At 41.1% G+C, this 72,089-nt stretch overlaps 2 protein-coding genes and 1 pseudogene across 2 annotated transcripts in view; 1 reads left to right on the top strand and 2 right to left on the bottom strand.

Annotated features, from left to right (window-relative positions):
* The window catches only part of LOC145404504 (uncharacterized), a 13,778-nt gene extending 6,519 nt beyond the window's left edge, over positions 1 to 7,259 (top strand). The window contains exons 2-4 of the mRNA XM_080276076.1: positions 1,477 to 1,584; positions 3,215 to 3,310; positions 6,924 to 7,259. Of these exons, the coding sequence (XP_080132202.1) occupies positions 1,477 to 1,584; positions 3,215 to 3,310; positions 6,924 to 7,259 (540 nt within the window). The remainder of the gene's footprint in view (positions 1 to 1,476; positions 1,585 to 3,214; positions 3,311 to 6,923) is intronic.
* Positions 7,260 to 33,975: 26,716 nt separating this feature from the next.
* On the bottom strand, positions 33,976 to 57,029 carry LOC145404311 (carbonyl reductase [NADPH] 3-like). Its single transcript, XM_080275834.1, has 6 exons — positions 56,981 to 57,029; positions 56,627 to 56,755; positions 55,298 to 55,429; positions 52,847 to 53,100; positions 38,134 to 38,320; positions 33,976 to 34,122 (listed from the first exon to the last, which is right to left on the bottom strand). Exons 1-6 carry the CDS (start codon positions 57,002 to 57,004, stop codon positions 33,976 to 33,978), a joined length of 873 nt encoding a protein of 290 aa, XP_080131960.1. The 5' UTR covers positions 57,005 to 57,029.
* On the bottom strand, positions 44,764 to 44,889 carry LOC145404516 (5S ribosomal RNA; annotated as a pseudogene).
* Positions 57,030 to 72,089: the final 15,060 nt, after the last annotated feature.

The following is a 72,089-nucleotide window of genomic DNA, read 5'->3' as shown; positions in this document are numbered from 1 at the left end:
TGAGGAACGCCTTGAAGAACTTAAATTATTTAACCTATCAAAACGCAGGCTAAGGGGTGACCTGAAGTCTTCAAAATCACAGAGGGATATGACAACATAGACATGAACTGATATCTTGAAAAAGACCGGTCGAGTCAAACCAGGAATAATGGCTGCAAAATTTTGGGGAAGCGTTTCCAATCCCATGAGGCAAAATACTTCTTCAACAGAGTCGTAAATATCTGGAACAGATTACCTTCAGATACCGAACAGTAGGCTATCTCAGTTAAGACATTTAAAAACAAGATAGACAAATTTTTGCACGAGAATCCTCAGTCGACTCTTTTTCTGTCTGAATAACTTTCCAGCCACGTTTAAGTTCATTCCTCCCTGTCTACGAGACACCCCGTAAACTTAACGTACCCGTACATACTGTAGTGTCACATCACATCATTATATATTTTTCATTTCATTAAAGGTAAATAAAGTAATATAAGCACAGACTAGGATATACACAGATATCCCTGAGTTAACGGTCACTAGGCTACTCTTACTTTCGACCTGTGATGGACTGAGGATCACTGAGGGTCCCTGTTGGTAAAGTGACCACCATCGGGATTTTTTGTAGTGTACCAGGGGTCATTGCTTCAGAGGGAAACTTGTGTAATTGTCCCGCATGGGAAAGTTCCTTGTCTCAGTGGAGTGAACGGAGCTGGGGCCTGATTGAATGCTGCCTACCTTAAAAGCACCAGGCAAGGCTGCCACGCCACTCCTGAACATCCACAGTGTGTGCAATTTCCACGTTATGTCTACAGACGCCCCGTTGCCTCAACGTACCCGTACATAATGTCATGTCATGCAGTTGTTATTTGTTTATTTGATCACTTTCTCTTTCAGGTTGCTCAAACTGGTAGCGTATAGATAAAGTATTATAGAATGTAACTTTTCCTTTTTAGTTTTTGCTATGAAATTGCCATGTCAGTTTTTCAGTGCTGCATAGTGGTCCTTCTCACTTTTTTCCTGGAGGGTTTGGAGGCGGGGGGGGGGGGGGGGAGCCTTCTTGTTTTACTATCCTTGTCCTTCACCATGCAGAATTAAAACTTGTAGTCACAGTCAGGTCTGTAACAAGCAACCTCGAAAGGACCATATGGTCTGTTGCTGTTTGTATTACTTTGTATTTCCTCTTCCTTCTTCTCCTCCTTTTTATCTCCTTCAACCCTACCACCTCAGCCCTCCATGCCTTATGTTATCCACCTTCTTATTCCTCTTTCTGTCACCCTTATTTCTCTCTCCTTCTCTTCTTTCTCTTCTTTCCCTCTAACTTCTCATCTCACCTCAGAGCCTACGTTCTCCTTTTCACTACTTCTCCAGCTCCTTCTCTTCACTTTACCCTCCAGGACCTAAGTAACGAGCTATCTACCCTTCTCTCCTCCTCTTCTGCTTCTCCACTTCCTCCTCCTCATCTTTGCCTCTAATCCCAACACCTCTGTCCCAAAGGACCTGCGTGACGAGCTTGCCACCCTACACAGCACCGTGGGTGAGCTGGAGCGTCGCTACTCAGACCTCTCAGCCCGATACCGCACTACCGTAGCCAGTCTGGATGACGTGAGTAGATTACGTTTCTTCACCCCTTTCCTCTCTCCCTCCCTCCGCCTCCAGCTAGCATGTATGCCCTTACAGATCATATTATGTCTCCATCCATTTTTACCTGCAGCGATAGTCAGCAGGCCAATGAGTGGCCAGCGTTCTTCTCCTGCTTCTGGGGGATTTGTGAAAAGGAGGCCTTTGGAGACATAAAAGTGGTACTATAGAAGGTAATTTAACATGAAGAATCCAAATTTGCCATCAGCTGACACCTGAAGTGGTGCCATCTGGCGACAACTTTAGCAAAAATACTTCATTTCAGCCCATTAAGACATAAAAGTAGTCCCATATAAGGTTATTTGGCACTGAGAATCCAAAACTGTAACAAGAGCCTCGCCGCAGGTCCCAGAGCAATTTTACTCTTGTTTATGTCTTCCACTCAGGCCAGTCTTACCCTGTTACGATACTTCATCACATCAACTTAACCTTATTTCTCATGTAACCTACGTGATCTAATATACTCTAATTTTGCCCCTCACCCCCGCGCGCACGTGTGTGTAGCCGATTTTGATAAAGGATTTCGATGAAATTGGCAGGATGGTTGCAGTGAGTCACACAGATGGGGCCGTTTGAATTTCAAGTAGAATGAAATTTTCTAAAGGGGTGTTTTAACCCCTAGGTTAACTGTTTCCCTACGTGGAATGCGTCAGAGATTTTTCGTGGATTTTCCTGAGTTTCCAGAGGAGCAAGTGCTGAGTGGCCCAGTAGGTCCGCGAAGCTCTTGTCTGTATCTATAACTGATCTTATTCAGGACCAGAATCAGAGAGAGAAAAAAGTTCCACTTAGTATGCCTCCATTCCATTCGATTCCGATCATACATCATGAGGTAATCAGTACAAGCAGGGCCGGATCCAGCACTTTGGAAAAGAGTTAGGGGGCGTGATTCCTAGCGGAACGATTGCAAATTTGAATTCATACTGACTCAATACCAGATTTCTCAGTGTTTATTACCTAATCCTCTTTTCATTGAAATGATTGTATGATTACATCTGTGTATGATATTCACTGCAAACATTTTAAGTAAATTTGTTCTTTTATTGTATCATTGGTCTACCGAAAATGGTGAGAAGGTGCGTACGCGGCCCACTTACCCCCGTATCTGTAGCTGATAAGTGTTACCGTCAACACTTCCCTAAACTTCCATGTCTTTGTCTATCAGTTTCTTGTAGCTTAATGCCCCTCTGTATATAAAACACACATACACACACACACACACACACACACACACACACACACACACACACACACACACACACACACAAACACACACACATACACTTCGTAACAGATAAACTTTTTGCAATATTTCCTTTGTCTATGGATATAACCTAAGGCGCTCAACAAGTCTTCATTATGTCCCAGTGTGAAAGAAATATAGGCCATAACGAAATTTCTAACGAAATGAAAGAATAACGGTGTCTGAAGTGACATGGAAAAAAAGTTAGAAATGGAAGTAGGCGATATTCGTGCTCAACAGAACAAAGTAATCGATACAGCGTGACCTAGATTGGTTTGTCCTTCACTGTGACCCAACTCGCTGGCCGCCTCCTCTTGTTATGACCTCATCCCTCCCCTCTCCCTTCCCCTGCAGGTGAACGACACCACTGAGCGGCTGAAGGACCACTCATCTGACCTAGTGGACCAAAACCGACGACTGAGAGCCAACTGTGACAAGCTGGAGGAGGAGGTAGGTGCAGTGCAGGTCTGATTTATATTACTTCTTCAGTATGCTGACGTCCTTTATTGGCATCGTGTTCTTACCACTGTCATATATATATATATATATATATATATATATATATATATATATATATATATATATATATATATATATATATATATATATATGCGTCTCAATAACATAATGGATGGTCACAAAGAAATCGCCTCCATGTCGCCCTGACCCCTGCCAATTCGCTGCCCTCCCCCCAACCCACACATCCCTCTCTCATATACCTCGCCACTCTATCCTTCTATCTCATCCTTGGTCTTCCCCTACCTCCCCTCCCTCCTATACCTCACTTATATACATTCTCCTAATTAGTCTCTCACTCTCCATTCTCTCCACATGACCAAATCACTTCATTGTATTTCCCCTAAGGCGTCCTATCACATTAACATCCACACCACAACGTTCCTTTACTTCCTCATTCGTCGGTCTTTCCTTGTAACTTCACATGCTCCTCTCAAATAACTCATTTCCACTGCTCTCACTCTTGACTTGTCTCCTTCCAACAAGGTCCAAGCTTCACTTCCATATGTTAGATTTGGTATCATTATCATATCATGCAACAACTTTTTTTACTTCTATGCTCACCACCGTATTTCTTATCACTGCATTCAGTGAATCGGCAGTTTGTCTTCCTTGTTGTACCCTTTCAAGCACTTCATTTCTAAACTTCCAGCCTTCCTCATCACACTACCCAAGTACTTAAATGCACTCACATTTTCCATTTTCTCACTATCCAGCCTCACTGTACATTTATAACTTCTTTCTCTCGAAGAACACTACTTTTTTCTTTCCAACATTCACCTCTAGATTCCGTTTCTTACAAACTCTCCTAACCTCACTCACCAAGCCTTGCAGTTCGCCTTCGCCTTCACTTAACAATACAGTATCATCTGCAAACGACAGAACAGTAAGTTTACAAACGCTGCCCTCATTTTTTAGAGCCGCTTCGTCATCCGTTGCCCTGTCTTGTATCTCTTTTAACTCCATCCATATACAAAATGAACAACCATCGAGACGTGACACGTCGCTGCTTCAATCAAACATTTAGACTGAAAAATTCACTCAGTTCGCCATCCACACGTACTGCAACAACTTGCCAGTTACTAAATATATTCGTAATATTTTCCACATTCCTTGTATATCCACCCTGTCATGTGCTTTCTCCACATCCATGCGGGCCGCATACAACTTCTTTCCCTTGTTTAGAAACTTTTCCCCTTAACGTCTTAAAATGAATATCTACTCAACACCCTCACTTCATAAAACCTCCCCGTTCTTTTCCAACTTATTCCTGTTATTTCCCTGAATTTGTGAATAAGTATCCTACTCTCTCTTTCTCTCTCTCTCTCTAAATTCGTATCCATAGGCTAGAATTTTTATACATGCTGATGATTTCACTGCAGGTTTTCCAATTGGCATTTATATAATTCCATATCTTTGATGCCCTATCAACTATACTAATATAGGCTACTGGGGAACATCGCCAAGCATCATGAATATCACACCCATGAAATAAATTCTCTTGTCTATGGAAGAAGTTCCACTCAGCTGAATAAAATTGTTTTTTGACAGGCAAACATAATGCATAATTATGGCGCCATGCTTTTAAGGAATTCTCATACTGAGCTTGGCCACGGTACAATACAATACTCATGTGTTCCGTGGACTGACAGTGCCAAAACCAGCTACAGCAATAATTTCCCAACAGCTGCTGGAGGCTGTTGAGAAAAATGAAATCCAACTTGTGTCATAAGATTCGTCACAATGTGAGTCTCAACTTGAACTCTAATTTACTTCTGGTGAGTTTGCTGTCAAGGAGTGATGACTGAGTTGCGTTGCCTGACTTCACTCTCACGGTACTACTGAGAGGTAATAGAGGGTAGTATCTACTAATCAACAATAGTCATCCATCTACTGTCTACTGTACAATGTATGTTGTTAGGCTGAATAAATTTCACACGTGTGCCCCAACTACCCAAGCCTGCAGTTATTAAAAGTACTTCTAAATACATTAATGTGAATTTTAAAATAGCTTTACATACATACTTAACCATTTGGCTTTCACATATTTTCTCAGCTGAACAAAATCACTTTGTACTGGATTTGCAAGAATAAATGCCTTTAAACGAATCTAGTAAAGCAAATGGATTCAGGGAAATACACTCTGACTCACTGACTGATAGGAATTCTCCAAGCTGAACTAAATTGTACAGTATCATCCTGAACAAAATGCTTAAGTAAGTCCATATCCACAAAAGAATTACACTGTGCTCACCTTTTCAGTGACATGATCCCTCTCCTCAGCAGTCTTACGCCATTACGCTCGTGGACTTGGCAGATTTTCTAGCATCTCTTCTTTGTTTTATCAGCTTTTTTCTGTCAACGTCATATAAATGTACAGTAATTTTGTATGTTGTTCACACCAAATATGTCGATGATAAAATTATATGAAAGCCACATAAAGGAATACAAGGTGAAGTAGTAACAATAAAGTACATACGAAAAGGAGCTACAAAAGCTCCTAACCCCACAAGAATACCATATACAGTCTTTAAGTAACATGATCAATTCTCAGCTGGAAAAAAAAAAAAATGTCTTGTACCAGCTGGAATAGAAAAAAGAAAACTGTTCAAACTGTGACAGGGTTAATGGTGCCAGCAGTAACTATCTCACTCTCCTATGGCAAGTGTCGGATTACCCAACAGGCACAGCAGGTACGTGACTAAGGCCCCCACACTTGAAGCGGTCTCTAAAAACGAAAAAGATAAACGATGAATATTACCGTAGACGGCATCATATAAAATCTAGTGATGGTCAGGAGCAGATTAACCACTTGGCTGACTAGACTGCAGCCTAGGGTTCCCACCCAAGAAGGCGGCCCCATTCATCAGATTTCTCTACTCGTATCTATCTATTACCATACGCAATAATCCCGTAAGGGATGATCGTTTGTCTCTGAGTTAGTTGTTTTACGGGAAGGAGGCACTAACCCTTCACCAACCACTTGATGACACGTAGGGAACACGTATGGGTTGGTTGTATGGTCACCACCCAGCGATGTAAATGGTTTCCTGTCTTACAGGAAACCATTTGGCTTGCTACTTAATGTAAGGCCACCTGAAAAGGAAAGAGGAGTAATAAAAAGTGACTAGAGAGATGGGAGAAATTGGAAGAGACGGCAGATACAGAAAAGAGTGATAAAGGTGAAGGAAGAAGTAGGCAGCACTATATCAAGTGAGTGGATGATGGTGGCCACCATAAAGAATATACAAATGAAAATAAATAAATGGATAATTGATAACAACTACAGGAGTTGGCATCATACAAAATCGAATTATGGTCATTAATATATTTACATGCAGGTGCCCTATCCTGGGTAGGGGGCCTCATATCAAGTTAGGCTAGGGTCCCCAGCAAGTTTGATCTGGCCCTGCCTATGACTCACTCGCAGCTAAATAATATCATCTGACACCAGCTGAAACAGAATATTACAATGGTCCTGATTTTTTAGTTAATAGGCTAATCCCACTCGATGCCCTTTTTCATGCTCTCTGTTATTCTTTACCAGGCGAGACTACTAAGAGAGGAGTTAGACGAGGCTCGAGGAAGGGCAGAAGACGAACACCGACGGCGGATATCAAGCGAGGTGAGCCTGACACGTGACCTGGCAGACACAGAACGGAAATTTGAGGTGAAACTCCGACGCGCGCACTCCCTACACGACCTGGACAAACAGCATCTGAGGCACGATGTGGACCGCCTTCAGCACGCCCTCCACCGTGAAAAGAAAAGCCACCAGATGACGCTGCGAGAGTACCACCGCCACTACCCCTTCACCTACTGCCTCCCTCACCATGTATATAACTGCCACGTCTGCTATCACGACCCAATGTTACTTGACTAGCACTACAGTTATTACTACTTGTGAACCCCCAGTACACACGTACACTCATTATCTTTGATTTTGTGAAATCCGATTATATTATTTGTTTAGAAATAATTATATTCATTAATTTAATTAAACTACGATTGTTCCCCATTTGCTCTTGGAATTAATTTTAAATACTATACATGTCCCAAGCTGCCATAAATATTTAAAAGTTAATTTTGAGGAGACTACAAATTGTCATAAAGAGAACAAGCCTTCCGAAGTACAAAGCAATTTCATGATATCTATAGAAATGACCTTACTTTTGGTAGCATACAGATTATCATGTAGTTCCTTTTATACATAAGTGTATGGGAAGATATTGCACTGGGGGGCGGAAGGAGTCTGGCCAGAAAATACTCAAAGTTGCCCTGATCTCCAAATGAATAATAAATTAATTTATATGTAAGAAATAATACAAAAGTTAAACCTAACGTACACTAGAATAAACTGATATATTGAGAAACCATAAATTTATTTGGAAACAACATAGAAAACCTGATGTAATATTATGTACAGTAGTAGTATTGGTAAATACGCATAGTAAACATATATGAGTATATAAATAATATATAATTTGTGATAATATGTCCTAAATAAGTTTTGGGAGAATGTAGAAGAGCACTTGGAAAAAACTGAAAGGCGAGTGTTTTCGATTGGAGATACTTGTACGAATGCAGAAGTGGGGTAGACGGGGTGGTTGGTAGGTGGGATGTACCCAATGAAGTGTATGGAAAGGGTAGATCTGGTGGACATTTGTGCCGGGAACGGCTTGGCAACAGCAAATACGTTCTTCAGACACAAAATGATCCACAGGTATACACTGTGAGTGACAAAGATGAGTGGTAAGGTAGATGAACAGAAAACAATAATTTATCTGTGTGTGTGTGAGCGATTGATAAGATCTGTACTGGGCTCGAGAATGCATGAAAGTTCGGGGAATGGATTATCAGATCACTACAACCTAGAGTAGTATAAGGGTGCAAAAGCACTGGGTGACCAGAGGTAGTGAAAGACAGGGGGAAGTAGTCCTTGCCAAGAGAGTAGAAAGGCTGCAGAAGGACGGAAAAAAAAAAAAAAGGGAATATAAGAGAGAAGTGGAGAAGCAACTGAATAGATATGATTTGGAGCAGATTATGGGGGTGGATGACATGTGTAAGATATTCACAGAAGAAGTCTGTGCAGCATGTTAGTCAATGTGTGGGGTGAAGAGAAGATGCAAGGAGCAGCAAGGAACAGCGTCGGAATGGAAAGGTGAAACAAGCTGTAGCAGAGAAGAAAGCATATACTAACTGGATGGGAAATGCTGGAATGGAGGGTGTTGTGAGATGGAAAAGAGTTATATGTGGAGAAGGGGAGAGAAGTGAAAAGAGTAGTAAGAGGGAGTAAGAAATGAGTGGATGAATCTGGAAGAAGCTCAAGAGTAAAGAGGATCGAGAATGTAAGAAACTGTTTAGGACGGAGGCCAAGAAAGAAATATGAGATGATAAGAGAGCCCATAGAGGAATGGAAGATAAACACGGCAGAATACTGGTGAAGAAAGGGGAAAAAGTGAGCATACTGAGAGAATATCTCCAAGAACTGCTGACTATAGGGAATGCAAGTAGCTCGGTGGGTGTACAATGAAGCCCTGGTATGCGATTGGGTTAGGTGAAGTGAAAACTTATCATATACCGAGAAATTGCACAGAGGTCGATTTAGGATGGGTTCAATGGGGGCATGGAGGGGATCAAGGCCATGTAACCTAAAATCTCACACATTTCTGTCACCCACCTGAAATTCTACATTTCCTAAGCTGATTTGAGCCATCACCAAGGGTCCCCCTGAGGCTGGGGGAGAGCAAAGTGGTGTTTTCCAAGTCACAGTTTTCAGTATTTCACACAGAAAAGTTATATCTCTACTTAATATCGCACACTATACTTCATCATGCATTTGCAATAGCAATGGTGTTTTGATCTGCATGTAAACACTGGGTGGCCATCTTGACCCACACATAATTATGACTGTTGGCTTAAACAGGCGGCACGTGTCTGCAGGGGATTATCATTCGAAAAAAATCATACAAGTGACTATCACTATCGGTAACCGGAAACTGGGTGCTTGTATAAGTTTTCGTCAGTCGTTCTATTGATCAACTTCATATTCGACCATCACATACTGGGGTGTGCCTGTACATGGTTGTGAAATATCCGGAAAAAGAAGAGAGGCGAGGAGGGGGAAAGTGATCAGAGGGATGGGAGAATTTGAAGCAAAGAAGAAAGCGTAAATGATGAAAGCCCCAGGAACTGATGGAGTGTGTGATGCACTGTTATCATATAGGGGAGACGAGATGATTGAATGGATATGGAAGATATGCATATTGGCCTGGGAGGATGGTAGGGTCCCGGAGAGAGAAGAGTGTGGTAGTTATTGGGGTATTTGTCTTCTCAGTGTAATAGGAAAAATATGTGGTAGGATACCTATCAACAAACCTAAGGAAATAAACAAGGAAATATATGGTGAAAAACAACAGGTATTAAGGAAGTGAGGTGGTTTTGCAGATCAAATACGGTATTTATTCCCAGATGTTAAGTGGAAAAGTATCTAGAGAAGGAAAAGAACTTGTATGCTGCTTTCATGAATCTGGGGAAAGCATATGATAGAAAAGATGGACAAGGAATTTGGAAATATTAAAAATGTGTGCACTGGATGGGAAATTGTTGAATGCTGTGAAGTGTATGTATGATGAAGCCATGGCTGTAATCCCTGCGGATACAGAACTGAGTACTTCGATCTGAACAGCGGACTGAAAGAGGGATGTGTCATGTCTCCATGACTTTTCACTTTACATATGTGTGGAGTTGTAAAACAGATACTGTACAAGGTAGGGCAGTGAATGTTGGAGTGTCCCTAATGAGACTGGGTAGCTTCTGCAAATTTCTTGTACAGTAGGCCTACTCTCGTTTGTTGACAATGCTGTTAGGTGAATATGAATTGGAGCTGCAACACTTGGTGAGGGAGTTTGAGAGAGTGTGTAAGAAATGGAATCCAAAAGTGAATGCAGAGGAGTTCGAGTTATGGTCTTTGAGAGAAATGAGGTCAGAGAATGCACAGTGAGGTTAGGTGGTGAGGAAATGGAGTATGTGAGTGCATTCAGGTGTGATGAGCAAGAAAGGATGTTTATAGGTGGAAATGCTTGAAAGGGTACAACAGTGAAGAATGGCTGCTGGTTCGCTGAAAACACATAAGGAATAGGGAAGTGAGCATGGAAATAAAAAAGTCGCTGCATGACATTAACGTAATTCCCACTATAACATACGGAAGTGAAAGGGTACAAGAGTGAAGAATGGCTGCTGGTTCGCTGAAAACACTGATAAGGAATAGGGAAGTGAGCATGGAAATAAAAAAGACGCTGCATGACATTAACGTAATTCCCACTATAACATACGGAAATGAAACTTTGACCCTGTTGGAAGGACAAAAATGAAGAATGAAACCAGTGAAAAATAGTTATCTAAGAGAAGCACGTGGAGTTCCACGTGCTTCTCTTAGAAAGAGACAAATGATGAGAAAGCAAAGGAGCATTGTGGTATTGATAAGGTTATGACTGAAAACGTTGAATGAAATACTTTGAGATGGGTTGGTCATGTGTTGAGGATGGGGATTGAAAATGTGACTACAAGACTGTATGTGAGTGAGGTGGAGGGGTGAGGGGGAAGTCAAGACCAAGGGTGAATTGGAGGGATGGAGTGGAGAGAGATATGAGAAAGGGGGGTGTGAGTTGGAAGGATGGCAGCCAAATGGCACAGCACAGGGTGACATGGAGTCACTTTGTTTTTTGCCACTCCTTTTGGGATTAAGGCATCTGGCTATAGGTAGACAGACAGATAGAATTTATGTGCTTAAAATATCATACTTAGACTTGCATTCACGCAAAAACTGACACTCAGCAAGAAATATGTATCAAAACAAACCAAAAACAATTAGATCGGTTTACTCTTACACAAGGAGGATACAGTAAACTCTCAATTATCCGTCATTGCAATATCCGGCCCAATGCAAAATCTGGGCTTTTAGCTTGGCTCTACTAAAGCAATATCCAGTGAAATTATGTAATATCTGTCTCAGAAACGTTAAGCAATTCTGCCCTATGACTCGGACACAGGACCCAACTGGTGTGCAGGCAGATCCCACAACATGCCAGCCAATCACAATGCTTTGTGGGAGCAACACACCTGGTGTGCCAAGCCTACTATCACTCTCTGTCTCTCCCATGGACGCCGTTGTTGTGTTTTTATATGAGAGTTATTGCTACTCTACTACGATTCAAACTCACAATAGGGTTGATAGTAAGCTTAACCTGGGAGAGTGGGCAGTATATTAACAAACATGTTTCCTGTAAGCCAAGAAACCATTTACAACGCTGGGTGGTAACCATATAACCAACCCTTACGTGCGCCCTACGTGTCAACAAGTGGGTTGGTGGAGGGTAGTGCCCCTTCCCATAAAACAAGTAACTCAGAGTCTAGTGGCCGCCCCTTGTGGGATTGTGGCGTCTGGCAATAGATAGATAGATAGAGATATTCTATAGCACACGACATTCGCTATTAGTTCAGAGGGGAGAATTACAAAATATTTGTGCTGGAACAAGGTGACTTTACGATTAATGAGAGAGGGGGAGCAAGTATTCTTGGTAGTCTGTGAGTGTTAGTGGTCAGAGGTGTATTAGCGTGGCATGAGGTGTGTGCGAGTGTATCTGACCCAGCAGTGTAAAGGCAGGAGGCAAAGCTGTTTCTTCAGTGGAGACAGGAATGGAATAGGAGGTAAAAGATTGCTTCAGCATCTTTCTGTGCACATGCTGCCTGAGTCAGGTTCAGAGGTGATTGACCGCAGGACTAAGGTGTGTCCTTAACTTCCTGGGCAATTCAGGTCGCTATCTGAATGGGTCCGGCACCTGTGGCCATCATAGCATCGCTTGGATGGTTTTGGCAGGATGAGGAAACTGAATATGAGTAATGCTGGCCTTTGTCACGTGTCCAAGCTGTGGTGCGCAAAGCTGCACTACAGTACACCCCCCTCCTTTTAATTTTATTAAACATATGACCGGAAATTATATATTCCTGTATATATATATATATATATATATATATATATATATATATATATATATATATATATATCCATCATCCAATTACGTTGCCCATAAGACGCGTAGAAGCCCGGGGCTAGGCAATTTGGTCCTGACATTTAAGATAACGGTGATCTGCCTCACTCATATACTTTTCTACCACTGTACAGTAAATACACTACGTAGCATATCTGTTGTCTAGGGGACATAAAGGGTTTTTAGTAAATGAGTTGTGGTCTCGAATGCTAATTTTTTTCCCACCTTGTTAGTCATTTCATCCATCCATCCATCATCCAATCCTACGTTGCCCCATGAGCAGCGTGGGAGCCTGGGGCTAGGCAAGTTGGTCCTGACATTTAAGGTGAGAGTGACCAGCCTCTCATCCCTGAGTGGCATTATGTGAGCAATAAACCCCAACTGTCCCTTGGATATACACCTACTCAGGCTAAATCTGACTGAAGCGCCTTAATTACCTACTAAACCACCAGGCACCATAATTTGGTTCTATGTTTACCACCCAGCATAGGAAATGGAACCTGGTGTACTGGAAACTATTTGGCTTGTCACTCAGAGTAGAGTCCCATAGGCAGAAGGAAGAGGAAAGAATGAAAGAAAGACAGAAGAGGATAGAAGGAAAAGAGGAAAGGGCAGACACCCAAAGCAGCACTACACTGAGTGAGTGGATGGTGAGTGTCCCCATCTACCACCAAATACAGAAGTCAACAGAAAATAAACACTCATCACACGCTACTGCTGAACTCAAGATCAACAGGAGCCAGTTGCCTCTACATTTTCTGCTACACTTCCTGGGGAACACGATGATGATGTGATGTCACTGGTGTCATCTTTGGACTTAAAAGATTTTATGAGAGAGGTAAATGAGGTAGAGGCACGTGGGGATGTGGTTCAGTCAAGTGATGAAGGTGAGACCGGTGACTGGAAAGTGGGAGTGGAAGGTGATGTGGCGGGGTCACCCTAAGTGTATCTCCCTGCCTCGGAACCACCTGTATTCAAGCCAATCAGGACTGCCATCTGCTCCATTTAAGGTAAATAACCTTGTGTTTGTTATATTTTATACATCTGTACTGTATGTGTTTGAAATGTGCCCTTTAGTATGTCTCTATGTCTCAAAAGTGGACTTTGAGGAAGTGGTGCTGCCCATATGCTGTTTTTCCCATATGTTGTTCACAGTGAACAAATTCACAGTAAATGAGCTTGTCTGCCCCCCATAAACTCGTTCATTGTGGGAGGGTACCGTACAGTACAAAATATTATGGAGTTTAGGTCGCTGGGCTGTCACTCTCATCTTAAATGTCAGGACCAACTGCCTAGCCCCGGGCTCGTATGCTCCTCATGGGGCAATGTAGGATTGGATTATGGATGGATGGATTAAGTCGTTGGTATCATTCATGAATCTGATGTGGAAAATAACAGTTGATGTGGTTGTTGCTTAACACTGGTCTATCTGGCTAAACAGAACCACTTACTACAAACATGCAACTGCTTCTTTGGGGCTATCCTACATGTACAGCACTACACACATACTGAATGCGGAATTGGCACCGCCTTGTGATAGATGGTGCTTTACCAGGGGTGGATGAGTCCTTCCCCATGGTAAGGTGCAAGGATATATGAGGAGGTTTGGCTCCTGAGTGGAAACTGCAGCTACTTCACTCCATCCAGAATGCAAGGCGCCACCACATGTCGGATTCTCGTCAACAGCAAGAAGACAGCTGCAATATCTGATAATGGCATATCCATTCTGACAGCTTATCAACTGACCTCAAAACTGTCTACACGTAATAAAACATCAGAGAAAAAATATTGTCTTACGAAGTGGAAAATCTAGTAGTTAACATCGACATGGCAGAATCCACTTCCTATGGTAGCTTCAGGTTACTGGAGCACGTCCCATCTTATGCATAAACTTAAGATCAGTTCCCTTCCAATCATACCAATGATTTGTTTTTACAGGAAGGACAAAGAATAAAGAGTGCAGAATCTTTGCTGTCTGTTTTCCAGTAAAAACGTTTCTGAGTTTGTGAATCTGTACACCAAAGGCTTCTTATATTACTTTAACCCCTTAACCGCGGGGCATCACTTTCGTGACGCTTGGAAGCAAGGGATCATACCGCGGGGCGTCACCTTTGTGATTCTGTGTTATTTTGAATTCACCCGGGCTTTCAAGTGGTGGCTTGTATCATCTATCAGTACTGCCAATGTCCAACACTAGTCAGCACTAGTAATCTCATCTGTACTCCCATCCATTGTTGACAATTTAGCCATTTCTCCCCGTTCTTGACTCCCCTCCCTACCCCTCCTCCATTACCCTATCGTCCCGCCTGTCCGGCCGTGCTACGCTAAGTAAATCTTCCCTGGAATTTTTCACTGATTTCATCCATTGAAATAAGCCCTATGCCCTATTTTTATACCAAATAATATATACAAGAAAGAAATAAGGTAAGTGAGAGTGCCATACACCTAGAATTGGCTAATTATCACCTGACAATACCTCACGTGCACTCGTTTGCTAATTTTCGCTGTTTATTTCCCCTTGAAATATGCTGTATAATCTATTTTTGTGATAAAAATATATATAAGAAAGGAAGGGAGAAGCCTAAGTGATATTTACATTCACCTGGAACTACCTAATTATTGCAGGCCACCACACTGTATTCTACGCTAAGTAAATCTTCCCTGGAGTTTTCCACTGATTTCATCCATTGAAATAAGCCCTATGCCCTATTCTTATACCAAATAATATACACAAAAAAGAAATAAGGTAAGTGATAGTGCCATACACCTGGAATTGGCTAATTATCACCTGACAACACCTCACGTGCACTCGTTTGCTAATTGTCGCTGTTTATTTCCCCTTGAAATATACCGTATAATCTATTTTCGTAATAAATATACATATAAGGAGGGAAGGGAGAAGCCTAAGTGATATTTACATTCACCTGGAACTACCTAATTTATAATGTATTGTCTAGATTCCCTGCCAATCATTTCACTGCTATATATTAGCTGCTGTCAAGAGGCTGACGTTGGCAGTAATGCATTTCCCTAGGTAGGCCACCCCGGCCCACCCTTATCAGTTCACTGTCATCTTCCAATGTGAAGGTACGTCTGTTTGCTCCTGCTAACTTCAGCCACTTTTCACCCCCATGCAAAAGGGCCCTGTGACCTTTACCCCCTACTAAACCTCGTGTGGAAAGAGGTAAAGGGCTGACAATTGATAAAAGAGTGACTACAATCTTTCTATTGAGTAAAACAGTGCAAGTGGAATTGTAAATAATGTGTAAACAGCAAGTGAAAGTAATGAATGTAAATATACATGAACAGTGGAAAATAGTTTTATAAGTTACTTCAAGTGACAGTGCATAACACAGTGTAAATAAAATAGAAATGTAAATAATGTAAATAAAATAGAGAACGTAAATAGAAATGTAAATGAGTAGTATTATAAGAATAAGAGTATATACCCTAAGAGTCATGAAAGTGAAAGTTTTACTCTAGCATGTATGAATACTATGAGTTATGATAGTGAAGGTGAAAGTGACATTCACTCTCAATGCTAGTATACAGGACGAGAAAGTGAATGCTACGTATTTTACTGAAAGAAATTGAATCCCTACGGTGACAATAAACTACTATTACTGAAGGAAACTTATGGATAAAGACTGTAGATATATATAAGTGTTATATAGTATGGTAACAGAAATATAAACTGTGAGTGTTTTATGAATAATAGACAACACTAGCGGCGAACAATCGGAAGTGGGAAGGTCATACACCCTCGTAATTTTCATTGCTTTCACAGTGTTTATTTTGGGAAGTATGGATTCCAAACTATTTGAAAATCATAGATTAGTGTTTCTAGTGATAATATCAGGCTGTGGTAATCATATTACGAGTTGTCGGGAAGTGTAAAGTGGAGACTTCGTTACCCAACTTCAGAGGTCTCCACAAGTACTATGGTACTCGATGATGGCTCAACAAACACCCAAGGAAAAAGCTGAAGGTATGTGCCATAAGTCTATGTGATTTTAATATTCTAGGAGTAATAACTGATTTTTGGCAAATATTTTTATAGAGTCTGTCGGAGCGCGAATATGCCCGCGGGAGCTGCAAGTCAAATCAAAACAAGCCCGTGGTGTAAGGGTTAATGGCATTTTATATATATAAAACAAAACAGGATTTACATACTGTATTTCATACATCCAAGGCAGTTGCTAACTTTTGAATGTAAAATGTGTAGAAAAGACTCACTCAATTCCTACATATGATGCAATAGCTATTGGAACAGAACATGTACTAAGCTTTAATATCAACTGGCTATTTCCCAACAACAAGAGATCAAAAGAAAACTCCTTAACAGAGAATAATGGCCGGTAAAAAAAAAAATAAATAAATAAAAAAAAAAAAAAAAAAATTTAACTGGTGACTTTCTCCAAATTAAAAATAATTATGGCATAATCAATAGAGTTCACAGTATTAAAATCACTTACGACAAGATTATTATCATGCTGACAATAATTATCTTGTACACTGTTTGTAATGGTGATGGTTATCATGAATCTGGGTGGATGAAGTAGAAGATGTCCGTAAGGAGGCAGGCGATATCAAGAGGAATAAAACAAGTATTTGCAATGAACAGTTGCATCAAACTCTTTGCTTGTCTTCAACTTTTCTTGTATCAATTCATCATCATATGAGCAACCACTATCACTTTTTCAATTGAAATACTTAAACATCTGAAGCAAAGCCAATCAACAGACTGGCATACATTAAGGGATCCTAGTTTACTTTCATCTTAATGATTTGGAGTTTTTCTGCTCTTGCCTAACCCAGGAGGCCTTGCTGATCTGCAAATTAACCTCAGCTCACCTAGCTGTAGGGGTAACATACACAGATTACCACACCATGTGCTACTTCAACTGCACCCCACAACCCCAACCAAATCAACTCATCCTCTTTGTATTATACTTTTGGTACAGACAATTGACCTTATTCTTTGACTGAATGTTCTCAAAAACAAATCTCTTCATTCTTATCTTCAATCTTTCCATCCAGTGTTTTCTAAATTGGATCAAAATTGTTTAAGTAGACTTTGCCATGTAACCTTAACCTCCTGCTTAAATTACTGTGCACAGAGGGTGTTACTATCAGAACATTCAAATATACTTTCTATCATCCCATTCAAAAAAAATACAGTAATGAATGTGTAACAGTGCTTTGTATGACTGGACTGCTGCCTCTCTCAGCATGGCTGGTCATGACATCAGTCTGAAAAGTGAAGCACAGAGTTAACCACAATGATAAAAGTACAGTAGTACATTCTACTGATAAGTCAACCTGACATAACTAGCATTATGACTGCAACCCATTCCTTACTAACACACTGGGAAAAATACACAGGTATGGCACGAGGTGTATTTGTTAGACTGATCAAAAGTATTTTCATGCAATCAAATGATGCCATGAAAACATGTGGTGGTGACCATCATCCGCTCACTTGATGTAGTGCTGCCTACTTCTACTTTAGCCTTTATCATTCTTTTTCTGTGCCTGCCCTTCTCTCTTCCAATTTCTCCCATCTTTCCTGTCACTTGTTACCGCTTTTCTCTCCTTTACCGGTGGCTTTACATTGAGTGACAAGCCAAATGGTTTCCTGTGGGCCAGGGAACCATTTACAACGCTGGGTGGTAACCACATAACCAATCCATATGTGCTCCCCACGTGTCAACAAGTGGGTTGGTGGAGGGTTAGTGCCCCTCCCCGTAAAACAAATAACTCAAAGTCAAATGGCCACCCCTTACGGGATTATGGCGTCTGGCAATAGATAGATAGATAGAAAACATGTCAATTCCAGAGCATCACTAGGGTGTGCTGATGGTGTGCTCTGGAACAACTTCCAAGGCATGGGAATTAAGTGGGAATAAGGGTTGAGATGATGATGATGATGATGATGATACCTTCGGACAAGTGTTTTTTATTTCGTTTTTAAAAGGCTCCAACATGCTTGCATGTGTCAGCCTTGGTCACCTAATGATGACTTTCCATGCTGCTCAATCACTGGCAGCTTCCTTATTCAGTCTCTCATCCCGGAGGTCACACTCAATGACCTCATCTAAGGTTTTTTTCAGTCAACCTCTTGCAACCCTACCCCCAGCATTAACACTTCCCATTTTCTGCACCCAATTATCATCCTCTATCCTCTCCACATGCCCAAACCATCTAAATCTACTTGTCCTCATCACAGCACCAATACATTCCAGCTCCATCCTACCTCTCAACTCTTCCACTGTAAACCTAGTCCCCCCAGGCCTTGCACACAAGGATGCACTGCAAATCCACCTAATCATTGCCATTTCTGTATGTCTGAGACTTCAAATATCCTCTTCCTTTGCTGCACAGGTCTCATTACCATACAGCATTACACTCCTAACACATGCCCCACACAAAGATCCCTTAGCATGGAGGGAGAGGCAACAGCTCCCTGAACTTCTTCCAACCATTCCCTACTTTAGGTACAGATCTAGCTCCAGCCCCACCTCCAGCACATAACATGTCTCCCAAATATTTTACCAATCTGTTGCCAGATGTCTCAATCCTGTGAGGGGTGGCCACAAACAAACTGTCTCCATGTCACCCTGTCCCCTGTCATTTCACTGCCCTGCTCCTAGCGCACACCCCTCTCTCATATACCTCTCCACTCCATCCCTCCATCTCATACTTGGCCTCCACCTCCCTCTTTCCCCCGGCACCTCACTCGCATTCACTCTCCTCATAAGTCTCTTGCTCTCCATCCTGTCCATATTGCCATATAATAATAATAATAAATAATAATAAACTAGTATTTTGTTTCTCAAAAGTGCTAGTTCTTCCATTTGGAATTCACTGGTGCTCGACACACATGTACATTATTTTTACAATTACGATTTTACAATCACTCTTCCCTACCCATACCTTCTAGAACTCTCTCCATTACATTCATTATCTGGTCCAAAAGCTTTATGCCTCTATAATTTCCTGTTTCCAGGGCATCACCCTTCCCCTTGTAGACATTTACACTCTTCATCCAATCGTCTGGGACAACACACTCATACATAGTGTCAGCAACTAACCTCAATCCTATATCTCCAAAGGCTTTCAGCATATCAGGAGTCAACCCAGACACACATCCTGCCTATTGCCCTGCTCACAGAAGCAGCATCAAAGGCCAAGGGCCAAACACTGGATATGTTGGCTCCAAACCTTCCCTGTTTCAGTCAAACTCCTTATTCAACAACCGGTTGTAATGCTCTCTCCAGGTGTCATTAATGTACCCATTGTTCACCACTACCTTTCTTTCAACATTATTCACACACTGCTCATGTTTGATATCCCTGTTTTCCCTCTTCATCTGATGTGCCACCTTAAATATAATATTCTTCCTTTCCACAATGTTTAGGTTATCAAGTAAAAGTCTCTGAGACTCAGATTTTGCCCTGTAAATCTTTTTTCTAGCCCTACACTTGGCAGACAAGTATTCCTCATTGTTACCATCCCTTTTCCATTCCTGAAAAAAGCTTTTTCTCAACTATAGCTTCTATACTTTTATCTCACCATCAAGTTACTTTATGTTTTGGGGGGGGCCCCTTGTCCGTCCGCACAATGAATCAGTAACTCTCAGGAGATTGTTCTTGAGAGCTCTGTACTGTCCATTAACAATTCTGTCAACAGCTTCCTGCTGACCTACCACTTTACCGATCTCACTACAGAAGGCATCCCTTACTGCTTGGTTTTTCAACTTCTATATTTTCCTCCTAGGTACTTAGGTTTTCTTTTTCATCACCTGGTTCTTAATCCCTAAAGTACGCAATTTGCTCAGCAGGTCTGTCCCTCCAACCGCAAAACAGGGTCAATTTTTTTACTTTCACCAAGGTAAAAAATTTTTCCCACATTTCAAGAGACTGATTTTACACACCTGAAAATGTATGTTTCAGCCAGATTGAGCAAATAGTTATCGCACAATCACCCATCAAAGATGCAAAAAAGTTACCAATCCCGCATGGGTGAAAATAGAAAATGTACAGAAAATGCATTATTTACAGTAAATAACTATATATATATACATATATATATATATATATATATATATATACAGTGCTCGTCAGAAGTATGGGGCGCCCTGCGTCCCTCCTGAGAAACAAACCTTTCAACATTGAAAAAACATATAAATAATGCATTTTATTTACCTTTAGTGCTTCGAAGGGTAGCCTTTACGTTTCTTCACGGACCTGAGACGTCTTGGAAGTGAAAGGGCGAGGCTCCTGAGGTGCTGGAGGGGTATTTTGTCCCAGGAGTCACGAATGGCGGCTTCCAGCTTAGGCAGAGAGCTCACATCCTTCCCTTGGAGACTCTTCTTTACGAGGTACCAGAGGTTTTCAATCGGGTTGAGGTCTGGGCTATTTCCTGGCCAGTCTGTCATGAATGATACCTCGCAGTCACGAAGCCAATTGGTGACCGATTTGGCCTTGTGAGCAGGTGCACCGTCCTGCTGAAACACTCGTGCACCTGTTAGCTCGAAGGAGTCTGGTAAATGATCACACAGAAGCTCCAGGTAAACATCCTGATTCACTCTGAGGTTCTTGGGAAGTACAACAAGCTTCCCCAAACCCTTCCCTGAAAAACAACCCCATACCATGAGTGAATCAGGATGTTTAACTGTGCTTTCTACATACCGTGGGTCAAGTGGGTCACTACCTTTGCATGCTCCTCTGTTACAGGTAACACTAAACGTTGCCTCATCAGACCACAACACTGACAACCATTGCTCCTCACCCCAATTTAGATATTTATTAGCAAAGGCAAGCCTACGAATTCTCTGGCTGCTAGAGAGAAGAAGCTTTTTCACAGGCCTGTGACTTGTGTAACCAAGCTCATGCACCCTACGAGACACTGTTCTCACTGACACCTCACCAAACACTTCCGGGTTGCTCTCCTTAATTTTCCTTGCACTCACACAAGGATTAAACTCCACTGCACGTTTTAAAACATTAACAGACCTTGGGGAAGTTTTCCTAGGCCTACCAGACCTCGGTTTCTTTGTGGGAACTTCACCACTGTTTTCCTCCCGAAACCGCGCACACCAACGACGCACTGTCGATCGTGCCACACCAACCAATTCACTAATTTCCTTTGTCTGGTGGCCTGCCTCCTTTAGAGCAATGATCTGGGATATGATTTCACTCGATAGTTCACGGGTAGGTGCCATAACAAAGTTTTGAAGGCCAAAACACTGCGGGACACTCGGTAAAAAATGGCGCAATTTGAGAGGGACACTCGGCGGAGTTCCTCTCTCTCAGGCAGCCCGTGGGCGACTGAGGCGGGAACCAACCAGCGCGTCAGAAGGCCTCAGGCTACCGTGACGTCATGCTCGGAGCTCAAACTTGTGGCTCAATTCTTACCCCCAAAAATGGGTGATTCTTTTTGGGCCATAAGTATTGCGCGCCCGGCGGACAACGCTGAATACTTCTGACGAGCACTGTATATATATATATATATATATATATATATATAACTAATGACAATGTGATGTGTTCCCTAAACATGAAATGTCAGTCTGGTATATGCCCATAGCAACAAAACAAGCCAGGCGAAAAGTGGAGGTGGAGTGTGTGTGGCTGGAGGGGGAAGGAGGATGGAGGGATAGGGGAGGAGGGAAGAGGGAGGAGGGAAAGGGGAGAAGGGTTTCTATGCACACACTGCTGTAAGGGGTATGTTGGGGTATGGTTGGTTGGGAGGGGACAATGTGGAGATGATGCAATGGGGCTGAGGGAGGTAAAGTGACGGTGATGGGGGAGGAGGGTTTCTTTCCCCGACCTTAGGGGGCCAATGATGCCATACAACCCCAGACACTCTAGCTCTCATTGGTCTGATCCCATATACATCACCAAAGGGGCAGAGTTACCCTCCCCTAGCTTTTTGTGTGTCTTTATCGATCGTGCGGGATAGGCTGGTGTGTCAAATTACACAAAAGCACGATCATGCAGCATAGGTCTTTAGGGGTTAAACACCATGTCACATTTCAATAACTTGTGCTGCTGCACACATTCCTTGCTCTCTATAACTTTAACATCCCCCACCAATCTACTATCAGCCCTCCTGACCAGGAAATATCTATCTGGCTACTATTTCTCCCTGACTCATATATAATCAACCTATTCTCTCTTTTCCTAAAATGTGTGTTGCACACAGTCATGTTAACTGAGTCCCTAAACTTGAGTATCCTTTCCCCTTCCTTATTCCTTGTACCATGTGCGCATCCCCCATGTACCTTTCATATCCTTGAGCTCCTTCATTTATATGACCATTTAAGTCCCCTCCCAAAACTACAATTTCATCATCCCCTATACCACTTACCATACATATTAAGTAATCCCAGAATCTATCTTTTTCTAAATCATCCACTCCAGCCTGTGCAGCATACACTGATATAAATAAACATGTGACCCCACCATGTAAAATTTTCACTACTACAGTAAAACCTCACTATAACAGACTAATTGGTGCCCAAGCCATTCTAAAACGATTGAAAGTCTGATAAAAGCAACATCCAGACTTCCCCCTGCTAACCCGGACTTTTTCCTATCTATCAGACACCAGTCCGGATCGCACCAACGGTTTTTCACAACCATTCCAGTACTGTAATGTATTATACATTCACTACAATAATCAAATGATATACTGTAATACTGTTTGTGTAATAATACTGTACTGTACACAGATAAACATGTCTTTTATTTACCTTATTGAGGTGAACACAGCTGAAGTGGTCAGGCAGTCCGGACTGCTTCTAGCTTTACTGGACTTTTTCCAGTACAGTATATGAGAATTTAGTTTGGTCACCTCCTCGAGTCTGATAGAAGCAAATTTGAGTATATTGTAGTCCGTTATATCAAGGTTTTACTGTATTATCCTTTCACTCACTCTCAATACTTTCATGACATATTTCACCCATTTCTCCTTAACCAACACATTCACACCACCATATCCATCTGCCCTACCCTGTCAAAATATCTTGTATCGACAATCCCTCCCAGCAATCATCCTGGCTGATCCTCCCCTGTATCTAATCTCCTGCACACATCCAACATCCATCCACCTCTTACTCAATGCCTCAACCACTTCCCCCACTCTACCCCTCAAACTACAGTGAACTCCCAATTATCAGTCTTGGCACTACCCGGCATACGACATTATACGACATAGCTAATGACTGAAATAAAATGATACCTGGCAGCATGCATAAAATCTGGTACCTGGCAGCAAGCATAAAATCTTTGACACTAACTACCAAACAAATATATTCTGCATAGTAAGAGCCTCTCATAATTCACAAATTAGATCTTCATAACCAAACTCTCCTTGTATGCACTCAACATATACTCTGAATTCTTTAATTCAAATTCAAAGACAAAGCTCCTACAACTTTTTTATTTTATTTTATTTTATTTTATTTTTTTCCAGTGCTTCAAGAAACATTTTAATAAATCATCATCATCATCAGCAGCAGCATCCCAGTCTAAGATATGGACTAAAGAATGATCTGGCAAAAAATGATAGAGTACACAAGCAGAACAATCAAATACTGTAGTGTATCCACAACTAAATGAAACACAAATAATATCATATCATCCATGTAAAGATACTGTGAAATAACTAAATACAATACAGTATACAGATGGCTTGTCTACGAGGCAGAGCAAAAACTCTTCATGGCTTGAACATGAAGTACAATAAATGGATGTCTGACCCATTCCAATAACAGGATTGTTCTGGTGTTATGCTTCATACTTCCCTATCTGGATCTTAAATCAATATCTTATATTCAATTTCAGACTTAATACTTAATTCTTACCTAACCCATAACCCTTCCAGCAAGCTTGGTTCAAATTGGAGTTGACAGTGTCTAGTGAGCTTGACCTTTGAGCTCTGACTGACTTCTCAAAATTGAATCTCTTTACCCATGTCTTAAATTAACCCATCCACAAAGTTTATATTACATTGAATAAAATTTGTTTAAATTAACCGTGATACAACCTTCATCTGTGATCTATTTTTCTTAAAAACAACAGGTGATCCTCAGCTCATGCACCACGTTTGATCTGAATCAGATCAAAACAGTTTTAGTTACTTTGTTCACATATAAACATACAGGTCAAACTTTGACCCTGCCCTGTAATCTCGATCTGTGACTATTTCTTCACAAAACTGAATCCCTACATTCTTGCCTGACCCTTAACCCAGCCACCTGCTTTGATTCAAATCAGATCAAAACTGTGAGTTGACCTTGCCCTCTGACCTTGGCATTTGGCCTTTCACTGTGACCTTGAATCTGACCAACTGATCTCAAAATCAACTCCTTTTATTCTTGCGTTATTGTGAACCATTCCACAAAGTCTGGTGTATATCAGATATCTGTTTAAGTTGACCATGCCAAGTGACCTAAACCTCTGACTTTTTGTTCTCAAAATCAACTGATCACCCCTTGTAACGATACTCAATCAATACACCATATTTGATACAATTCAGGAAAAGAAAAAAAAAAAAAAAAAAAATTTATATTTATGGTCCTCGTGGGGCAACACAGGTTTAGATGATGGATGAATATATTATTCACATACATGCATATGGGATGAACTTTGACCCTGCCCTGTGATCCTGACCTCTGACTAATTGTTCTCAAAACTATCTCACTTCACAGTTGCCTTACCCTCAACCTTTTTCCTAAGTTGGTCTGAACAGGATAAAATTTTTTATTCTAATGAGTCAAACTTTGTGGTAGGTGGGGGCACTCACCATCCACTCACTCGATGTAGTGCTGCTGTCGGGTGTCTGCCCTTTCCTCTCCTCCATCCTTCTTTCCTTCCATCCTCTTCTGTCTTCCTTTCCATACTTCCTTGTCCTTCTGCCTACGGGTGACTTTACACTCCCTCTTCTGTCTTTCTTTCCTTCATTCTTTCCTCGTCCTTCTGCCTATGGGTTACTTTACACTCCCTCCTCTGTCTTTTTTTCCTTTCTTCTTTCTTCTTCCTTCTGCCTATGGGTGACTGTACACTGAGTGACAAGCCAAATGGTTTCCTGTACACCAGGAAACCATTTACTATGCTGGATGGTAACCATATAACCAAATTTTGGCGCTTTGTGGTTTAGTGGGTAATTCTGGGGCTCCAATTGAATTGAGCCAATGAAGGTTTATATCCTAGGGGTGGTTGGGGTTGACTGCTCATGTAATGCCACTCAGGGATGAGTGAGGCTGGTCACTCTCATCTTAAATGTCGGGATCAACAGCCTAGCCCCGGGCTCCTACGTTCCTCATGGGGCAACGTAGGATTGGATGATGGATGGATGGATTAAGTCAAACTCTGACCATGCCCTGTGACCTTGAGAAATGAACTTAAAAAAAAAAAAAAAAAAAAAAAAAAAGCAATGGCTGACCCTCAACCCTTCAATGAAGCTTGGTTAAAAATAATATAATATCTGTTCAAGTTCTCTCTCTCACTCTCTCTCTCACACAAAATAGATAAAAAGATACACCTGCTCTTGCTTTGCGAGCATGCATTTAATAAAGCTATGACAATGATGAAGACAATGACACGCTAGAAGCCAGTACTGTAAATCATGTCTAATTCATGTTTAGCGATCTAGGCTAACAAGGAGTCTACATGTGGTGGCGTTGTGCACTCACAGTGGAGCACCTGCAGAGTTCACCTGGGAGCCAAGCCTCTTTTTATTTCCCTGCACCTCACCAGGGAAAGATCCTGGTCTAACACATGTGAGGTGCTGTCTTCCAAAAGGGGATGCCAGATCCCTATACAGTGTATGTACTGTACTTGTAGGATGACCCTGCAGCAGCAGCTGCTTACCTGTGGTCGAAATGTCTGTTTTGCCAATCAGACTGGGGTTATGTAACAAAAATCACTTCCACAAATCTGATCTAGTACAGTTCTGATCCTGTACAAACTATAATCTGATCCAATATACTACTTTTGGTCAGGCTCCAGCTTTAAAGAGAGGGGAATAAGAGCAGATAAGTGGAAAAAACATATTACCAGAGATATCAAGAACTTATCTCCAGACTGTTCTGATCTCATGGCATATTCTTGTAAATTTTGTTTCAGCAACCCCCCTGGTTCCAGCTCTTAATGACACATTTATACTATTTATTTTCCTCATTCATTCTTTCATTTGTGCCCCTCTTGACAAAACACTTTTCTGTTGTCAGTGATTATACAATATTAATTTCGCTTACAAATGCATTTTATCCTTTCTCTCTCTCTTTACTAATGTCTTATCTCAAAACTCTGCTTCAGTATATCCCCAACCAAACAGTCTTTGCATCTATTCCAAACATTTTCTCTGCTTCCAGTTCACAGATCTTAGTGCCTCTACTTTTTGCAAATATTAATCTTGCACTACTTTGCTTCTCAGCTTTTTCACCTCATTCTTTCACAGGTGGTGGGTGGTGGGAACCATCATCCACTCATTTGATGTAGTTCTGACTACTGTACTTCTTCCTTGCCCCTTCTCATTTTATCTCTGTCTCCTTTCCTCTCTTCCTGTTTCTCCTTGTCTTTCAAATCACTTTTTATAACTCTTCTTTCCACTTCAGGTGGCTCTACACTGAGTGACAAGTGTGATGGTTTCCTGTAATCTAGGAAACCATTTACAATGCTAGGTGGTAATCATATAACCAAATTATGGGGTCATGTGGAGCCTGCCATGGTGCCCCTGTTAACTAGGTGGAGTGAGACAAGTGCAGTGTCCATCCAGGAACCAAATCACATTATTCCCAGAGCTATGCTGTGGTGAGGTGCTGTCAGCTGCAAGGGAACATTGGTCACTGCACAGGACAAACCTGCAAGGGCTGTTGCTTGCCTGCGGTTGATAGGTCTGTTCAGCCAGACAGACTGGAGTTGATCAACAACAACAACAATAACAGTGAGTACTCTTCCACCCCCTTTCTGTTTTAATTTTCATCTTCTTTCCTACAATAACGTCATCAGAAGAGCCTCCCACACCACTGTCTCTCATCTCTCTTATCATTAGCATACCTAAACCTGGATGTCAGAAATAAATTGCTGACTAACAAAACACTATATCTACTGAACTTGACTCTATAGTCCACCAGTTACTGTATTACATGGTTAGAAAAACTGAAATAAATCCATCCATCCATCCATCATCCAATCCTATGTTGCCCCATGAGGAGCATAGGAATCCAGGGCTAGGCAAGTTGGTCCTGACATTTAAGATGACAGCGCCAACCTCACTCATCCCTGAGTGGCATTACATGAGCAATAAACCCCAACCATCCCTTGGATATAAACCTTCACAGGCTCAATCCGACTGGAGTGATATAATTACCCACTAAACTACCAGGTGCCAAAATTTGGTTATATGGTTACCACCCAGTGTAGTAAATGGTTTCCTGGTGTACAGGAAACCACTTGGCTTGTCACTCAGTGTAGAGTCACCCACAGGCAGAAGGAAGAGGAAAGAATAAAGGAAAGACAGAAGAGGGAGCATAAAATCACCTGTAGGCAGAACAACGAGGAAAGAATGAAGGAAAGAAAGACAGAAGTGGATGGAAGGAGAGAAGGATGGAAGAGAGGAAAGGGCAGACACCCGAGAGAAGCACTACATCGAGTGAGTGGATGGTGAGTGCCCCCACCTACCACTAAAAACTATCTATCTATCTATCTACCTATTGCCAGACACCTCAATCCTGTTTGGGGTGGCCACAAACAAATCGCCTCCACGTCGCCCTGTCCCCCGCCATTTCACTGCTCCGCTCCCAACTCACACCCCTTTCCCTCATATACCTCTCCACTCCATCTCTCCATCTCATCCCCGGCCTCCCCCTCCCTCTTCCCCCCTCCACCTCACTCACATACACTCTCTTTGTCAGTCTTTCACCCTCCATCCTCTCCACATGGCCTAAAAACTGAAATAAATAAAAATATAAAATCTGGTATTGCTATAAGACTATTCGTTATGTGATAAATTGCTAGAATGATAACTGAAAAAGTTATGACCTTTATCAGATTGTTAAAAAACTGGTCGCAATTTCACTAGAATGATATTTTCAATGGCTGGCTCTGAGAATCTCAGGTAAGTACAATGATGCACCCGGCCGACAGTTAACGGGCACAGCCAAGATGGCCACCCAATGTTTACATGCCCACAACTCCCATCTCCAGCCTGCGCAGGTGGCAGCCTTCACGCCAACACTTTGAGTCTCGCTCTCCCATTTCCTCACGTGTCCTGCATCTGTTATCATCTCACTAGTGCTCTCTGAGCTACCTAACCTTTTTGCTAGCATAAGACCCTCACAACGTTATCGCTAACACCAAGTAACAGTGCAAGTACGCTACGAATAGTGCTGTGTGCGACAGTAAGTGGTGAGGAACTCTGAGTGTGTAAAATAAGTGAAACACTGAACTTGGAAATCATGTCTGGTGCTACCCCCAGTGGCAAGTATGGTGCTACTGATGCTGCTATGGGAAAGGCCAAAAGGGCAAGGTTATGTTTCGCTCTTGATATGAAATTAGACATTACTAAGTGCCATAAGGAGGGTCAGTGGCCAAGCAAGATTGCTGACACCCTAAAGCTGCCCCAATCCATGGTTTTGACAGTCAAAAAGAAACCAGATACTAAAATTATGGTGTCGCAAAACATGCCTTCCCTGACTGCAAAACGTCTACCTAGAGTAAGGAAGTATATCGTGCAGGAAATGGGGCATCTCCTGGCTCTGTTAGTTAATGATTTGGACCAATCTTCAACTGCAGTAAGGCTCCCCATCTGTGAAAGGACCTTAAGGATACGGAAGGTAGGGAGGTCAAGGAGGACTTCAAGGCCAGCACAGGTTGGTTTGAATGTTTCAAGGCCCGTGCAGGCCTTAAACTTGTGACCACGCATGGCGAGGCTGCAAGCGCAGATCATGTGGCAACTAAGGCCTTCCCTGTACAGTTGAGGGCTGTTATAGAAGGAGGGAGATACTCTCCTATGCAGGTATTAAACTTTAATGAAATGGGCCTGTTTTGGAAGCAGGTTTCATGGAAGACCCATAACAGTGGGGAACAAAGATGTACACACGGTTTCAAGTCAGCAAAGGACTGCCTCACACTCCTAATTAGACACTTCACCAGATCCTGTTTCAGAAATCTGCCACTAGGTTCACTTTCGTTGCCCAGCTCTGATGCAGGGTACGCACTGAAAAAGTAGCCAGTGCGTAATTTCTTTTTAATTTTGACACAAAGTAAAACACCCCAAAACAGATTTTACTCATGAAATTACTGAGCTGGCATGATATGCTACAAAGAAATTACAGTATGGGAGCCTTTTGATTATATATAATGATTTATAGGTGTTATTTTTTAAACTCAGCTTTCATTAGTTTACTCATCTCTGTAAAGATAACATAGAGACAAAACCTAGGCAATTTTACTAGAACCATCCATAAAACAGGATAACAGTGATTAAAATATTTGTCATTTGTTAGTATCCACAAAAGAAAGTAGATATGCAGCCGCAGGTTCGGCAGCACCTTTCAATATGCTGCCCTGCCTGATGTATGACTTTTCATAACAATACGGACCTGTTAGATGTCGTGATCATCTTAGTAACTAAATTCTAACATAAATAATCCTTTTAAATGTTTCCCTGGTTCCACTGCACAGTTTAGTAAGTTTACACTTCAACTCCTTGTACTTTGCTATGGTTATAGTGTCGTACCGCACTGCCGTTTGTTTGGATTAATATGGCTGATTCACCAACTAAGCAATCGTTCAGTACATTATTTTCAGTGGAACTGCTTACTTCTTTAAAGCATGCTAAAATAAACACATCAGAAGGCCTGAAGGTAATCTCCTTTTACTATCGGCACACGATTTATTCAAATACAGTACATATGTAAATAGACAGCACACTATTTTAGTCCCCAAGCTAAGATTCTCTGAGAGCCTGGTTATTTTTCCTTTACAGATATGTAAGTATGCGCTGGATTGAATAGGAAAAAAGATTCTTATAAATAGCAATATTATTATAAACTTAGTACAGTATTAGGTACAACTTCACAGGTCTTTAAAACCCAGCAAAAATTTTTCATCGAGGCTGGGCGACGGTAGACCACCTGGTGGCAGACCTCTGAAACAGGTTTGGTGAGGCCTCTACTTGGTGCTGATGTGGAGGAGGACTGACCTCAAGCTGCTTCTTGTGTACCACTGGGAGAACCCCCATGCACCAGCAGGGTTCATAAAGGAGAACCCTGGGGTTATTTGGAGAAGTAATCCCAGGGTCTGGATGACCTCTGCACTCTGGCAGTAATTCATGGCACACTACCTGTTCCTCCGTCTGTGCAATATGCCAGCAGGAACAACCATTACAACCATTTCATCCTGTTAGTAGACAATGCTGGGAGCCACCCTCAGTGCATGGAGGATTGGGTGGATAACATCAAATTGGTGCACCTGCCCCCAACACAACATCACTACTGCATCCTATGAACCAGGGCATCATCATGACCTTCAAGACAAACTACCTTTGCCACACCAAGAAGCGGACAGTGAGAGCAAGTGACTAAGGTGAAAGCAATGTAGTGCAGTGCTTTTGGAAGACGTTAACATCCAGCACGCCATGAAATATATCATGGCAGCATGGAAGGAGGTGCCATCGAGCACACTGAACACCATCTGGTGTGTGTATTCCTTCATGAACTTCCAGATGGTTGAAAACCTCTGTCAAGATATCACTGAAATCTTGCATGAGGTTTGGATTTGAAGAGGCCAATGATGATGATGTGCATGATATCCTGGACAGCTACACCATGTAGCTATCCACAGAGGAACTCAATGAACTCAGTTGAAGGCACAAGAAGCTGGCATGGACAGTGGAGAGGACAGGCACCTTCATGTTCTTGACATTAAAACTTTGAAGGAGTACTTTGCAATAATGGACAAGGGCACTGCGTTCATCTTGGACAAGTACCCGAACCCAGTGAGGAGTGACACATCTATGCATGACATCAAGCAACACCAGACGGTGTAGAGGAACCTTCTGGAGATTAAGAAAAAGGCAGCACGTCAAACCACCATTACCTCCTTCTCCCCTGCCAGTGGCACTGAGGGAGAGCAATGTCATCATCAAGTGGTGCGGGAATGCGACATCCTGTATCACCTGCCTCTGTCATGTCAGTCTTGTCTTCATGGTGCCTGGTACACCCATACACCACGCTCTCCCTCACCCTCACCACTCCGTTTTCCATTGGTCTCACCGCATTACTCTCCCTCAGCCTCAGTGCACTGATCTCCCTTGGCATCACTGCATATTAGGTTTCACAGTTTAGGTCACTCTTCCTAACTCCACTGAAGCCATGTTATACTGATTTCGCTATGCGACAAGTTTTTACTTGATGCATCCCTGTCATATAGTGAGATCGGACTGTACAGTATGCCCGTATTAACCCCTAAGGTACGCAATTCTCCAGCCTTGACTGCCCCCAAAGATGCACAAACAGGCCTATTTTTCAACTTTCTCAAAGGTTAAATGTTTTATGCCCAATTTATAGAGCTTGAATTTACACACCTGAAAATGCAAACCCCACCCTCCTAGACCCAATAGTTACCGAGCTATGGCCTGTCAAAGTTTATAATAGTTACCCATCACGGCCGTGGGGAGAAAGAAAATACACCGCTCGCACCTGTTTTCTTCACAAAAATACGTAAAAAAATCACCAAAATCATTTTTTTTTTTTTTGGTGTGTATTGATGATATAAACCATTGTAATGTGCTTAGAAATAATAAAATGGTGACAAACACCCCAATAAATATGATAAATAGTAAAAATTATCCTCCCATCCTCTCCTCTCCCCAAACCTCCAATCCCCACCCTCCCCTCCCCACGCCTAACTTCCCCTCACCCCTCCCCTCCCCGCTGAGCTGTCAAATCTAGCTAGGGAAAATGGTTCTGAACCCCCCAATAAAAATATGACAAATAGTAAAAATTATCCTCCCCTCCCCACACCTCCAGTCCCCTCCCTCCCCTGCCCTTCTCTTTCCTCTCTTCCCTTCCCTCCCCTCCCCTCCCCCTTTTCCCCTCCCTCCTCCCCTCCCCTCTGAGCTGTCAAATCTAGCTACTTTTCGTTTCGTTTCTTTTCGTTTTTGAAGGCTCCAACATGCTTGCATGCATCGGCATAAAATAAAATTTCTTTTTCGAGTGGGTTTCGAATAAAGACAGCTAAAATAATTGTAGTGTGCATATCTGTATGAAGACACGAATAAATTACAGGTAATGATTAAAAAACAAGCGCCATAAAGTGTAAAAAATACGCAATATTCGAGGCTGAGGAGGTAAAGATACTGCGTGCCAGGGGGTGGGGGTGAGGGTAGGGGTTGGGGTGGGGGGTTGGGGGTGGTGGTGGGAGGTGGTAAGGCCAGGAGGGGGAGTATGGGGATGGAGGGATGGGAGGAGACCACCACAAGACACAAAGGAAGGGCCCCAGTGGAGTATAGGGACATGGAGGGAGAATAGGGGGGAAAGACCCTCCCCCAGTCATTGGGGGTTCCACATGGGGGGGGGGGAATGCATGAGGAGGGTGTGGGAATTGGGGTGGTAGTGGTAAGAGCATGGGAGGTAAGGTAGCAACAAGGTAGTGGGGTAGAGGGATGTGGCAAGAGGGAGGTGGGGGGGTACACCCCCCACCACCTCGGTACGGGCTTGGGCCCCCCCTCCGGTGTGTCCAACACTTAGTTCTGATTGGTTAGAAGCCATCTGCATCACAGTTGGGGTGGAGCCAGCTGCCGCCAGTTTTTTGTGGTTGTTGCACGATCGGTGTTGCTCGTCCTATTAAGAAATTGCGCAAAAAGCCTGATCGATGAGATTAGTACTTTAGGGGTTAAACGAGGAGGATGCATTTGAGAAAAGTGTATCCTATAACAATTTCTCATATATCAAGTTAATTATAACATAAGTTAGGTGGGAATACAGTTTTGTCCAAGGGCCACCCATCGAACCAAGTCTAAAAACAAGTTTCCAACTCACTGAATGTGGTTATTTCACTTCACTCTACTGCACTTGCTGCTTGCCACCAAAAATAAGTCTAAAAACAAGCTTTCAACTCAACTGATCTGGTAGTTATTTCCTTTCACTTGCTGTTTGAATTCCAACACCACACTATTGTTCCATCACTGACAATAGACACCTGACAGTAATGAGTGCAAAAGCCATCCCTCAAGAAACAAATGACAGAAGACTTTAGTGAGGGTGATAATAAATGTAAAAACAGTGATTGTATATCAACCAGTGAGGTTTCGTATGGGATCATACTCATCATATAAGCAAAAATTCTACATCAATATAAATAAGCAAAAATTCTACTGTACATCTAAATACAGTATATGCAAAGATTGTACTGTACATCAAAAAAGGACCTAACCTTTTTGCCACTGTAAAAGAGATTTATTGCACATCAGTTCGCTGGATAACAAGAGTCAGCTGTATATATTTTGTAACATAAGAGCAACATATTTACCAGTTTAAAAACGTCCTGGAAGGGGTCCCTTCACCCAGTCCACCACCTGCTTGTCATGCCAAAGATACTGCCCTCGGGGTTCTTTGATGTTGGGTGGTAGCAGAGCCAAGTAGCTTGGGCATGCTGCTCCTTGTTCAACAGTCAATGGACCCTGCAAGGTACAATCTTATGAATATTTAAATTACTGTAACTTCTCACCATAATGCACTCCAACACCTTCCATGCTCCAGGAAACCCCACAGGGAATGGTCATGACAGAACTAACATCACATTATTTTGTCCTTACATACTTCTCACACTTTCACTACTGGTCAGATCTGCATCCAAGGCAAATACAGTTAATTTATACACAAAATAAGCAACTATTTCTTAGATTCATGCGAATATTAGAAAGTACATGGATATACTGTACGAATGCTAACCAATTTTACATTACCAATACAAGAATTAATTATACTGTGTGATTAGCAATCAATGCAATATATGGTTAAGCATATCTTGATTTTGTTCACGTAACAAAGCTGAGGTAATAATTTTAGAGCTAAGTAAGATATAAGAGAAAACTTGTCACCATATTATCATGACCTACTTCACATCATAATACTAATGCCCTGGTAATGGGATGAGATTCACGGTAACCACAAGATATATTCTGTGCATGTGAGTGCATGTGCACACATGCATGCACACATATGCAAGCATGCACACACAAGCATGTCTGCACAACAGACTATCTCTGGCTGACCACATCAGTGAGAAGGTATGGAACATGTACACAATGCTTGCTAATATGAGAATAGCATTCACATACATAAATGAAGACATGCTGAGAAAGATAACATCATTCATCAGACCAACCCTGAAGCAGCATCAGTAGTCTGGAATCCACATACCAAAAAACACCTAGATAAGACTGAAAAAGTACAAAAGGCCGCTACACGATGGGTACCAAGCTTAAAGGATCTATGCTATGATGAAAGACTAGAAACACTGAACCTGCCAACACTGCAGGAGAGAAGGAAAAGAGGAGACACAATAAAGCTATATAAATGCACCTCAGGGAAAGATAAAATAGACATAAATAATTATATGACGTATGGGGGAGCTTCAGCATTAGAACACTGCAAAAAGCTACATAAAAATGAGATGTGATAAAGATGTCAGGAAATTCAGATTCCCAAATAGGGCAATTGATCAGTGGAATGCAATACCGAATGAAATAGTGTGTGCCAGAGCAATTAATAAATTTTAGGATATGTATGATAAAAATGGTTTAATACATGGGACAATTTGTATTTTTAGTTAGATATTTTCTGGGGAGGGGCACTAACCCTCAGCCAATCCACTCATTGTCACGTAGGGAACATGTGTTGGTTGGTTATAAGGTTACCACCCAGTGTTGTAAATGCTTTCCTGGTTTACAGGAAATCATTTGGCTTGCCACTCAGTGTAGAGCTACCCTAAACACAGAGTATCACTACACTAAGTGGGTGGATGATGGGCACCCCTACCTACAACAAGAGGGAAAGGAGAGGGAGGGGGAGGCCAAGGATGAGATGGAAGGATGGAGTGGAGAGGGATATGAGAGAGGAGGGTGTGAGCTGGGAGCAGGGCAATGAAATGGCAGCGGACAGGGCGACATGGAGGCAGTTTGTTTGTGGCCACCGTGTATAAGGGATTGAGGCATTTGGCAACAGATATTTATACATATATATAAAACATAAATCCCTCATTTATCTGGACATAATAAAGCCAAAGGCATGTCCACATAGTGGCAACATCTGGATAATGAATTCCCCTACCATACCCAGACCCTACCTATACCCACCTCCAATCTATACCTAACCTATTTGTACGGTACCTATGCTTAATTTGGCAGTGTGTTCTGGTCATTCTGGCTTACTTAGACATCAAAACACACACAGGAATATCCAAAGTAATGCTAAACACCAAGAAAACCATGCAGAAAAAACACTGAAAACCAAATAACACCCTACCTAAAGACTATGTTTGTATACAACTCTTCCACATTTTGGCAGTGTTTTCTGGTCATTATGCCATATTTTGACATCAGAACATACATAGGATTATCCAAAATAATTTTAACACCAAGGAAACCACGCAAAAAATCCACTGAAAACAAAAAAACACCCTACCTATACACCACTGTATGTACAGTTCCCCTCCTAATTCTAGCACTGTGTTCAGGTCAATCTGCCATATTTAGACATCAGAACACACATAGGAATATCCAAAGCAATGCTAAACACCAAGAAAACCATGATAAAAAAACAATGAAAACCAAAAAACACCTGACCTATAAATGACTATATATATATATATATATATATATATATATATAGTAATCCCTCTACTATCCGATGTAACAGAGCCAAAAGCATGTCTGGAAAGTGGTCCTGTCCGGAAAGTGGGCCACTGGCTCCTGGACTGGTACTTAACCCGCCCCGTCCCGCCGACGTATGGGTACGTTGCAACGATTTGCATTTGCCAGTCCCGGCGACGTACCGGTACGTCGTGCAATTGCAAGGTCCCTAATTTGCACAATTTTCAATTTTCGCGCGTGATTTTTCGTAAGTATACACGGGACACTTCCTCTATTCCTCTACAAGATGCCAAGCAGGGACAATGCCTTACACCGCATAACCTCCCCCCTCCCCCCCTCACGCCATTGTCTCGGCAATTCACCTGTTACCAGTGACCTGGCTAGTAAAGATATTCAGGGCCAGAGTGATTCCCCAATCGATGACAATGTGGGGAACAATGTTTACATAGCATTAGAAGAAGAAACAGCCAGAAATAATGATCAGGTAATGTGGGAAAAAAAGGTCAGGTATGGTGATTAGTTTGTGAGTGAAACAATGCTTATAGTGCCTGTATTACTGCTTGAAAACCAATATACTCTCATACTACATATACAATCGTACAAAGTAAATAAATAAATACTGTTTATGAGTGGATAAAATAGTTACCCTCCCACAGAACTCGTTTTCTTTGGTGCCAGCATGTTAGAAAACCCAGTCAGGTAAGGAGGAACTCCTACCTGGATTGGGTATTTTAAACCTCAGGTGAGTGATTTCTCTATGAATTTTCGATGTTTCTCACCAAAAGTGAAGGTTTTAGCCAAAAAAAAAATTTTTGAAAATACCTCGGGACTGGGGGATGTCGGAGGTGCGGAAAACCTCGGGACGTGACGGATTAAGGACCCTAACCCAGCCTAACTTTGAAAGCCACCTAAATAACTCCCTACCGGACATGCATAGCACCTATTTAAACCTATTTAAGACCCTATTCACACCAATAATGGACATAAAACCTGAAATAAATGAAAAGGAACCAGAGAATGGGGAATTAGAAGTGACTGTACCTCAGCCAGGGTACTTACAGCACATCTGTGGCCACCTTCTCTAAGGCTTTGGCAGTGGTGATAATGCTCTTGAAGAATGTACAGTAATCGAGCGTTGTGCTGCACTTAATTCTCTGCACTGTGAGTTATAATTGTTTAACACTGCACACTGTTCTTAACTGCACCACGCCAGTTTCAACTGCCAATTTGCACACCACAGTTACTCCTTTGCACTCTAAATTCTAATTTCATAACACTGCACAACACTGTAAATTCCCGTGTGGTCTAGTGGCGAGGTATTGCTGTTTATCCACTGTTTATTCACAAAAAATGAGCACATGTGGCTTCCACTGCGATAAGCACCTACTCGCGATCGAAGTTAGGCGGTAACTGTTGGACAGTGTTGGTGATGGGGAAACAGAGTTGCCACATCGCAAAACCATCATTACCAAACTCCTCAATTTTCATTACCAAATTTAATTTTTCATTACCAAATTCATAAAGCTAGCATTTATTCTTCACTAATTATATATACAAGTGGAAATACATGTAATCACTCTCCTTATAATTAACAGCATGTCTACTTTATAAGTGACAAGCACTATGAAGGCCTTGATGCAAAACTCAATACTGAGTAACAGACACTTCAAGATGATTTCATGAAGATGTGTTTGTGTTCCAATTAACATAGGTGAGAGGCTGGTACAACATGAATGCTAAAAGCCATGAGTATGGGCAATATTACAATATTCTGGCACTTACATAAAAGAATGAAACAAATAGAGTGGTTTACTCTACCGTATGTGATGTCATGTCAGTGTCCACATAGCCTGGGTGGCAGTGATTGATGACAACATCTTCGTACTTAGGATCTGCCTCAAAAGCCCGATGCTGAATGCGTGTGAGGGCTGACACCCCAATCTTGCTGGTGGCATAGGTGCTGCTGGGCCATCCGGCAGCCTTCCAAGTGCCATCCTTTGCCTTCCTAAGATGTGTAATGAGAAAGATTTAACTAACATAGATAATATGAAGTAGCTAATCAGTCTAGGATACTGGTGACAACACAACATGACACAATGCTACTCTCACGGAGTGGATCTATTTTGCGTGATGATAACAATACCCATGTTTGTCTCACTCCAATACTGATGCTGAGCCACTCTCAAACATCCATCTACTCTAACATTAGCACCACTACCATCATCATCTTTACTGTATTCAACAATTTCCATCTCTATCATACATACATAAAGGATTCCACAATCCCTCTTTGATCACTCTGTCATATGCTTTATCAGAACCATAAATGCCACAAACATCTTAGTCATTCTCATGTGCTTTCTTCATCACTTACTTTATCATAAATATTTGAATTACACATTTTCTTTCTTCATTACTTACTTTATTATAAATATCTGAACTACATATTTTCTTTTTACATTACTTACTTTATTATAAATATTTGAACTACACATTTTCTATCACTCCAGAAACCATTGTGTTCATCATTTACTAGATACGCTGACACCTGTTTTACTTTTTCTACTATCATCCATCCATATACTGTACACTATCCACAGCATTCAGTGTTTATTCCAGATTAATTTTTGTGCTCACTTAGATCACCTTTACCTGTATTTGTACAAAGGTGCTATCACAGCTTTCAGATTACTGTACTTTATTTTATCAAATGAATATCTTGCAATCATTACATCTTTCCTCACTACATATATTTCCTTGACACATCCTGTACCACTATGGATGTTGCCCCAAAACCTCACTTACTGGACATTAGGTACCTGTTATTTACAGCACATTTTCAACTACAGTAAGACACCAGGTTTTGCGCCTAACAGGGATCATGAAAAGTGCTGCCAAAGTTGAGTCTGCCAAAGTTGGGGCACTAACTGTATGGGAAATAAGCTAATAAGAAAATTCACTCCCCAAGTGTGTTTCCTACTTTAAATACATCCTAAAGTTACCTGAAATGTTGCTACCAACATATTAAATCATAAAGTAACATTAACAATAAAACATAAAAACATCATCAAATATTGTACACTTAAATACAGTATATATCGGCAATATTGCTTACAGGTGTAACACACTCACTCCTTCCATTCAAACATAACACTCACCAGAAAGACCAGGGTAAAGGGCTTAATGGACTCGATGCTACAGGGTATCCAAGGCTTTGTGTAGGGCTAGTGGGCCCCACCACTGCCTCCAACACCATCTCCATCCCTACCACTCCTTTCTTGTTGCGCCCTTTGATGCAGCACATTCACTCTGTTATGCCTCTCCTCAGAAGCTTGCCTTTCTTGCTCCTCCAAAAAACCATTTTGCATTTTTTAGTTATGAGCACCTTCTTCCATTTCCTCCACTGTATTATTCTTTAACTTGTCATCAGACTTTTTCTTCACCCCCCCTGTGGCAGTCACACCTGGCTTTCCCTTTATCCCCTGCTGTTCCAGGTTCACGTCTTCTTACACCATTTCCACAATCGCCCAGTCCACCTCCGGCTCCACTTGAAGCACAGGATGATATATTTCCATCAATCACTAAACAAGGACGTGAGAGTGTAACATTCAACTTGCGGACACACTGAACACATGTGGGAAACAGGCCAAAACTGAGTGTTGGCACTGACGTCGCCTTAGCAAAAATCTGAAACTTGTGCTGCCGGAGGGCGTGAAAGTGCAACTTTTAGTCACGAATGTGCAATCATGGAAATATGTAATGGCTGCCGCCGAAGTGCGATTTCGTCAATCTGGATGCCGCGAAACCTGGTGCCTTTCTGTACTATTTTTCAGTGCATACTCAAAAGCCCTATTCCAAGATAATTATTGCATTTCACTCCAACTGTGCCATCCATCCAGGAGCCAAACCTCCTCATAATTCCCATCACCTTCCCATGGCAAAGGACCTTGCTTCAACCTGGTGAAGTGCTGTTTATAGAAGTAGTTAGCTGGTTACTTGTGGTTAACCCCTAAGCTGCGGCGGCCTTAACCATTTCCTATGTCTGTAGTATGGGAAAAACCAGTTTTAAAAATCATATGTTATGACCCACTTATACCTAACCAAACATGATAACATTTTAGTCAGACAAAGTTGCCACTCCACAATGACAATTCATGACCCACTCAACAAGCATAGGTATGCAGTAAATGTGAAAAATGACCAGTAAGTTCAAAATATTTCACGCGGCTCTTCCAGAATGTAAGACGCAGTCTACCAATCGGTATTTTTGGAATGCTATACACAGCAGAGGGGTTAATGGGTCTATTCAACCACAAAGACCTAGGTTGGGCAACAACAACTCCATTCATCCTGTTTCTGTAATCATACAGAGTCATGGTATATTTCCACTCCACTGGCACAAAACCATGTATCCAGGCTTTATGATATATTTCTCATCCATTCACTGTGTTCTCTTCACTATACATATTGGATAATTACCATTTAAAATATGAACTTTCTATCTTTCATTCTTCAGTCATATCAAAGCCCTTGTACTTTTGCCAGTGACAAATCCCCAGGCACCACATTCTTATTATTTGTACATCACTAAACTTAACATGCTAACCATCATTTTGTTCTAATACTTATAGTTATCTTTTAATCTGTCATTTATTTCACTTTTGTCTGTTAACATTATTCTGTTTTCATCCCATTACATTATCCCACACTCATTCACACTTCTTTCCAAAAGCTTCATCTTTTCAGTGAAATTTATTTAAATTTTCTTTCAAACTTTTCTTATATTTTTTCTTCTATATTATCAACAATGTTTTCACAAATCTCCTAATAAAATGCACACACACACACACACACACACACACACACACACACACACACGGAGCCGGAGAGAGCAGACGTCCCAGCCATCGCTTCTAACCTTGAGTAGTTTCAGGAATTTTGTCTGTCCTGTCTCCTAAGGTCTTGCTTTAAATTCAAAATAATGAAAGTTAACAGACTACCAAAAATGTAAAGATTTATTGACTAGATTGTACAAGAATGTTTGTAGTTTTTTTTCGGTAACAGCTGTTTTGGCATTTAACCAACATCAAACCTGGCCGAAAATATAAACAATGAGGGACTGGAATTTCAAGGATTTGATGCTAATACCAATGTCATGGACCTGGTTAAAACATTAATTATGAGGATTAGTGAACTCGAAAAGAAAGTAGAGAATCTAGTGATAAAGGATGTGTCAGTAAATATGGAAACCACCATACAGAGTCTGATCCAGTCCAATGAAACAGCCAATGAAGAAATTAGGAATTTGAAGCGGGAAAATGTTGAACTGAGGAGGAAACTAGAAGAGAGTACTAATAAAACGGAGAAGGTGAGTAATGTATTAGAAGAACATAAGGCAAAGTGGGCACACGTAGAAGAAGAACAGAAAGAAGTGGCCAGCTTGAGAGAGATCATCCAGGAAGAAAGGGAAATGAACAAGAAAGAAATGGAAGAAAATGTAGTGAAAATACTGAAGAAAAAAGAGAAAATAGTGAGAGAAACTGTAGAAAGGAACAGATGTGTGGTAGTATTTGGAAACAGGGAAGAGGAAGAAAAGGTTAGGTTCGTAAGACTCGAGAGAGACACGAACATGGTGAGAGGAATATTAGGCAAGATTGACCCCGAAGGAGACAAGTGGGTAAAAGAAATTGAGGAAGTAAGGAGGATAGGGCCTTACAAGAAGGAGAAACAAGACCAATGAGAGTCAAGTTTACATCAGAAAGTGTAATAAATGAGATACTTAAAGTGACCTGGAAATTAAGCAAAGAGGCGGGGATGGAAAATATTATAATAAGAAAAGATCTGAATGAAGAAGAAAGAGAAGTTTTAAAATCATTAAAGGAAGAAGTGAAGGAAAAAAAATGATAAGAGGACAGAGGAAGAATGTAATACTTTTTTTTGGAGAGTATTGGATATGAAAGTAAGGAAATGGTATTTAAGGAAATAGAAGTGAAGGAAACTAAGGGGGATGGTTGTGAAAGATCAGAAGTTGAGGAAGTGGTACGGAGAGAGAGTAGGAGAGAAGAGGGTATTAATAATGTCAAAAATAATTTGAAGGTGATATATACTAATGTTGATGGTTTCATATCGACAAGGATCGAAATTAACGATTTCTTAAGAGAACATGAACCTGATGTCATGTGCTTTGTAGAGACCAAATTAAGAGAAGATATTGATGTTCATTTGGGAGATGGTAAATACAAACTGTGGAGAAAAGACAGAAAAGAAAAAAAGGGAGGAGGAGTGATGATAGCAGTGAAGAACAACATAAATGTAGATACTGTGGAAATGGGAGAAGGCAGGGCTGAAGTGATATATATGAAATTAGAAACTGGAGAGAATGTTAAGAGAGATATGGCAGTAGTGGATGTTCCCCCAAAGACGAGAGCATGGAAGGATGACGAATACCATGAGATGTTGTCAGATATGGCTAGCTACTTGCAAAAAATAATTGAGAAAAGCAATAATATAATTTTGGTGGGTGACTTTAATTGTAAAGAGGTGAACTGGGAGGAATGGTACTCGGGAGGTGGCGAGGATTCGTGGGGCACTATGTTATTAAATATAATAATGAATAATGTGATGACGCAATGGGTCAAAGAAGAGACACGGTTTCGAGGTGAGGACACACCAGCAAGGTTAGATTTACTGTTCACCAAAGAACCCGATGTAATAGAATCATTGGAATATCTCTGTCCTTTGGGAAAAAGTGATCACGTGGTCACTGAGTTCCAGATGTTAATAGGAAACGTCGAGCCAAGAGACGAGCTTCATAGACAGGGAAGATACAACTTTGGGAAAGCAAATTTTACAGGATTGAGAAACTTTTTTGAAAATGCGGATTGGAGAAAATTCAGAGAAACAAGAGAGATACAGAGGAAGTGGGATATCTTTCTAGACCTCTATAATTTGGGAGTGGAAAAATTTGTACCAAGATTAAGAGGGAAAGAAAACAGGAAAAAGGAGTGGTTTAATAGGTGTATGATAGCAAAAAAAGAGAGAGATAAGGCGTGGAACAATTGGAGAAAGAGAGGTAACGACAGAACAAAGGAAGAATATAAAAGAACAAGAAATGATACAAAAGAATACGTAGAGAAGAAGAAAGGAATTTTGAAAAAGGTATAATTGACAAATGCAAGGATGAACCCAAACTGTTTTATAGATTTGTTAATGGCAAACTGAAACAAAAGGAAGGAATCACCAAGCTGAAAGTAGAAGGAGAGGTCTTTAACCCCTTAACCGCGGGGCGTCACTTTCGTGACGCTTGGGAGCAAGGGATCATACCGCGGGGCGTCGCTTTTGTGATTCTGTGTTATTTTGAATTCACCCGGGCTTCCAAGTGGGGGCTTGTATCATCTATCAGTACTGCCAATGTCCAACACTAGTCAGCACTCCTAATCTCATCTGTACTCCCATCCATTGTTGACAATTTAGCCATTTCTCCCCGTTCTTGACTCCCCTCCCTACCCCCCCTCCATTACACTATCCTCTCGCCTGCACGGCCGTGCTACGCTAAGTAAATCTTCCCTGGAATTTTTCACTGATTTCATCCATTGAAATAAGCCCTATGCCCTATTCTTATACCAAATAATATATACAAGAAAGAAATAAGGTAAGTGAGAGTGCCATACACCTGGAATTGGCTAATTATCACCTGACAACACCTCACGTGCACTCGTTCGCTAATTTTCGCTGTTTTTTTCCCCTTGAAATATGCCATATAATCTATTTTCGTAATAAATATACATATAAGGAGGGAAGGGAGAAGCCTAAGTGATATTTACATTCACCTGGAACTACCTAATCTATAATGTATTGTCTAGATTTCCTGCCAATCATTTCAGTGAAATACATAGCTGTTTCAAGAGCTACGTTGGTAGCAATGAATAACCCCCAAGTAGGCCTCAACCCGGGCCGGCCTTCCTTTATCAGTTCTCTCTCATCTTCCGAAGAAGAGGTACGGCTCATCCTCTTGCTGACTTCAGGGCCTTTTTTCACCTCCATGCAAAGGGCCCTGTGACCTTTACCCCCTACTAAACCTCGTGTGGAAAGAGGTAAAGGGCTGACAATTGATAAGAGAGTGACTACGATCTTTCTATTGAGTAAAACAGTGCAAGTGGAATTGTAAATAATGTGTAAACAGCAAGTGAAAGTAATGAATGTAAATATACGTGAACAATGGAAAATAGTTTTATAAGTTACTTCAAGTGACAGTGCATAACACAGTGTAAATAAAACAGAAATGTAAATAACGTAAATAAAATAGAGAACGTAAATAGAAATGTAAATCTATCTATCTATCTATTGCCAGACGCCATGTATCCCAGACGGGGTGGCCAATGGCTTAGAGTTAATTGTTTTACAGGGAGGGGCACTAATCCTCCACCAACCCCACTTGACACGTAGGGATGCCAACAGCATCTGGTGTTCCCAGGCGGTCACCCATCCAAGTACTAACCAGACCCAACGTTGCTTAACTTCGCTGATCGGACGGGAAGCGGTGTACTCAAAATGTAAATGAGTAGTATTATAAGAATACGAGTATATACCCTAGGAGTAATGAAAGTGAAAGTTTCACTATAGCATGTCTGAATACACTGAGGTGGTTTGGACATGTGGAGAGAATGGAGAATGAAAGACTGACTAAGAGGGTGTATGTAGGTGAGGTGGAGGGAGGGAGAGGGAGGGGTAGACTGAGGATGAGGTGGAGGGATGGAGTTGAGAGGTATATGAGGGAGGGGGGGGTGAGTTGGGGGGAGGGGAGTCAAATGGTGGGTGACAGAGTGACTTGGAGGCGTTTTGTCTGCGGCCACCCTTTGCGGGATTAGGGCGTCGGGCTATAGATAGATAGATAGATAGATAGATGTCTGAATACTATGAGTTATGAGAGTGAAGATGAAAGTGACATTCACTCTCAATGCCAGTATACAGGACGAGAAAGTGAATGCTACGTATTTTACTGAAAGAAATTGAATCCCTACAGTGACAATAAACTAATACTACTGAAGGAAACTTATGGATAAAGACTGTAGATATATATAAGTGTTATATAGTAATAGAAATATAAAGTGTGAGGGGTTTTATGAATAATAAATGACAGAGTACCAAGAGCGAACTAGCGAAAGTGCGGCGGTCAGACGCGCTCATAATTTTCATTGCTTTCACAGTGTTTTTTTTTTTGGAGTATGGATCCCAAACTACTTGAAAATCATAGAGTAGTGTTTATAGTGTTAATATCTGGCTGTGGAAATCATATTACGGGTTGTAGGGAAGTGTAAAGTGGAGACTTCGTTACCCAACTTCAGAGGTCTCCACAAGTCCTACGGTAACTGACGAAGGCTCAACAAACATTCCAGGAGAAAGCTGAAGGTATGTACCATAAGCATATATAATTTTAATATTCTAGGACTAATAACTGACTTTTGGCAAATATTTTTTGAGAGTCTGTCGGAGGCCGAATAACCCCGCGGCACACGCAAAACATCGGTAAACATGCCCGCGGTGTAGGGGTTAAGGATGCGGCAATGCAAGCAGAAATAATGAACAAACGTTTCCAGTCAGTTTTCACTAAAGAAAAGGAGCTTGTGGAAGGGGAGGGAGTGATTAGAAATGTTCCGGTGATGAAAGATATAAAAGTGGAGGTACAGGAAGTGTATAAATTACTGGAAACTCAAGATGTAAGGAAAGCCCCAGGACCTGATGGAATTTCTAATTGGGTACTGAAGGAATGCAGAGAACAACTGGCGGATAAAATTCACAGCTTAATTGTATGCTCACTGGAAGAGGGGAAAGTGCCAAAAAAATGGAAGAGGGCAAATGTGGTACCAATTTACAAGGGAGGAAACAGGGAAGAACCCCTGAATTATAGACCAGTGTCTCTAACCAGCATGGTCGCAAAATTGTGTGAGAGAATCCTGAAAGACAGATGGATAAAATATCTGGAAGAGATGAATATTTTGGCTGAATGTCAGTTTGGATTCAGAAGTGGAAGGTCATGTGTTTCTAACTTGTTGAGCTTTTACTCAAGAGCGATTGATGTGGTACAGGAGAGAGATGGTTGGGTGGATTGTGTGTACTTAGACTTGGAGAAGGCCTTTGACAAGGTACCTCATAAGAGACTAATGTGGAAACTAGAATATATAGGAGGACTAAAGGGGAAACTTCTGGAATGGATGAGAGACTTTTTGAGAGACAGACAAATGAGGACAGTAATAAAGGAAAAGATGTCTGGATGGAGGGAAGTAACAAGTGGAGTCCCTCAAGGCTCAGTGTTGGCGCCAGTAATGTTCCTGATTTACGTAAATGATATGGTAGATGGAGTGAACAGTTATGCAAGTCTGTTTGCTGATGATGTAAAGATCTTGAGGAAGATAGAGGTTGAGGAGGATTGTAAAATACTGCAGGAGGATTTGGATAGGATACACAATTGCAGCCGGACGTGGGAAATGAAATTTATATGTAAAGAAATGTAAAATATTGGAAATGGGTAAAAGTACCAGGAGACCATCACTGAATTATTTTTTGGTTAATGAATTAATCACAAAAAGGAGAGAAGAGAAAGATTTGGGAGTGCTGGTCCAAGATAGTTTGTCACCAGAAAAGCACATTAACAAGATAGTTGGAGAGACTTATAAACTCTTGACTAACATAAGAGTAGCATTTCATTATATGGATGAGGAAATGATGAAAAAATTGATAGTGGTCATGATCCGCCCCAGGTTAGAATATGCAGCGGTAGTGTGGTCCCCACACAAAAAGAAAGATATAAACAAGATTGAGAGAATACAAAGAACAGCAACCAAGATGGTCCCCAGTCTGACAGACCTGTCATACAGAGAGAGGCTGGAAAAACTGGATTTGCCTTCGTTAGAGGAAAGGAGAAACAGGGGAGACATGATTGCGGTGTTCAGGACCATGGTGGGAGTAGATAAAATTGACAAAGAAGATCTGTTTGTATGGGATAAGAGAGCAACAAGAGGACACGGAATGAAACTGAAAAAGTCAAGCTGCTTGAAGGATATCAAGAAATATAGCTTTCCTTACAGAAGTATAGACTTATGGAATAGCCTGGACAAAGAGATCGTCCAGTCTAGAAACTTAAACGAGTTTAAAGTTAAATTCGACTTATTGAGAAACAGCGACGGAAACCCACGACCATAGTACATTCCGTGTATATCACAATTAGGTATATTAGGTAAATACTTGAATATTTGGAACGACTTAGACAAAGAGGTGATGCATGAGAAAAACATTCATGTGTGTAAAGGTAGACTTGATAAATGTGGATATGAAGACAGGACAACACAAGCATTGTTCAATTCCTGTATACTACAAATAGGTAAATACAAATAGGTAAATACACACACACACACACAAAACCACAAAATTCCCATACCAGCATGAGATACTATCCAGACCCCATTATTTGTAAAACTGTAAATTTTTAAATATAATATGGGCATTTTACTTCAGAGAGATGTTCCACAAGTAGTGCCAGCATCATCCTACCCAGTCACATCACTGCTGACCAGTTACCTTGTGTGTATCCACACTCTGACTTTCTTTGCACCCATGTTTACCAGCTCTGAGCTTGTGTGTTTCTTGCTCTGTGTGGCTATGGTTATCGCAACAACTTCCCCTCCCTGATAACACCCAAGGAAAGAACTGTTGTTAATCAACCCCAGTCTACTTGGTGGAGCAGACCCATCAACCACATGCAAGTAACCATCTTTGCAGAGTCCTCCTGTGCATTGAACCGATGTTCCCTTGCAGATATAGCACCATGCAACGGCGAGGTATGGGGAAAAGTGTGGAGGATTGGTTCCCAGATGGACACTGCATTTGCATCTCTCCACCCACCCAATTAGCTAGGGACACCATAGTAGGCTGCACATCACTGCATTATTTGGTTATATGGTTACCAACCAGCACTGTAAATGATTTCCTGGGTTACAGGAAATCATTAGGCTTGTCACTTGGTGTAGAGCCACCAGAAGTGGAATAAACGAGTACAAGTAATGAAAAGAGACTGGATGGAAATGGAGAAGCAGAAGCATGGAGGACAGAAAAAAGAATGATAGTGGTGAGGAAGAAGTAGGCAGCACTACATCAAAGTAAGTGGATGATGGTCACCACCACTTATTACCAAGAAAGCACTGCAATGAACTCAAACAAATACATAAGATCTCGCGATGATGGCTGAACCACCACTTCTTGCTGGCGAGTTTTTAATGTTTTCTTTATAGGTAATGCTGCCTGATATACTGTCTTTTGTCATTTAAAGTTGTGGTGGGTGGGGGCATCCATCATCCACTCATATGATGTCACGATCTCTCTCTATATATTGTACATTTCCAGGGACTGAACTGAGTGACAAGTCTAATGGTTTCCTGTAATCCTATGTACTATGATGAGTGGCAACCAGCGACTGGTAACCAAATGATGCTTGGTGGTCCAGTGGGTTAAGGTGCTCCACCCAGATGGAGCCTGTATGGGTTTCCATTGAAGGGATGATAGGGGTTTTGCATCATTTATAATGGCTCTAACATGCTTGCATGTATCAGCTTCGGTCACCTAATGGTGGCTCTCCACACTGCTCAATCTCTGGCAGCCTCCCTATTCAGTCCCTTATCCCTGAGGTCGCGCTCTGTGATCATCCCTGTCCCAGGTCTCTTTTGGTCTGCCTCTCGCAACCCCCCAGTTCACACTTTCCAATTTCCGCAACCGTCATCCTCCATCCTCTCCCTAAGTCCAAACCATCTCAATCTGCCCCTCCTCAGCACAGCACCAATACACTCTAGTCCCATCCTTGCACTCAGCTCTCCAGTCATAGACCTAGTTCTCCCAGGCCTCTCATTCAAGGACACACTACACATCCACCTAAGCATTGTCATTTCTGTAGGTTTGAGCTTACTCAAGCAGGTGAGGCTGTCACCATCGCCTTAGATGTCAGAATTGATTAGCCTAGTCCTGAGCACCTATGCTCCTGCTCATATGGGATGGTCAAGGATGATGATGATGATAATGATGATGATATCAGAGTACTGAAATTTTCAATAGTGTACACTACAATCATTGTCCACAATATTTATCTGCATGTAATACAGGTACACTATTTGTGTGTAGCAGATCATCTGTTTACAAAGCTATTATGAGGAGTAAAAGCAGCTGCAGAAATGGAAATGTGTATGGTGTACAGTACCACAAAACTCCAGTCACTTGGCGAATGGGGGGCACCACCTCTCCAGAATTTGTCTTCAGTTACTATTTTGACCCTTGAAAAATTTTCCTCACTAATCACAAGCATATAACACAATGATCATCATTACTTATAAGATATGGTGCATGAACAAGACTGTAATGGCTGGATTACACAGGACTTTTACACAAGCTGAGATCATGGACACAGAACCATGGCTGTGCAGCAAGAGGTGAAGGACATGGAGTGCACATGTGCTACAGCCATGAAGTTGGTGGTGTGTGAATGTAAGTGAGGAAAAATGAAAGGTCGGCCTGGATCTGCCCTCGGTAAATGAGATTTTGAACCTCTGGAAAAGAATTGGGGCAGAGATTTATGTTGCCAGGCAAAATGTCAATTGGGCAAATGGACAGCACATAAATGGAGGGAGTACTGTGTACTGGACAATAGCTGTACTGAACTGTATTGTATGGGAAAGGCTACCTTAGCCTATACAACACTGTATACTTTAATAATTATTGCACTGTACTGCATTTTTATACCTGAAGTATATACTGTTATCACAGGAATATGTGTTTAGACGGATTTGCAAAAGGTAACAGACGGTCCCAGGCTTTTATGGGAGGAAACTTTGGATTAATTTTTGTGCATCCTAATTATGTGTGTATCTGACCTGTCCTTACTTGAAATAGTTTGGATGCAGGGATGATTACTGGGTATTCTCTCTCTCTCTCTCTCTTTTTTTTCTAACAGATGAAGAAAAAAAAAAAAAAATCTCATACACAGGACTTCAGGTGTCCTCTGTTCATAAAAAATCTGTAACAGTTGGACATGAACTGCTGTACTTGAAGTTTAGGGGTAAACTACTCTGGGGAAGTGAGTGTCAAAGAGAAGTGGTTCTGGGAATAAATGAATTCTGACAGGCAAAATTTTTGCAATATGGCAATGTGACAGTCAAGTCATGGGCACTGCCAGAAGCCCATATAGCACACGCACAGACGTGACAAGATGACACAGTGGCTGCAACTTTACATGTAGGGGTGGCACATCATCAATACATGCAGGGTCATTAATTTTTCTTATAGCTCTGCTCTGACTTTTGTCCAGTTGTTGTAGTGCAACCTATCCACATCCACTCCACAAGGGTGGGCAATATTCAAGCAGAGAGTGCTCACAACTCTTGTAAATTATAGTTAACTGCTTGTCAGTCAAAAAGTTATGAATTCTATACAATAACTCAAGTTTCTTTGAGGTGGTTTTAGCAAATGGTTTAACATAAGAGGTCCAACTGAGGGTACTGTTAAGCAAAATACTGAGAATTTCAATAATTTTAGTGACAAGAATATTGGCTGCACTGAAGTATAGGAATTAGACAATACTTGTCAATTAGTAAATTGTATATATTTGTTTTTTTCTCTAGCATTAAATGAAATAATATTATTTTGTCCCCATTAGGTGATCTTAGATAAGTCTTGACTTAAGGAGACTGCTGTGCTGAGTTGAAAAAGATACAGTAACAAACTCCGTGAATTGATGTTTTTGTGTGAAGGCAGAGTGAAGTGCTGAGTCATCTGCATATGACTGAATGGGATTATGGGTGACAGATAAGAGATAATTAATTAAAATGAGGAACAGGATTGGAGCCAGGAGTGATCCTTGTAGCATGCCAGCATTAACTGAGTGGAAACTGGAATATACATCACCTACTTTCTCACTTAACTTTCTGTTGCTGAATTATGAGGAAACAAAGGGGACAAAAGATGACAGGCCATAGCAAGGGAGTTTGGATAACAGGAAATGGTGCCACATTGTCAAAAGCTTTAGAAAGATCAAGGACTACTGCATGGGTTTCTCCATACTGATCAGCTGAATAACGGATGATAGGAGCAAAGAGATTGAGTATATCTACAGTGGATCTTTCATGGCAAAAGCCATAGTGTCACTAATATGTTATTGGATTCAAGATGTTTAAGAATGTGCTTATTAATGATACATCTTTTTTTTCCCTTTCATCTGAATGGTCATCAGTGCTGACTGTAAAGCTGCTGACCCATTAGCACCAGGTTTCAAATCATGGTATAGGCAGCTGGTGTCACTCAACTCCAGCATGCAATCATCCTTTGTAGGCTGGTAGGTACAATCTTTTTTAACATCAAGGGAAGGTAACCATGCCTGAATAATTCAGTGGCCATGTATACCAGGATATTGGATGAAAACAGTGTTACCTGACATGGCCTCAAATGCCAAAGTTAGAGATGAACACTGCTGCTGAGTTTCTCATGACATATGGCCCCCATCTTTACCATCTGAATTGCTTTCTTGTATCCACCTTAACTACTACCATTACTTGCACCTTTTGGTCATGAGCGGTTAAACAGCCAAAATAATCACTGTGTGGAGGAGTTCTGCTATATGAGGGGCAAGTTATGTGCTGGAGGTGGGGCTGGAGCTTGCGGCTAGGGTAAGGAATGGTTGGAGGAAGTTCAGGGAGCTGTTGCCTCTCCTAACACTGACAGGGTTCTCCCTCCATGCTAAGGGATCTTTGCATACAGCATGTGTCAGGAGTGTAATGCTATATGGTAGTCAGACCTGGGCAATAAGGAAGAGGATATTCGTGGGCTTATATATACAGAAATGACAATGATTACCTCATACATGGATGTGTAGTGCGTCCTAAAACGTGAAGCCTGGCGGGGCTAGGATTGCAATTGAAGAGTTGAGAGGAAGGACAGGACTTGAACATATTGGTGTTGTAATGAGGAGGGGTAGACTGAGATGATCTGGGTACAGTGAGAGGAAGGAGGATGACTGTGGAGGTTGAGATGCCTGAACATCAGGGATAGGATTGTGTGAGGCAGACCAAAAAAGACCTGGAACGAGGTCATATAATATGACCTCAGGGATAAAGGACTGAATAGGGGGGCTGTCAGTGACTGAGCAGCATGGAGAACTGCCATTAGGTGGCCAAGGCCGATGCATGCAAGCACGTTGGAGCCTTTATAAAAGATACGATACGAATCCAGGGACTAAGAGCACCAGGCAGGTGCTCCCCTTACTCCCCCCTACAGATGCTCCAGGTGCTTATATACAGTAATATGTACTTGGTTAAAAAGTAAGCTTGATGCATCTTAATACCATATTAATGCAAATAATTAATAATTTAAAAAGGCAATCTGCTAAAAAGTAGGTCTGACGATCTTAATATGCTATTAATGAAAATCATTTATAATTCAAATATATCACAGGGAATTCTTTTAAAACATTGCATAACACCTATAATTTCTACAAACTTACTCAATAAACTGGTTCATAAGAGCACACAGCTCCTCCTCTGTAAGAGTGGGTGATGCCAGCTTCTCCCTTAATGCAGTGGCAGCAGGCTCATCACCAGACACCTTGGAGAGATGACCAACACTGCTGGACACAGTGACTACTCGTGCATGAGGCCGCAACAAGGGGAAAAGAGCATGACACACTGCTAATGTCCCAAAGAAGTTCACACGGATGGTGTTTTCTGCTTGTTCTCCAAACGGTTCACGTGCTGCATTCTATTTATTTATTAAAGAAAAAAAAAGTCTATGCAGGATGAAACTGTATCAGTGGTGATGGTGATGCAACACAATGTTCAGTATTAATCTTTAAAGTTCACACATCATGAAATGCAATACAATGCACATCACACTGTGCTATGGTATTTCCTATTCACAGACAGTTGATGACTATTACTCAAATACAGCATATACTGTAATATAAGACTTATGAATGTGGGCATAGCATCAATTTCAATGAGCCATAGCCAACCGCATACAGTACAGTGTATACTGTGTTACTGTACTTACCATATGTCTACTAATGTATATTCTTGCTAACACATTCACATTCCATGTCTAACATGACTGCCAGACAGACAGACTCACATTATCTAAATGCAAGCTTTGCCTAATACATAGCTCCTCAATCCATCTTCCATAATATGCTCTTCTCCAGTTTAAGAACTCTTCAGGCTACATTTCCTGCTCCTCTCCAAAATTAAAATATTTCACTACTGTCCATCTACTAAGGCATGCTGCCTTCTACTAAAGCTGTTCATTCCAAAATGACAGAGGCTCTATATAAACAGCTTCCCTATTTCAAGACCACAAACAACCATTTCCTCATCCCACAATTAACAACTGTCATCTCAATAACCCTTTGCTTCTATGGATGATGTAAATTATGTTCAGGCTCAATGATCACCCCCCCCCTTCTTCTTCTTTTTACAGCTGATGTTACTTCAAGTACCGTAGTAAAAGGGTTGAACACAGTCTACATTAACCTTTGGACTCCTGAAAATTTCCTCAAAACAAGTAACAGGTGTTGGACATAGATTACATAAAATACCCAATGCATCTATGGAAGTGGCACAATTAACTTCCACTATGAGAGGTTTCTCCAAAGCACAAAAGTAACGTTGGGTCTGGTTAGTACTTGGATGGGTGACCGCCTGGGAACACCAGATGCTGTTGGCATCCCTAAGTGTCAAGTGGGGTTGGTGGAGGATTAGTGCCCCTCCCTGTAAAATAATTAACTCTAAGCCCTTGGCCACCCCGTTTGGGATACATGGCGTCTGGCAATGAATGAATGAATGAAACAAATCATCTGGCAATAGCAAGAACAACTCAAAATAATAATAATAATGATGATGATATTAATAATGATAATAATAATAATAATAATCCATCCATCCATCCATCATCTATTCCTGTGTTGCCCCATACGAAACGTAAGAGCCAGGGGTTAGGCAGTTGGTCCTGACATTTAAGATGAGAGTGACCAGCCTCACTCATCCCTGAGTGGCATTACATGAGCAATAAACCCCAACCACCCCTTGGATATAAACCTTCACCAGCTCAATCCAACTGGAGCACCTTAATTACCCACTAAACCACCAGGTGCCATAATTTGGTTATATGGTTACCACCCAGCGTAGTAAATGGTTTCCTGGTGTACAGGAAACCATTTGGCTTGTCACTCAGTGTAGACCCACCCACAGGCAGAAGGAAGAGGAAAGAATGAAGGAAAGAAAGACAGAAGAGGAAGGAAGGATGGGAGTGAGGAGAGGACAGTCACCTGAGAGCAGCACTACATTAAGTGAGTGGATGGTGAGTGCCCCCACCTACCACATAATAATAATAATAATAATAATAATAATAATAATAATAATAATCCATCCATCACTCAATCCTAATTTGCCCCATGAGAGGCGTAGGAGCCCAGGGCTAGGCAAGTTGGTCTTGGTATTTAAGATGAGACTGAATAATAATAATAATAAAAAAGTTATTATACTGAGGAGATTATTGGGGACCATTTCTAACACCAGCATTACAAGGTCTCTAGACTGCAAGAATATCATCTGACAGTAGCAGGATTCAATAAACACTACAGTATATCAATAAAATGATGGGGTTAACAATCTACTTTTCTTAACAATACCATATTATGGATATTCCCAAAAGACCTTTAATTCTTGATTGCATTTACATGCAACCTATGTGTTTCCAGCAGCTTTCCATATTTATTAAAGTATAAGTGTTAATTACAACTAATCATACTTTCTTGTCTAAATAAATTTCTGTATACTGGATGATGGGTAAGATACACTGATAGTCTAAAAACAAAAGTTAAATAAAGTAATGTACGTTAGTTAAAGTTACGTACTATGGGTTTTCATGCTCCAGATTAACTCAGGAAAGGGAAAGCACTAACCTTGTAGGCAATGGCAGCATTATTCACGAGCACATCAAGTCCTCCGTAGGTATTTGCAATGTAGTCTCTGAATCTCTTGATGCTCTGCTCATCATCAATGTCAAGTTGGTGGAATTTTGCAGTCAGGCCCAGCTGAAATACATTAACAGCATGAATCTTAGCTTACAGTTTTCAATTAATGGTTCATCATAATCATCATCATCAACAATGATTTCTCTGGTGTCTTACTCCAACCCTGTAAAGGTGGTTAGTGAATTCTGTATCAAGCAAAATGCTCTCACAGGCATAGTTTGGTCACCTACTTTTAAATTTTTTGGACTGTTGGTATTGGTTGCCCAGCCTCAAGCCTGTGGGTAAAATGAGACAGGCTGTAATTACCACTGTCGTACAAATACAGTATTTTTTTTTTTTAATAACAGAACAGAGGAAGGAAAAACAAATGATTAAAAATTCCATACACCAGATTACTGGCATCCTCTAATCATAAAATATCTGTAACAGTTAGACTTGAAAAGCTGTAGGTTGAAGTCTGGGGGGACACAACTCTGGGAAAGTGAGTTCCAGACTGATGCAGTTTGGTGGATAAAAGAATACTGTATTCTTTCTAATAAGAGCCAAGTTTATTCTGAATATGGACAGGCTTAAATCAAGTAATAATAACTACCATATCATGAAGGGCTCTGCTTGCACTAATGTGGCCCCAGTTAATACAGTACAGTAGTTACCAGTACTTCATGATGATACATTTCAGCATTAGGGAGGTCTAGTGAAAGCTTTAAGGGATATCATTTTTATCTCGCTGCATGCAAGAGGTCCTTCCTGATCCACATACTGATGTAATTCAGCCAACCCCTATAATAACGAGAAACACTGGATGTTTCATAGAACACCCCATCATCTTGCCATTCGGCATTGATCCGGATATTGTGTTACTTTCTGTCTTGGACTTCTATCCTACAAACTTTCCCATGAGTAAAAGATAAAAACTAAGCATAAAATACAATACAGTACCGATACAGTACAGTAATACAGCACCAGTTGGCTACCACGAATGAAACGGTTGATATGCCTAAGAGTTGGATATTGCATATAACCACTGGTTACGGTACTTCCCGTTTTGGAACCAAATGTTGCATAATTTTGCTGGATATTGCTTTAACAGAGTCGAGCCAACAGCGCCAGATGTTGTGTTGGGTCAGATATTGTGATAATGGATAACTGAGTTACTGTAATGTAGTTTTGTGATGACCAGAAGGTAGCACAAACATGGCATTTTAGTGAAAGTCTAAAAATACATTGTAGCAGGTATCAGCAAGGAAAACTGCAAACCTTTGCTAGCTTCTCCACAGCAGCACGACCTCGTTCTTCATCTCGGGCTGTCAGGTACACAATGCCATCAAACTTGGCACACAACTCCTTCATGATACCAAATCCAATACCTTTGTTGGCACCAGTCACCTAAAGCGGATAGATAACTGCATCAACACTTAAAATGTATTAACAACAGCATCACTATGCTCAATTTAAAGAATTGCTATTTCCATTAGTAGCAAAAATTTATTTACATACACAGTTAAAATGAAGGCACTGCTATATGCAGCATAAGAGTTTCAGTGAAAACATACATTAAAACTGTCTTAATTCTTTACCTTAATAAGAATTTGCAGGTATATGTATACTCACCACAGCAATCCTTGATGAAGCCATGATTACAGTTAAAGTGTCCCCTTGTAAATGATCTGTGGATTCACGAAAATGCACCATATCAGTACTGTACTGCACTAGAAGTGCTAAATACTATACTACTAGAGGAGGTAATTTCAAACATGGGATGGCAATGGAAGAAATATGCATAAACAATACAAAGATTTGACAGCTTACAGCCAATTTTCACAACTGTCCCTAACCTTTCAGGACCAAGCATTGGTTGGGCCCATACCCAAACCAACCTCCAACTTCACAGCTGTTCCAAACGGCTTTTAGGAGCTTACTAGTACTGGGACATCTGGCTGTGTTGATGTGGTAGGGTTGGTAGTTCTGAACCACAAAAACATGGTTGTTGTCCACTATAATCTGTGGTCAGAAAGAACACTTACTCAGCACCCACTACAGCTACTCCATATGGCCAAACCACCTCAATGTATTTCTCCTAATGCTTTTTATCATATCCACATCCATACTGTAATGCTCCTTCATTTCCTCACTTGACAGTCTGTCTCTCCATGTGACTCCATATGCTCCACTCAAATAACTCACTCCCAATGCTCTCACTCTTGACTTGTGTCCCTCCAACAAGGTACAAGCTTCACTTCCATACGTTAGAGTTGGTTCTGCAATACAGGCATACCCCGGTTTAACGTTGTAATTGGTTAGGTAAAACCCCATTGTTAGGCAGGATATCGTATATCAGGGTACTTTTAACATGTAATGCAATGTGGAGTGTTTACCAGCCTTGGGTTTCCCCCCAAACCAAGCCCAAAACCCACCCAAATGAGCCCAAAAACTAGTTTAAAGCCAATCTAAATGGCCTAACAGCTGTCATGGAAGCTAACCTTAGCCTAACACCTGTAAATAACTCACTAAAACCAACAAATAAAATCTGAAAATCATCAAATATGTTTGGAAAATATCAAGCTTAGTAAACCATACCGGTACCCCACAATGACAATGTTAACCCCACCTATGGCTAAAGCACATTAATCTAAGTCTAAAAACTGTTTATAAATCAACCTAAACACACAATTTTAGACTAAAATATCATCAAAATTGGTAAAAAAAATCAAAACCCATCATTAAACTGAGATTTGGCCATCGTTAGGTGGGATATGGTGGTATTTCTACCCCCATCGTTAAGCCGGGGTATCGTATATCGAGGTATTACACTACTGTACTGTCATGCAGAGGCTTTTTTACTTCCATGCTCACTTCCCTGTTCCTTATCACTGCTTTCAAAGAACCATCAACCATTCTTCCTTGTTGTACCCTTACAGGTTCACCCTCAAAACTTCCATCCTTAATAATCACACTACCCACGTACAGTACCATACTTAAATGCACTCATTTTCCATTTCCTCCTCATCCAACCTCAATGTACATTCAGTGACTTCATTTCTCTTGAAGACCATAACTTTACTCTTCCCTACATTCACCTTTAAATTCCGTTTCTTACACTCTCCCAAACTAATTCACCAAGCTCTGTTGTATGATTTCTCCAAATCCATCAATGAAAGCTGCATACAAATTCTTTCTCTTCTTTAGAAACTTTTCCACTAAAGACCTAATAATGAATGGCTATCTGATCTACACAACCTCTTCTTCTAAAACCTCTGTTCTTCTCCAACTAGCTAATTCCTCTGTTACTTCCCTAACTCTGTCAATAAGTAACCTACCATATACCAATATCGTACTTTTCCTATTACACTAAGAAGACAAATACCCCTTTGATTATCACACACTTCTTCTCCTTTTCCTTAGTCTATCTATCTATCTATAGCCCGACGCCCTAATCCCGCAAAGGGTGGCCGCAGACAAAACGCCTCCAAGTCACTCTGTCACCCACCATTTGACTCCCCTCCCCCCAACTCACCCCCCCCTCCCTCATATACCTCTCAACTCCATCCCTCCACCTCATCCTCGGTCTACCCCTCCCTCTCCCTCCCTCCACCTCACCTACATACACCCTCTTAGTCAGTCTTTCTTTCTCCATCCTCTCCACATGTCCAAACCACCTCAGTGTATTTCTCCTAATCTTTTCAACCACATCCACATCTACCCCACAACGTTCCTTCACTTCTTCATTCGTCAACCTGTCCCTCCATGTCACTCCACATGCTCCTCTCAAGTAACTCATTTCCACTGCTCTCACTCTTGACTTGTTCCCCTCTTGCAAGGTCCACGCCTCGCTTCCATACGTCAGGGTAGGGATCACAATACCATCATGCAGTGACTTCTTAACTTCCATACTCACCTCCCTATTTCTCATCACTGCTTTCAGTGTGCCAACAACCTTCCTTCCCTGCTGTACCCTTTCACGTACTTCATCCCCCAAAGTTCCATCCTTACTCATCACACTACCCAAGTACTTGAATGCACTCACATTCTCCATATCCTCACCATCCAACCTCACTGCACACTCTGTGACTTCATTCCCCTCAAACACCATAACTTTACTTTTGTTTACATTAACTTTCAGCTTCCTCCTCCTACACACTGTCCCAAATTCATTCACCAAACCTTGCAACTCCCATTCATCTTCACTCAACAATACTGTATCATCAGCAAACAGCAACACCGGAAGCTTCCAAATCTCACCCTCATTCATTAGGGCCACCCCCACATCCACTGCCCTACCTTGTACCTCCTTTACGACCCCATCCATATATATATTAAACAGCCATGGAGACATTACACACCCCTGTTTCAGTCCCACATTGAGATCAAAGAACTCACTCAGCTCACCATCCACTCGCACCGTAGCCCTAGCTCCCCTCGTACATACTCTTCACAGCACTCAACAATTTCCCCTCCACTCCATATATTCTTAATACCTTCCACATACCTTTCCTATCTATTCTGTCATAAGCTTTCTCCAAGTCCATGAAGGCAGCGTACACTTTCCTTCCCTTCTCTAGATACTTCTCCACTAAACATCTTAGAACAAATATCTGATCTACACACCCTTTTCCCTTCCTAAATCCCCCTTGTTCTTCTCCAACTAGCTCCTCTGTCATATGCCTAACCCTATCAATGAGTATTCTACCATATATTTTACCAGTCACACTAAGAAGGCAAATACCCCTATGGTTACCACATACTTCTCTCTCCCCTTTTCCTTTGTACAGAGGAACAATTATACCTGATTTCAGTCCTCTGGAACCCTTCCCCTCTTCCCAAGCCAATCTACACAACTTCCATATCCACTCCACAACAATCTCACCCCCATACCTAAGCATTTCACCACACACTCCATCAATTCCTGGGGCCTTTCCCAGCTTAATCTTCTTCATCGCTTCCACTACTTCCGACCTACTGATCTCTTCCTCCCTCCTCTCATCTCTTCTTCTCCCAGCCATTCCCCAACCACTTATACTCACACTGCTCTCATTCTCTACATTCAACAAATCCTCAAAGTGCTCCTTCCATCTCCTCAATTTCTCTCTTTTCTCCACCAACAATCTATTATTCCTATCTTTCACTCCCCTACTATTTCCCCTTTCACACTGCCTTACTTTCTTTACCTCCTTCCAAAACAATTTCTTACTCTCCCTCCATTTCACACTCAGATTCCTCCCAAACTCTTCATCCACTTTCTTCTTACTCTCCTTCACCAGTCTCTTAACCTCCCTTCTCCTGCTCACATATACCTCTCTCTTCTCTCTCTCATCTTCTCCTTAGTACAGGGGAATAATTATACCTGACAATGATCATTATCAAATATGGAGAAGGTCTCTGACATAGTTCCTAGGGAGGTGATGAAATCAGCAATGAGAAAGCCTGGGATAAAGGAGTGGCTGGTTAAACTGGTTAGGCAATGTACAGTATGAAGATCCTTGCACCCAGGAAAGAGTGAATGGGGATTTGAATGATGAGTTTTCTGTGAATGCTGATATGCATCAGGGGTCTGTCCTTTATTGTTTATCATGGTACTTGAAGCTCTTTCATGTGGCTTCAGAAATGGAATCCTGTGGGAGATGTTGTATGCTGAAGACTTGGATTTGACTGCAGAAAATGAAAGGAAGCCTGGAGAAAGAATTAGGAAATGCAGAGATGAAATGGGGTAAAGGGGTCTGTGAGAAAATGCAAAAAAAATAAAAGCAGTGATACCAAGGAATAGTGGGGTAGTCAAAGCAGAGGGATTGTGGCCATGTACGGTTTATCGCAAGGGTGCTGGATGTAACTGCATTTTATGCAGTGTTTTTAATAAGCTGATGCATAAGAGATGTACTGTAGTGGTATGAGAGGCAGGCTGCAAAATTATGCTGATTTTGTGTCTGCAGTATGTTGAGAAGAGTGTGTAGAGACTGAGATGCATGAAAGGATTGATCATGCTGGAGTGTCTCTTGAGTGTGGAAGAGTTTTGTTATTTGGGGGACATGTAATGTGCTGGAGGTGGGGCTGGAGCTAGCTCTGTGGCTAGGGTATGGAGTGGTTGGAGTAAGTTTAGGAAGCTGTTGTCTCTCCTGACAATGAGAGGGCTCTCCATCCATGCTAATAGATCTTGTATGAGCATGTTAGGAGTGTAATGCTGTATGGTAGTAAGACCAGGTCAGTAAAAGAAGCAGATACTGGCAGGCTCAAATATACAAAAAATGACAATGATTAGATGGATGTGAGGTGCATCCTTAAATGTGAGGGCTGGAGAGGCCAGGATTGCAAATGAAGAGTTGAGAGGATGGTTGGGACTTAAATGTATTGGTGTTGTGACGAGGAGGGGTAGATTGAGATGGTTTCAGCAAGTTGTGAAGATGGACGATGACAACTGGGTGCAGAAGGTGTGAGGTATGAATGTCGATGGTAGCGCTGTGAGAGCGAGACGAAAAATAACCTGAGATGAGGTTATAATCTGACATCAGGGATATGGAACTGAACAGGGAGGCTGCCAGGGATCGAGCAATGTTGAGAGTTGCCATTACGTGACCAAGGCTGATGTATGGAAGCATATTGGAGCCTTTATAAGTGATATGATCCCGTAATTTAGGTTAGGTTAGGTGAAAGCATGTTACGTTAAGTTCGGCTAGGATGGGCTAGACTATTAGGTTAGATTTGGTTAAGTCAAGATAAGTTACACTCTTTTGCTAGGTTGGGTTAGGTTAATATTAAGTGGGATTAGTGTTGTTAGGTTTGGTAAGGCTAGGCTATGGGTAGGTAAGCTTAGCCTCATAACAACAAATTTAGGTAGATCTGAATAGGTTTTACCGTCCCCACCATTACATTTAACAAACACACTTGAGGAGAGTGGACACGGATAAAACCTAAGGGAAAGCAAAACTGAGAGGAAACAATAATTTACCATTCTAAAAATGATGAAAATATATAAAACTTCAAAGAAGAGAATAACTGGTAAGGCATTTGTGCTACCTAAAATGCAACTTTACCAAACCAAGCCTCTCCCCAATCAATTATTGGCATCCTTATTAAAAAAAAAAAAAAAAAAAAAAAAGGGGGGGGAGAAACACACACACAGGGGACATACACCATGTGCCTGAACTCTTTTTTTAACTCCCCTGCCCATACGCGCCACTTACGGCGGCATTTGGATCACGGTATTCACGGGCTGTTTTGGCATGTTGCTTCAATTTTACACTAACTTCTTCCGACGAGAGGTAAGAATTATTCCAATTCTATTCTGACGACGATTCAAAAGTGACGATCGCACTACCACAGAAGAAAGTAACAAAATTGTGAATCAATACAGTAATGGGCGCGTTATCATAGGGATTTAAATGCCATTCTTGATACACACAAAAATACATTTTCCTGTCAATGACTAAACCAAATTATAATATATTACTGTTACAAGTATAAATTAAGAGGGTATTTTTCTTGCATATAAAGTATTACGTACTCTCTCTAGTTTACAAGAACAGGATGGCTAGGCAGATATGTAGTGCGTACCAACAAACCAAAACAAACATCAATTTTGACTTTTATAAAAGGTTAGATACTGTTTTGCATCTTCCTGTATCGTGACAAGTAAATATAAGATTTTTTCCTCCTTCATTCACGATAAATCAAAATAAACATGCTAAGCAAATTGCATTCGAAAACCTTCCATTGCCTGTGACGTCACAGGCGCTAATTACAAACATTGGAATGTCCTATCCAAGTAATAGATTAACTCATACCGTAACATAATGCATCAGTTTGCACCACGTGATACTCCTGTTTCACCTTTGAGTTGAATTTTATGCTTTGAGATATAGCTTTTTATCCGGGGAAAACTGACGTGACTTTTGTTTCTTTTTAACAAACTGCTTTTATGACAACTTTCGCATATCAGTATGGGGCTTTTTAGCAATAATGAAACATACTGTTTCAGTGCTGATTCATAAAGATTTACATATACTGCTGAATTATACAAGAGTTTCATGCACAAATTTGACTCCTTAGGTGACCTTGAAAGCTCTTAAGGGGCATATATCTAAATGTTACAAAACTGCAAAATAACTAAAATGCCTATATAGTAGTTTCTTATAGTCATACAATGACAATTTATTGTTACATGGAAGCGAATGGCGGTGCAAGGCTCATTATGCTTCAAAAAACAATATAAAAGTTCATTTATTAATTTATTTTAATTTTTGGCAGTGTGAGAATATTATACTGTTTCTAGCAACGGTCAAAATTTTGGTTATTTGTTCAAGAGATTTTCTTCAGTGAAAAATAAATTTACATCTAACCTTCTTGCATAGTCGGCAGTCAGTTTATTGACAAAGTATTTTAAAAAAGAATGTTTAAAAATCTGACCTGAAAAATTCAGTCAGTTCTGAACCTACCCTAGTCTTAGGGGGGCTGTGTTAGTGTTTACCCCAGTCGCTCTGCCCCATACTTGCTATCTTTTTCTAGTACTGTAGCTTCGTTACTCTTGTAGGAGCTGCCTAGCATAGGCAAAGTGGCATACTGTAGTAATCCTCTCTTCGTTATGTGCCTGAGTCCATCCTCCTCTCCGCAGTGGAAAATATACCTACTTCTCTACCTGCCTGCCATGATGCCATCTACAGTATTTATATAAATGGAAGGCTTGTACTAACGTTATCAACTTTCAAACGTCCCGGATGCGTTGTCCTTTGGTGGCATGATGAGGTAAACGTTCAGGGCCTTTTTCACAGTCGTTCCTAGTAGTTCCCAATGCAGTGGGTAGGTTCGCTGTAGCTTTTATGATTTCCAAAATAACTAAATTTTGACGTGCGCCACTATCCTAGCTACTATATGAATGACAATGTTCTCCATTCTCTCGCTCGTTCCAAGCTAAAAGTAGAAATCACTGTTTAATCCATTAAACATTTTTCAAACTTGCAAAAGTGCCTGAAAACACGTGTTTGAGGGACAAGTGGAAAAAACGCCGAACAGTTGAGCCAAAGCTTACATTAACAAGAGGACGATAAATTATCTGTTTGTGATATGTAAATAATAACCATCTACTAAATCATCAGTAAAATACATCCCATGAATCATTCGTTATTAAATATATAGTGAAAATTAAATATTACGCATGAAACAAACTGACAGACCTCACAAGACATTTTTTCAGATGAAATAAAATAGTAAAAGTCCTTACCCAAATTTTATCAAAGTTGCTGATGGCGCCTCGTCCTGCGTAAGACGCTTTTCTTAGCTGAGTTGTGGTCGGTATGTTGCCTCAGCCGCTGCCCTGCGATCCTATATAGAGCTCAGTGATGTGGACTGAGAGAATTCTGAATCAACCGCGTCAGAGTGACGAGTCAAGGACAAGGCCACGGCTGGAACAATGGACCTTTTGGCTGTATACTGAGTTGCCAACACCACCCGTCACACACACACACACACACAGTTGAAGTTGTTTTCAGCAACCTACGAAGCAAAGCAAAAGTTAATGATAAAATACAATCCATTATGGATAAGGGGAAAAATCTGTATCAGCGAAGAAGATATTTGTGAAGTACTAAACTAAAATTTCCAGTCAGTTTTTACTAAAGTATGTAGATTTGCGAGAGGTGAAAACGAACAAGCATGCCTGCACATATTAAGTACAACAAAACAAGAGGTCCAGGAAGAGACAAGGAAATTAGACAGGGGAAAAGCCAATGGCGCTGACGAGATTTCGTGTTGGGTACTACAGGAATGTACAAAAGAGCTAAGTTGTCCGTTACATTTAATATTTAGAGAATCTTTAAGACAAGGAAAATTACCTGATATTTAGAAGAAAGCAAACATCATGCCCTTTTTCAAGAATGGAAATAGACAAAATCCACTTAACTACCAGCCAGTATCACTAACCAGCGTCGTAAGCAAAATGTTAGAAAAACTGATACGAAAAATTTGGGTAAATCACCTAGAAAAACACAGTATGATAAAGATAATCTGGTTTTAGAAAGGGAAAATCATGAGTAACTAACCTATTAAGTTATTATGATAGAACTGCAGAGTGAATACAGAAAAGAGATGGCTGGATAGACAGCATATATTTGGATTTCAAGAAGGCATTTGACAGAGTTCCACACAATAGTCTTTTATGGAAACTGTTCCAACAAGGAGGAATCCAAGCTAATATGTGCGATTGGGTGCAAGATTTTCTCAGTAAAAGGGAAATGAGAACAGTGCTAAGGAAATAACTCGCCATTTAGAGAAGTGACAAATGGAGTTCGACACGGCTCGGTGCTGGCACCAATTATGTTTTTAGTGTGCATAAATGACAATTATAGACAGCAACATTGAAAATGGAAGCCACCTAAATATGTTTGTTGATGATGCAAAAATACAAAGGGAAATTACAAACACAGACTCTTGCATTGAGCTACAGGAGGAATTAAATAAACTTCATGAATAGAGCAATAGATGGCAAATGGAATTCAATGTGGACAACTGTCATGTAATAAAGATTGGTAAAAGTTAAAAAAGACCAGACTGGGATTATAAGTTAAGAAGTTCAACCCTACGTATATCAGAAAGAGAAAAGGATTTAGGAGTGATTATCAATAATAGACTATCACCAGCTGACCACAGAAATGAAAAAGAAAGGAACATGTATAGTTGCACACACTGCTTGTTAATATGAGGGTAGCATTCACATATATAAATGAAGACATGCTGAGAAAGATAATAACATCATTCATCAGACCAACTCTGAAGTATGCATTAATAGTCTGGAATCCGAACTTCAAACAGCACTTAGATAAGACTGAAAAGGTACAAAGGGATGGACACCAAGTTTAAGGGACCTAAGCTATGAAGAAAGACTCTAAAAATTAAACCTACTAACATAAGCCTACAGAAGAGAAGGAAAAGAGGAGACATGATTATGTTAACTAAATGCATCACAGGAAAAGAGAAAATAGACGTGAATGAATATATAACCTATGGGGAAGCAACAATAAGAGGACACTGCAGAAAACTGTACAAAAAGAGAGGTGATGAGGACGCAAGGAAACTCAGTTTCTTGAGATACAGCTGCATGAAAATTGATGTAATACAGTGTAGATTAATAACTGTTAAATAGTTAAAGATGCAAGCAACGAAACAGTCATTGCTATTGAATGCATAAATAATATAATTAAATCAGTTTATTATTAGAAACTGGGGAGAGGGGGGGAGCTTACCTCCTCCTCTCTCTTCATTGCTCCCATGGGTAACCCTATAATCAAGTAATTTAATTCACAGCTTAAGTTTGTCAGTGTTTATAAATACGGCCCAGAATGACGAAGGTTGTCCCATGCATTTTAGAACAGTCCGCAGCGTCAGACAAATTGATATCTTCATCTAACGTCAACTTGGCCTAAAGTTACAGTCTTTGTGTTGCGAATGTTGAGCTGTAACAAGCGATTAACATTTGATTGCTGCTAGTCGCTAAAAAGTGCGATGGAAAGGATGTAGGGCTTTAGTATTGCCTTTTTTATTTCAATGAGTTACGTGCAGTAATCTGAAAATGGGCGAAAATCTGAGCTAAGTTAAAGTAAGTAGAGTATTACAAGTCATCATGATACAGATATTAAGAGCACACCCTTCACACCACCACCACCCCACCCCACACCCCACAAAGTGTGCTCGTCATGGCTGTATCCTGCTCAGTTTGTCTGCTATTTTTTATTCATTTTTAAGCGAGAAATTGTTTGAACTCTGTTTACTGAACATATTTTTAAAGTTATTGTTTTGTTAAAATGCGTTGCTTATACTACGTGGCTGATTTAGAGGAAGACTGATTTTGGCGATATTTCACGGGGATTTAGCCTTTTTTTTTTTTTTTTTTTGGGGGGGGGGGTGAGGGTTAGTTTGTTATATTCTAGCAGGTAGAAAGAATCTGATCTGGAAATACTGCTCAGTAATCTATGTTCTTTTTGTTCAAGATCTCTCGAACTGACTGGGGAGAGATATAGGGTCTTTTTCTGGGTGGCATATAGGAGGCTTGTGGCATCTCTTGCTCAGCGGTTTACTTCGCATAGGCTATTACACTTTTTTCCCCCTTTTGTACGACTCTGAGGCAAAATATGTCGATACAATATAATACAGGGATATACATCTAAAGAGTGTTTAAGTTGCAATACGCATAATAAATAGCATGGGAAATTGTGCTTCAAAGCCTCCTACGGGCATAAGAACACGGCTCAGTATTTAAGATAAGGTATAGTAAATTCATCGGACGGCGGCAGAAAAGTGAAAAGCACATTCTTTGGTTAACGCCTGACTATTATTATTATTATTATTATTATTATTATTATTTTAGCACAGAAGCTTCATGCAGCCTTCACTACTTCATTCCAGAGACGTATTTTTATCGTCCGCTTTTAGAAGGCGAAGCAATAATGTTTTTGCCTGCCTCTGTGTGTGTGTGTGTGTGTGTGTGTGTGTGTGTTCCCATTATATCTCATGAACGGTTTGAGCTATCAACATGAAACCTTCAGAGTATCAAGATATGGCCAAAATCTTGGCCGAGTTCGAAAATGGGCACTCGGGGCCAAGGTCACCAAAACGGCTGCCAAAGGTCAACTAATTTTTATCATCCGCCTTTAGCACCATTATATCTCATGAACCGCTTGAGCTATCAACATGAAACCTTCAGGGTATCAAGATATAGCCAAAATCTTAGACGAGTTCGAAAATGAGCACTTGTGGTCAAGGTCAAGGTCTGCTGCAAAGGTCAACTAGTTTTTATCACCCTCCTTTAGCGTCATTATATCTCATGAACTGCCTGAGCAATTGACATGAAACCTTCAGGGTATCAAGATATGGCCAATTCTTATGGCCCGCCTTTAGCACCATTATATCTCATGTACGGCTTTAAGCTATCAACATGAAACCTTCAGTGTCAAGACATGGCCTAAATCTTGGACTTGGCCAAGAGCATAGTCTGGCGGGCGATTAGCACTCGGCTCCCGAATGCTTTTCTTTCATTTAAAATTTTATATGTGCAATATTCAGATTTTTTTTTTTTTTAAGCTAAGAATACCCTAATTTTATTCTTGTAATCATCATGCGACTTCGTTTTTTCTTTTCACTTTTATTTTATTTTCTTCTTTCCTTTCTTTCATTTGTCTTTCTTCTTTTCTTTCATTATTTCTTTTCAATAGACTTTTTCGAACTGGAGTTGTTAGATACAGCCTTCATTAACCCGTTCAGTAAGAAGTCCTTCCAAAGATAATTATAATCGCCAGGAGTTACGAAGAATGCAACAGAGAATCAGAGTTGTAATGTAACGCAAGAAATTTACGTGAGTAGTAACTGTACTCATGCAAGTAACTTTTGTGAATATCAAATTTTTAAAAAGTACGCATTTATTTTACTTTATTTACTTACGTATGGTTTTCAAATAACTTACTCCAATACATTTGAAAAAAAAAAAATACTCGTCACATTAAGTAATGGAGGACTCTGTAGCCGCTGTATAGCCAGTGACAGAGTACACAACAGTGCAGACATGGATGACTACTCACAGCTCTTCATGCTTGCACCAATCACGCTCGTTCTTTATTGTTATTTATTTATTTATTTATTTATTTATTTTTACCGGTCGCCACACTTCATTCACGCAACGTCATCGTTATCACGTACGTGGCTGTCGCTCCATGATCATCATTTCGACCTTTATTTCTCCTCATAGGGTGGGGTGAGGTTGGGTCCACAAAGCAAGAGAATAAGATAGGGGGAGAATAAATTAAAAGTATCTTCAGTGAAATGGGCCACACACCCATTCAGTTGCCACGCAGCTTCCTGGAATCCCGGTTCTACCTGACAGGCATCATGATCGGCATTTTTAAAAATAGAAGTGACTCACTTTACTTATCACGCAAGGCCAATCCGACAACTCAGTCACTCCGTCAATTCATTTACGGTACCTCGACTCAGTACCTCGCTTCCTCACTTGCGATACCTCGACTCAGTACCTTGCTTCCTCACTTACGGTACTTCGACTCAGTACCTCGCTTCCTCACTTACGGTACCTCGACTCAGTACCTCGCTTCCTCACTTACGGTACCTCGACTCAGTACCTCGCTTCCTCACTTACGGTACTTCGACTCAGTACCTCGCTTCCTCACTTACGGTACCTCGACTCAGTACTTTGCTTCCTCACATACTGATTTACCATACCAGTTCACCATCATCTTGGCCTACCACGCTTCCTCCCGCCTTCAGACTCTCATACAGATATTCATCACTCTTCTTACACCTTTTCTCAGTCTACTTTACCATCTGAGCACGCTCTCTTCAGCTCTGTCAGGATACTTCCTAAATCCACATCTGTCATTAATCACATCTTGTACACTAACTTATCCATTTCACATATTTTCCTCAATAGCTTTATTTCTACTTCTCTTACTCATGACTCTTCGTTCTGTGCCACACTTAGAATCACACACCCATACTTTAAACAATTCAGTTCTCGTGTTACGGGGACATACAAGCTACAAATACTGTACGTTCTATATCATTTCTAACAGTACTTAAAACTATTCATGCTTTATAATGTCTGCTTTCTTACGTCCACTGACTACATGGTAGACTGGTAATTTCATGAATCTGCCCAAATCTAGCAAATTAAGCCGCCCCCGCAAGAAGATTGGAGCTCAATATTCACCTTACCCTGTACAGTACATTCAACAATTTTCTCAACGTTCACTTTGGATTACAGACATTCACCCTTCGTCCCTGGATGTATTATTCTATATATGTTACCGCTATGTTATTTTCTCCTCTTGGTGCAGACCTCTAGTAGTAAAGGTATTAATGAAGGCTCTATATGCCGTCTATTTCAAAATATCTATCCTAAAGGTGAACTAGTTATGCAGAGAGCAATAAACGTAAAATTGTCACCGGATTGAATTGATTACGTTGGCGCAGGAAATAATTAGCTACTTCTCAATTATTCATAGTTCTCATCACCCATTAAATACTTCACTTTTCCTTCATTCGAATAGGTAATCGCGATAGTAATTAACATTCAAAGGCGATATTCTTGATGGAAAATGGGTGGAGTACAGCCAGGTTGCAGCGCTGGCAGCCATGTCACCAATTAATCCGTGTCCTAAATCGGACACCTGAATGAACTCGATCCCGATTGGTTTGTTATAATTGGGGTGTGGCGCTCCCCGTAAGCTTGGGAGGACTTGGAGATCTTCCTCTTGTATATTGAGTATAGGGTTTTGTTCCTTGATACACAGTGCTTCTAATAAGAGGAGGCGTCGTACATCCCCACATGTAGTCAAAATTTCAGTATTTTTCCCCAATATTTTCCATGTAAGGGCAACTCCGTGTTCGTGTTTGAGGTGGTTTTAGGTGCTCCAGCTGTAAAATGGTAACTCAGGCGTCGAGACAATTTCATGGTAATCATGCCCACATAAACAAAGTGGAGAACTTCGCAGTTCCCTTGCCAAGTAAACCTGATTAAAACATGCCACCTCTGAAGTATGTCCCTCTCCTGGCGAGGGCTTTTCCTTAGTAGCAGGTGACTTGTCATTTTACTCTTGTAGTATTTTACCAGGTTGTCTCTTTTCTGAATTTCTGTCGTTATTCTTATTGTACCAACTATCGATGATTTTCCTTGTTAGTCGGTTGATGTCCTTATTAGAGACGCCATGGTTGGATTAATGTTTGTGTAGATAATTGGTACAACACTCCAGTAACGGCAGAAACCATAACAAGGAGGATGACATCAACCTCTCTCCCTCCATGACCTACCCACGTATTTAATTTTCTTAACTGCCTTGTGACCTGCATACCTGCCTGCCTACCTACCTGCCGACCTACTTCCTTCTTTCCTTCCTTCTTTCGTAACAATCCGATCTTTCCATCCTTCCTTCCTTCCCTCTTTTATTTCTTCCATGACCTTTCAGACATCACTCCTTCCTTCCTTCCATCCATCCTTCATTCCTTTCTTCTTTCCTTCCTGACCCCCTTCCTTCCTATCTTCCATCCTGACATCATTTCCTATCTTCCTTTCTTTCTCCCTTCCTTCCATCATTCTTTAGTTCCTCCGTCTCTTTCATCCTTCCCTTCATCCTCGCTCACTTCCTCCCAGCTTGACCTCTTCGTTCCTTTTCTTCCTCTTCGTTCCTTCTCTTCGTTCCTTCCTTCCTTTTTTTCTTCCTACGTTCTCTCCTTTACTTCTTACTGTCTCATGTACCCTCCTTCCTTCTTTCTTTCCTCTCCTTCCTTCCTTCCTTCCTTCCACTTTCGTCCTTCCATCCTTCCTTCTGTCTTATTCCTTCTTTCCTCCTTCCCTCCCTCCCTTAATTCCTTCCTTCCTTTTTCCTGCCATTCTTCATTCCTTCCATCCTGATGTTCCTTTTTTTCCTCCTTACCTACCTACTTTCCTTCCTTCCTTCATTTTATCCTTCCTTACCTACTTACCTACAGACCAACAATTCATCTTTCGATCCTTCATGACATATATTTTTTTCTGTCTCCTTCATTACTTTCATTACCTACTTACCTGTCTTCCCTCCCTTCTTCCTTCCTTCCTTACCTTCTTACCTGCCTAACTACCTACCTACCTACCTACCAATCGACCAACGAACCTACCTAACAACTTACCTACCTCGCTTCCTTCGTCCGTCCCTCCTTTAACTCCCGTCCTTTTTGCTACACTCCTTCATCCCTTTCCTTC

This window comes from Coenobita brevimanus, chromosome 63, assembly GCF_032717465.1.
Source record: "Coenobita brevimanus isolate Jiangsu-jjx chromosome 63, ASM3271746v2, whole genome shotgun sequence".
In the NCBI taxonomy this organism is placed as follows: Eukaryota; Metazoa; Arthropoda; class Malacostraca; order Decapoda; family Coenobitidae; genus Coenobita; species Coenobita brevimanus.
The sequence above is the reverse complement of the archived record's forward strand: the minus strand, read 5'-3'. Positions and strand labels throughout refer to the sequence as shown.

Excerpts from the sequence above, each read along its gene's own strand:
- LOC145404311 (XM_080275834.1), bottom strand. The coding sequence starts at position 57,004 with ATGGCTTCATCAAGGATTGCTGTG. Across the intron at positions 56,756-56,980 it reads CTTCATCAAGGATTGCTGTG|GTGACTGGTGCCAACAAAGG; the intron begins GTGAGTATACAT and ends TATCCGCTTTAG. Across the intron at positions 38,321-52,846 it reads CTTATGAACCAGTTTATTGA|GAAGGCAAAGGATGGCACTT; the intron begins GTAAGTTTGTAG and ends TACACATCTTAG.